Below are 72,089 nucleotides of genomic sequence, written 5' to 3' on the forward strand. Positions count from 1 at the left end.
AAAGGGCTTTTGGGTCATCATCCCTACTGCTGCTCCCGGCCCCTGTCCCACCTCACCCAGCTCAGAGGAGGTAATCTGTGCAGGTGCTGACAGCCCCCCGTCCCAGTTGAGATGAGAAAACACATAAATAAGTCTCAAAACCAGACTTCCAGATCACCTACAGCAACCCCAAAGGGAAATGAGATGGAACACTCTGATACTCAACCACCTGGACCCACTGAACTGGCAACAAAAGGGGATCTGGAAAAAATGAAATCAGAAATAATTTCTCAGATAACAGGAGAAATTGTGCCCTTAGTGCAAGACATGATTAATAAATCTAGAGAGGAGCTGAGGAACATGATGGAATCCCAACATAAGAAACAAATGGAATCCATAAAACAGATGCAAATAGATTTCGAGGACATGAAAAACCCCATTGAAAGTCTACACAGCAGAATGAGCCAGTGTGAGGACAGAATTTCAGATATAGAAGATAAGATTGCAATTAGTGACCAGGAAAAGAAAAATTGCTTCAAAATTATAAGGGAACAGGAGAAATCAATCCAGCAGCTGCTAGATGATGCAAAGAAGAATAACATAAGACTGATTGGGCTCAATGAAGAAACAGGAGAGAATGCAGATGACATAAAAAATCTCTTCACAGAAATAATGGCAGAAAACTTCCCAAGCAGGGGAAAAGAGCTTGACATACAGATAAGTGAGGCATATAGGACTCCAAATAGCCTTGATTGAAAAAAATCTACACATAGGCATATAACTGTTAAGATTCCAGAAACACAACAGAAGAACAAAGTTCTCCAAGCAGTCAGAGAAAAGAAACAAATCACATACAAAGGAAAGCCCATCACAATCACAGCAGACTTCTCAACACAAACCATCAAGGCAAGAAGAGCTTGGAGTGACATATTCCAAGCCCTAAAAGAAAACAGCCTCCAACCCAGATTGATGTACCCTGCAAAACTATCTTTCAAGATGGATGGAGAAATAAGATACTTTCATGACAAAGAGCACCTTAGGAACTTTGTGATTACCAAACCAGCACTCCAAAGAATTTTACACAATAGCCTAGGAACAGACTTTGAGGATCACAACCCCAGGAAGCAAAGCAGAATGAACCCATCTGGCATGACAAGAAATTAAATGTAAAGGGGGAGAACCCAACAAAAAGAAAAAGTCATGGCAATGACAAGTCAATACGTTTCAGTTATAACCATCAACGTTAATGGTCTCAATTCACCACTCAAAAGAAATAGACTGGCAGAATGGGTCAAGAAGCAAAATCCAACAATATGCTGCATACAAGAAACACACTTAATTCAAAAGGAAACTCATAGACTGAAAGTTAAAGGGTGGAAAACAATACTCCATGTGACGGGAACCAGAAAAAAAGCAGGAGTAGCTGTCCTCTTGGCAGATCAAGTAGATTTCAAACCAACACTGATGAAGAGAGATGAAGGAGGACACGACATCCTTGTAAAGGGAACAATCCAAGAGGAAGGGATGACAATCATAAATATCTATGCACCAAACACTAGTGCACCCAACTATATAAAACAAATATTAAAGGACATGAAAAGTCATATGTGCACTAATACAATTGTAGTAGGGGACCTCAACACCCCACTGTCACAAATAGATAGATCAACTAGACAAAAAATAAGTAATGAAATACTAGAACTCAATCGACCTTTTGAACAAATGAACTTAACAAATGTTTACAGAGTCTTCCACCCCACAAAATCAGAATACACATTCTTCTCAGCTGCACATGGGTCATTCTCCAAAATAGACCACATACTCACACATAGAACATGTTTAAGTGCAAAGGAATTGAAGTTATCCCCTGTATATTATCAGACCATAGTGCGATGAAATTGGAGATCCATAGCAAAAGAAACTCAAAAAATTTCACAAACATGTGGAAATTGAACAACACACTTCTGAATAACCAATGGGTCACAGAGGAAATTAAAGAAGAAATCAGACAGTTCCTTCAATTAAATGACAATGACAATACAACATATCGGAATCTATGGAACACAATGAAAGCAGTCTTACGAGGGAAATTCATAGCAGTGAATACGCATATTAGGAAAACAGGACGAGCCCAATTAAACAACCTCAGGCTGAACCTCAAGCTTCTAGAAAAAGAAGAGCAGGACAACCCCAAAGCTCATACAAGGGAGGAAATTATAAAGATCAGAGGAGAAATCAATGCAATGGAGACTAAGAGAACGATACAAAAAATCAATGAAGCTAAGAGTTGGTTCTTGAAAGAATCAACAAAATTGATAAACCCTTAGCTAACCTTGTCAGAAAAAGGAAAGAAAAGGCCCAAATCGATGCAATTAGGAATGAAAAGGGTGAAACTACAACAGACCCAGCAGAAATCCAGATGATCATCAATACCTACTTCCAGAACCTATACGCCAATAAGATGGACAACACAGAAGAAATGGAAAGATTCCTAGATACATATGAATTACCAAAGTTGAGTGAAGAAGACCTATAAATTCTGAACAACTCAATATCAACCAATGAAATTGAAAATGTAATTAAAAACTTATCAACTAAGAAAAGCCCGGGCCCTGATGGCTTCACTGCTGAATTCTACAAGACATTTAGAGAGGAACTGCTGCCACTACTGTTGAAACTCTTCAATGAAATTGAAAGGGAAGCAATACTCCCAAATTCATTCCTGGAAACAAGCAACATCTTGATCCCCAAAGCAGAGAAAGACCCACCTGAAAAAGAGAACTATAGGCCAATCTCACTCATGAACATAGATGCAAAATTCCTTAATAAGATACTGGCAAACAGAATGCAGAAGATCATCAAGAAGATCATACACCCTGATCAAGTGGGATTCATCCCAGGGATGCAGGGATGGTTCAATATACAAAAATCAAGGATAGAAGGGAATGGGATTAATATGAGAAAATGGAAAAATAGGAACAAAATCTTTGTAAATAGGGAGGAATGGAGGGGTTGAAGGGAGGGCTGGGCAAGGGTGAAAAATAAGAACCAAGAGAGACTATGTAAAGGTGGAAATTTCCAATAATGAATGTCATTATATTGTATACCTAAAATGTACCAATTATTAGAATGAATAATCGATAATGTAAAATAGGAATAAAAGGTTGAAAGGGGTAAGGGTAGTGGGAGGCACAGGGGAAAGGAAAGAAGGGAAAGGAAAAAATGATGAGAAATGGAAAAAATGGAAATAAAGTCTTTGTAAACAGGGAAGGGTGGAGGGGGTGAAGGGAGGGCTAGGAATGGGGAAAAAATAAGAACCAAGATGCATTATATACAGGTACACTTCCCAATGAGATATGTAATTTTGTTGTATACCTACAATGTACCAATAAAAGAATTTAATACAAAAATAAAACGAATCCCAGCAGCATACTTCATGGACTTTGAGAAAACAATCCAAAAATTCATTTGGAACAAGAAGAGACCTAGAATAGCAAAAGCAATTCTAGGCAACAGAGACATGGCAGGGGGTATCACAACCCCCAACTCAATGCTATATTACAAAGCTACTGTGATAAAACAGCATGGTACTGGCAAAGAAATAGACCTGAAGACCAGTGAAACAGATTATCAGATGCAGAAACAACTCCAGATACACTCAGCCACCTCATCTTTGACAAAGGAGCCCAACACCCCCCACTGGAGGAAAGATAACCTCTTTAATAAATGGTGTTGAAAAAACTGGATTTCAACTTGCCAAAGATTAAAACTAGACCTATTTCTCTCACCATGCACTAAACTAAAATCGAAATGGATTAAAGATCTAAATATTAAAATAGAAACGCTGAACCAGCTGGAACAGAGGTTAGGTAGAACTCTTGAAGACATCAGTGTAGGAAAAGATTTTATGAACAAGTTGCCCGTGAACTAGAACAAACAATCAACAAGTGGGATCTCTTCTTACTAAAAAGTTTCTGCACAGCAAGGGAAACCACCAACAGTGTGAAGAGACAACCCATAATGCTGGAAAAAGTTTTTACCTGATGATCCTCAGACAATGGTCTACTATCTAGAATCTATAAAGAACTTAAAAAAAATCACACCTCCCAAATTTAAAGGCCCAATTCAAAAATGGGCATCTGAAATGAACAGACATTTCTCAGACAAAGAAGTAGAAATAGCAAATAAACATATGAAAAAATCTTCAACATCACTGGTCATTTGAGAGATGCAAATGAAAACAATACTGAGATTCTACCTCACCCCAAAAAGAATGGCTGCTATCATGAAATCAACCAATAACAAATGATGGCGGGGCTGTGGGGAAAGAGGAACATTGCTCCGCTCCTGTTGGGAGTGTTGACTGGTGCAACCCCTGTGGAAATCAATATGGAGATACCTCAAAGATCGAGGCCTGGAAGTTCCATTTGACTGAGGTATTCCCCTGCTGGGTATCTTCCCCAAAGAATTAGAAGAATCATACCACAGTGATATATGTGCCCCCATGTTCATAGCAGCACAGTTTTTGATAGCTAAAACTTGGAAACAGCCTAAATTCCCATCAGCTGGAGACTGGATAAAAAAAACGTGCCTGTGTGGTTTTTTTAAACAAAATAGAGTACGGGCCGGGGATTTAGCTCAGTGGTTTCGCTGCCTGTTGCGCAAGCACAAGGACCCAAGTTCGATCCCTGGCACCCCCCCCCCAAAAAAAATAGAGTACTACTCAGCCATTAAAAATGAGAAATTAGAGATATTTATAGCTAAATGGATGCACATTGAGGCAATACTCTAAGTGAAATAAATAGGACACACATGTGTAAATACTGAATAGTTTCTCTAGTATGAGAAACTGAAAATGTAAATAAGGATTAAAAGGTATAATAGATAGTGTGAAATAGGAAGAAAAGTGGCAAAGGGGAAGGGGAAGTGGGAGGGGTAGGGAAAAGGAAAGAAGGGAATGGAATTAACGTGACAAAATGGAAAAATGGAAACAAAGTCTCTGTAAATAGGGAGGGATGGAGGGGTTGAAGGGAGGGCAGGGGAATGGAGAAAAATAAGAACCAAGAGAGATTATGTAAGGGTGCAAATTTCCAATGATGAATGTCATTATATTGTATACCTCAAATGTTAAAAATAAAATAAAATTTTAAAAAAGTACCAAGATATATCATGTAAAGATACAAATTCTCAACGATGAATGTCATCATATTGTGTAACTGAAATGTACCAATAAACTTAATGAATAAAATAATATCATTACCTTAATGGGTGATACATTTCAACCAGGGGTTAGAGTATAATAACTTGACAGAAGTTCATGTTCAAAAACATAAGCTGTCCTCAGGAACTCTTAAGAATTACAGGACACTTTGAGCAGTGGCCAAAAAGTAGATCTTTTCAGGTGAGTTCACAAGTCAGTGACATTTGAGTAGCAAAACATTCCTTGGTCATCCCTCACCAGCTTGTGTACATTCAGATTATACTTGTTATCTTTACATTTTTAAAGCTGCCCCACAAGGATGACAGTTTTTAAAAATATATATATTTATTGGTACATTTTAGGTATAAAATACATTTACATTTATCATTGGGTGTTTGTACCAGAACATGATGCAACTTAGTTTTTATTTTTTCTCCCATTACCTGTGCACCCTTCACCCCCTCCACCCTTCCCTATCTACACAGAGTTTGATTCTATTTTTTTCTCATATTTTTTTTCTTTCCCTTCTTCCCATTCCCCTTGCCCTTCCACCATCCCCAAACCCTTGGACCTTTTCTTATTTCAAATTATCAGTTATTCATTTTAATCATTTTCATCCTTATTTACACTTTCAGTTTCTCACACTAGAGAAACTATTTGGTATTTACACCTGTGTGTTCTATTTATTTCACTTAAGCGGATGGCCTCAATATGCATCCATTTAGCTATAAATGTCTCTAGTTTCTCATTCTTTATGGCTGAGTAGTACTCCATTTTACATAAAAACCACATCTTCTTTATCTAGTTTCCAGTCGATGGCATTTGGGCTGTTTCCAAGCTTTAGCTATTACAAACTGTGCCGTTATAAACATGGGTGCACATATATCGTTGTGGTATGATTCTTTTAATTCCTTGGGGAAGATTCCCAGGAGGGGAATAGCTGGGTCAAATGGGACCTGTAGTCCTAGTTCTTTGAGGCATCTCCATACTGATTTCCACAGTGGTTGCACCAATCTACATTCCCACCAACGATGGAGAAGGATTCCTTTCTCTCCACACCCCCGCCAGCATTTGTTATTGGTTGATTTCTTGATAGCAGCCATTCTTTTTGGGGTGAGGTGGAATCTCAGTGTTGTTTTCATCTTCATTTCTCGAATGACCAGTGATTTTGAACATTTTTTCATATATTTACTTGCTGTTTTTACTTCTTTGTCTGAGAAATGTCTGTTCATTTCGGATGCCCATTTTTGAATTGGGTCTCTGAATTTGGGAGGTGTAATTTTTTTCGGTTCTTTATATATTCTTTTTTTTTTTTTAGGTATCAGGGATTGAACTTGGGTCCTTGCGCTTGTGCAGCAGGCCGCGAAACTACTGAGCTAAATCCCTGGCCCCCTATTCTTTATATATTCTTGATAGTAGATCTTTGTCTGAGCTACAGCTGCTAAACATTTCTTCCCACATTGTAGGTTGTCTCTTAGCTCTGTTGGTAGTTTTTCTTGCAGTGCAGAAGCTTTTTAATATGAAGAGATCCCAGTTGTTGATTCTTTGTGCTAGCTCCCATGCCACTGAAGATTTGTTCATAAAGTCTTTTCCTATGCCAGTGTCATCAAGAGTTCTACCTAACTTATCTTCCAGCAAGTTTAGTGTTTCTGACGTAATATTTAGATCTTTAATCCACTTTGATCTTAGTTTAGTGCGCGGTGATAGGTATGGGTCTAGTTTTAATTTCTGACAGGTTGAAATCCAGTTTTTCCAACACCATTTATTAAATAGGCTATCTTTCCTGCAATGAGGGTGGTTGGCTCCTTTGTCAAAGATGAGGTGACTGAGTATGTCTGGAGTTGTTTCTGCATCTTCTAATCTATTCCACTGATCTTCGGGTCTGTTTCTTTGCCAGTACCATGCTGTTTTTATCACAGTAGCTTTGTAGTATAGTTTCAAGTTGGGGATTGTGATGTCCCCAGGCATGTCTCTGTTGCCTAGAATTGCTTTTGCTATTCTAGGTTTCTTCTGTTTCCAAAAGAATTTTTGGATTGTTTTCTCTAGTTCTGTGAAGTATATTGTTGGAATTTCAATTGGCATTGCATTAAATCTATATAGTAGTTTTGGAAGTATGGCCATTTTCACTATATTGGTTCTTCCTACCCAGGAACAAGGGATATCTTTCCATTTTCTTATATCCTCTTCAATCTCCTTCTTCAGAGTGCTGTAGTTTTCAGTGTAGAGGTCTTTTGCTTCCTGTTAGGTTGATTCCCAGATATTTCATTTTTTAAAATGCTATTGTAAAAGGAATTATTTCCCCAATTTCTCTCTCAATGGGTCTGCTATTTGTGTATAAAAAGGCTATTCTTTTTTGAGTGTTGACCTTGTATCCAGCTACTCTACTGAATCTGCCAATTAGGTCTAGAAGACTTTTGTCTGAGTTTTTTGGGTCTTCTATGTAAAGTGTCATATCATCAGCAAATAATGACAGTTTCACTTCTTCCTTTCCTATCTTTATTCCTTTTATTTCTTTCTCTTGTCTAATTGCTATGGCTAATGTTTCCAGAACAACATGGAACAGGAGTGGTGATAGTGGGCATCCTTGTCTTGTTCCTGATTTTAGTGTGAAAGTTTTCAGTTTTTGACCATTTAGTATGATGTTAGCTGTTGGTTTTTCATAGATAGCCTTAATCAGGTTGAGATAAAGACCTCCTCTTCCAATTTTCTGTAGAGTTTTTATCATGAATGGGTGTTGGATTTTGTCAAATGCCTTTTCTGCATCTATTAAAATGATCATGTGGTTTTTGTCTTTGACTCTGTTAATATAGTGTATTACATTTATTGATTTACAGATGTTGAGCCATCTTTGCATCCCTGGGATAAATCTGACTTGGTCAGGGTGTATGATCTTCTTGATGACACTCTGTATTCTGTTTGCCAGTATCTTGTTGAGGATTTCTGCATCTATGTTCATTAGGGAGATTGGTCTGTAGTTCTCTTTTTGGGTTGGGTCTTTCCCTGGTTTTGGAATCAAAGTAACACTTACTTCCAGGAATGAATTTGGAAGCCTTGCTTCCCTTTCAATTTCCTTGATGAGTTTAAAGAGTAATGGCATTAGTTCTTCTTTAAATTTCTTGTAGAATTCAGCAGTGAAGCCATCAGGATCTGGGCTTTTCTTTGTTGGTAAGTTTTTAGTACATTTTCAATTTCACCCATTGTAATTGGGGTGTTTAGAATTTCTATGTCTTCTTCATTTAATTTTGGCAATTCATATGTATCTAGGAATCTGTCCATTTCTTCTGTGTTTTCCATTTTATTAGAGTACAGGCTCTCAAAGTATGTATTGATGATTCTCTGGATTTCTGCTGGATTTGTTATGGCTTCACCTTTTTCATTCTTAATTGCATGGATTTGAGCCTTTTCTTTCCTTTTTTTGATAAGGTTGGCTAAAGGTTTATCAATTTTATTTATTCTTTCAAAAAAACCAACTCTTTGATTCATTGATTTTTTTGTATCATTCTCTTAGTCTCCATTGCATTGATTTCTCCTCAGATCTTTATAATTTCCTTTCTTGTACCAGCTTTGGGTTTGTTCTGCTCTTTTTCTAGGAGCTTGAGGTTCTGCATTAAGTTATTTAACTGAGTTCTCTCTGTTGTCCTAATATGGGCATTCACTGCTATGAATTTCCTGCGTAGAACTGCTTTCACTGTGTCCCACAGATTCCTGTATGTTGTACTGGCATTTTCATTTACTTGTAGAAATTGTCTGATTTCTTCTTTAATTTCCTCTGTCACCCATTGGTTGTTCAGGAGGGTATTGTTCAATTTCCATGTGTTTGTGGGTGTTTTGCAGTTTCTTATGTTATTGATCTCCAATTTTATTGCACTATGGTCTGATAATATACAGGGGGTAACGTCAATTCTTTTACATTTACTTAGATATGTCCTATGAGCTAGCATGTGATCTATTTTGGAGAATGACCCATGTGCAGCTGAAAAGAATGTGTATTCTGATTTTCTGGGGTGGAACACTCTGTAAACATCTATTAAGTCCATTTGTTCAATAGCTTCATTTAGTTCTAGAATTTCATTGTTAATTTTTTTCCTAGTTGATCTATTTGTGATAGAGGGGTATTGAGGTCCCCCACTACAATTGTATTAGTGCTTATTTGGTTTTTCATGTCCATTAATATTTGTTTTGTATAGTTTGGGGCATTTGTATTTGGTGCATATATATTTAGGATTGTCATCGCTTCCTCTTGGATTGTTCCTTTCACAAGGATGTAGTGACCATCTTTGTCTCTCTCAATTAGTTTTGGTTTGAAATCTACTTGGTCTGCAAATAAGATTGCTACGCCTGCTTTTTTCTGGGTTCCTGTCATGTGGAGAACTGTTTTCCATCCTTTTACTTTCAGTCTATGGATTTCCTTTTGAGTTAGGTGTGTTTCCTGTATACAGCATATTGCTGGGTTTTGCTTCTTAATCCATTCTGCCAGTCTATTTCTTTTGATTGGTGAATTGAGGTCATTAACATTGATAGTTATAATTGACAGATATTGACTCATCCTTGTCATGATGTTTTACTGTTGTTGGCTCTTTTCTTATTTTCCCCCCTTTCGCTTTAGTGTCTTACCTTGCATGGTGCCTTCTCTCTGCTGGGCCTCATGGAGTTGTGACCTTCATTGTCTTTTTCTAGGATATTGCTTACAATTGTTTGGAGTGCTGGTTTGGTGTTCATGAAATTTCTCAGGTATTCTTTGTCGTGGAAGTATCTAATTTCCCCATTGATTTTGAAAGATAATTTTGCAGGATACAACAGTCTAGGTTGGAAGTTTTTTTCTTTCAGGGCTTGAAATACTTCACTCCAGGCTCTCTTTGATTTGAGGGTTTGTGTTGAGAAATCTGCTGTGATTCTGATGGGTTTTCCTTTGTAGGTGATTTGTTTCTTTTCTCTAATTGCCTGTAGAATTTTGTTCTTCTGTTGGCTTTCTGGGATTTTGACTATTATATGTCTAGGTGTAGATTGTTTTTGGTCATGGCTGGATGGAGTTCTATATGCCTCACTTATCTGTATGTCCAACTCTCTACCTCTGTCTGGGAAGTTATTTACTATTATTTCTGTGAACAGTTTTTTTAATATCAATTGTACTTTCTCCTGTTTTTTCATGGACTCCTATGAGTCTTATGTTACTCTTCTTTGCATCATCTAGCAGCTGTTGGATTGATTTCTCATGGTCCCTTACTATCTTTAATAAATGTCTGTTTTCATGGTCCTTAACTGCAATCCTGTCTTCTATATCTGATAGTCTGTCTTCAGATTCTCTTAGTCTGCTGTGCATGCTTTCAATGGAGTTTTTAATCCCTGAATATCTGTTTGAATCTGTCTCATGGATTCTGTTTCTTTCTTATGTTGAGCGATCATGCTTTCCATTTCTTTTTTATGTTGGACATTCATGGCTTCCCGCATGTTTCTGATCTCATCTATTTTCTTATCTGTTTCTGCTCTAGAGCTTCTAATCATGTCTTTCACTCTGCTCACCATGTCTGTATTTATCTGGGGGATTATTTCTATTTTGCATCTGCTTTTTTTTTTGTTAAATTCTTTTATTGGTACATTTTAGGTATACAACACAATTACATTTCTCATTGGGAATTGTACCTTTGCATGATGCATCTTGGTTCTTATTTTTTCCCTATTTCTAGCCCTCCCTTCACCCCCTCCACCCTTCCCTATTTACAAAGACTTTATTTCCATTTTTTCCATTTCTCAGCATTTTCCCTTTCCCTTCTTTCCTTTCCCCTGCCCCTCCCACTACCCCTACCCCTTTGGAAATTTTCTTCCTATTTTGCATTATCGATTATTCATTCTAATCATTGGTACATTTTAGGTATACAATATAATGACATTCATCATTGGAAATTTGCACCTTTACATAATCTCTCTTGGTTCTTATTTTTCACCCTTGCCCAACCCTCCCTTCAACCCCTCCATTCCTCCCTATTTACAAAGATTTTGTTCCTATTTTTCCATTTTCTCATATTAATCCCATTCCCTTCTATCCTTTCCCCTACCCCTTCCCCTTCCTTCCCCTTTGCCCCTTTTCTTCCTATTTCACATTACCTATTATACATTTTAGTCCTTATTTACACTTTCAGTTTCTCACACCAGAGAAACTATTCGGTATTTATACATGTGTGTCCTATTTATTTCACTTAAGAGTATCACCTCAATGTGCATCCACTTAGCTATAAATGTCTCTAATTTCTCATTTTTTATGGCTGAGTAGTATTCCATTTTATTAAAAAACCACATTTTCTTTATCCAGTCTCCAGTTGATGGACATTTGGGCTGTTTCCAAGTTTTAGCTATCACAAACTGTGCTGCTATGAACATGGGTGCACATATATCACTGTGGTATGATTCTTTTAATTCTTTGGGGAAGATCCCCAGCAGGGGAATACCTCTGTCAAATGGGACTTCCAGTCCTAGTTCTTTGAGGTATCTCCATAGTGATTTCCACAGTGATTGTACCAGACTACACTCCCACCACCAGTGGAGCAGGGTTCCTCTTTCCCCATAGCCCTGCCAGCATTTGTTATTGGTTGATTTCATGATAGCAGCCATTCTTTCTGGAGTGAGGTGGAATCTCAGCTTTGTTTTCATTTGCATCTCTCAAATGACCAGTGATGTTGAACATTTTTTCATGTATTTATTTGCTATTTCTACTTCTTTGTCTGAGAAATGTCTGTTCATTTCAGATTCCCATTTTTGGATTGGGTCTTTCAATTTGGGAGGTCTGATCTTTTAAAGTTCTTTATAGATTAGAGATAGTAGGCCTTTGTCTGAGGAAACACAGGTGAAGATTTTTTTCCCACATTGTGGGTTGTCTCTTCACACTGCTGGTGGTTTCTCTTGCTGTGCAGAAGCTTTTTAATAAGAAGAGATCCCACTTGTTGATTGTTTGTGTTAGTTCACGGGCAACTGAGGTTTTGTTCATAAAATCTTTTCCTACACCGATGTCTTCAAGGGTTCTACCTAACCTCTGTTCCACCTGGTTCAGAGTTTCTATTTTAATATTTAGATCTTTAATCCATTTTGATTTTAGTTTAGTGGATGGTGAGAGATACAGGACTAGTTTTAATCTTTGGCAAGTTGAAGCCCAATTTTTCCAACACCATTTATTAAAGAGGCTATCTTTCCTCCAGTGAGGGTGTTTGGCTCCTTTATCGAAGATGAGATGGCTGAGTGTGTCTGGCATTGTTTCTGCATCTTCTAATCTGTTCCACTGGTCCTCAAGCCTGTTTCTTTGCCAGTACCATGCTGTTTTTAACACAGTAGCTTTGTAGTATAGTTGCAGGTTGGGGATTGTGATACCCCCTGCCATGTCTCTGTTACCTAGAATATGCATCTGCTTTGTTACTTCCTGTGCTATCAGTTCAGGGTGTCCAAATGGTTGCTTATCAGAGTTTTCCACTTCATTTCCCCAGAATTTCCTTTTTGTGGTGTGGAAGACTGCATTTGTGCCATGCTTAAATATCTTCTCATTTTTGTTTTTGGTACTGTCCTTGATTTAATTCCTGGGTTGATATTTCAGGATTGCTTAATGTAAGTATCTTTGTTGCTTTTGTTTAAAACCCCTGTGGAATGTTTGCTTTTCAGAGGTGTCTTCTAGATATGGCTTGTGTTTGGGTTTTGAGACTCTAATGACTCTGAAGCTATTATATTTTTCTTATACCAGGAAGGAAAACTAATTAGATCAATCACAACATGTTAGCCCAAATGACATAGTCAGCAATACTATAGCATCAAGCACAGCTTAGAAAATGACAGTTTGTGGTAGTTATTAATCTATCACTTTTAATTATGTGAGTTAAATTAAAACCAAGGACCAACCCAAAAGAAGTTTATAATGAATAAACTCTTCAATATAGCATCTTTCCCCTTTGGGGTGGGGAGTGAAAAGGAGTTGGCGAGGGAGGGACAGGTAGAAAGAACAGGTAAGATTAACGGTGAGGCCAGAAGACACAGAAAAATCACACAAACTCTAAGAAGTTGTTAAAGGCAAGAGAAAATGGCAGAATGAAAGAACAAAGATGTGAATAGAATGACCTAACAGCAACAGGGAGGCTAGATACCAAATTTACTTTCCTTTAAACCTAATGATAATGAAGAGAAGGAAAAAGAGAAGAAAAGAACAGCAAGGGAAAAATCCGAATTCAGTGCAGAAAGGAACAAATGGGTAGATAAGGGGCAATGTGGGACAGTGAGAGAATGAGAGAGCGAAAGAAAAGATAAAAGAAAGAAAAGAAAGAAAAGCAAAACTTTGAAGAGTAGAAAAAAAGTAATAATTAAGAATTAAAAATAAGAAAAAAATGTTTTCTTTTTTGCAAATAGCAATAGAAATTATGGGCTTCCTTCAGGGTATGTCTCTGTTGTCACAGCAGGCAACGTAGGGATCCCTGTGCATATACAAGTCAATGAGTCTCAGCAAGCCAGCAACAGACCAAGTACAGTGGTTTGATGTGCCTTTATTGTAGAGGTTCTCTTTACTTTCCTGCTGAGCTTCAGTTTTCTTCCAGGAGCCTGAGAAGCCCTCTTTCTGTTACTAACTTCTGCTCTATCTTGTGGCGCTCAGGACAAGGGTCTTTATAATCTCCTGTGCCTCTGTAGTGTGGGACCAGGTAGCAGAAAAGCCAGAAGGTAGGAGGTGCGGGGGCGGGGGGCGCCTAAGCGGACCTCACCGTGCCATGGGCGTGGCCCGGGACGGCCGCAGGAGCTTCAAGCTGCTTGTCTGGTCTCACCGGAACGGTCGGACGGTCGCCGCAGTTTAGAGAGCATAGGGTGGGGGTGGGGCTGCAAGGCCCGGGCGGATGACAGTTTTGTAAGCATTTCCCCATCTCTCGATCATGGTACACAATGTTAATCAATCTTTTTCAGGGAGGTCAGACATAACAAAGGGATTTATCTTCAGACTGGGCTGTGGGCAGTTACCAGTTATGTATTGTCTTAAAGAAGAAAGTCTATTTCTCATCTTTGTCCACTAATGCCTAACTTAACCCACTTCCCTTCCTGCAGTGAATCTTGGATATGTATGCCTCTGAAATGTGGCTTGGTCTTTGGGTCCAGAAGCAGTAATAGATGACATTCAAGAAACTCTTGGTGGAGGGCAAAACACTGAATAACACAGCATGCTTCCCTATGCATGGTCTACGAGCAAACCAATCATTGAACAAATATTTTAAGGGCCTTTTCTGTGCCCAGAAATGGTGATAGACTGGTGAACACACCAAAATTTTCTTCTTAAATGAACAGAATATTTAAAAGAACAATGTGAAAAAGTTTCAATGCTATGTAAAGAATTAAGTCATATGTCTTTCCCTCTATGCCCTTTTTCTTTCTTAAGCTTACTACCTGGTTTCTGAACCTAACCCTATGTCTGTGATTGAAATTGTGGACACTTGGACATTGAATTTGGTTTTGAAAAAAAATGAAAAGTAAAATAGATGGAGTGCGTGCGTGGTGGTGGTGGTGAGATGTAATTTGTGAAGAGGGATTTAAATGTGAAGTGAAACAGGTGATGGAAATATCAAATCAGGTAGGGACATTCAAACTGTTTTGACAGAAATGTAAATGATTCCATGAGTAGCCCTGCAAGAGCAGAGCGGGACTAATTTACAGTCAGTTGAATGAAGAGATTTTTATCTTGTAAAAGATTTCAGTTGTAGAATCGTCCTGTGCTACATGGGCAAGGTGTTGTGGAAAGCTCTCAGATAACATAGATTTATCTACCCCCAACCAAAAGCAATTGCATTTCTAGAATAATTGCCTGGAAGTTTCATAAATTTTAAATGTTATGATTAGATATACTATGTGTCTACTTTGATGATGTAATCTATCTTGCAAAATGGGTTACTTTCGTGACTGAGACAAAAATCAGAGGAACAAGGCAGGACTGTTCCATCCAAACCGGGGCACATAACCAGCCAAATGACCCAAATGGCTGACAGCCAGGTGGAGAAATCATAGTTTCTGCTGTCTAGAGTTCACATCCTGAGGAAAGAGGCGTGATGGAACATTCTGTGACTGGGAATTTTGAGTTTGGGGATGTGAGTAGGGGTGAAATTGCACTTCCTGCCTGTCCATGGGAGATAAAATCAGAGCTGGAAGTGCTGATAGTGCTCAAAGCCCCGGGTCCTTTTGAAAGACTGTGTGACACAGACCAGTGGACAAAGAAGGCATCCTACCTCTTTCTCTTGGAAAATCCATAAACATGAAGCTGTTTCTGGTTCTCATTGTTCTGCTGTCTCAGGTACTCACAGGTAACTGTCCAAATGTACCATAAAGATGTAGGAGATATCACTGCTCATACGAGTGGGGACAAGACCTTTGAGATTGTTGCTCTCTGGCCAGTATCATCAAAAGTGCCTGTTTTCCTGGGCATCTGTCTTGAGTCTGTGTCTTAGAAAAGAGCAGCCAGGGAAGTCAGAGGAAGGCTGTATTCTTGAGTCCTCTCCAAAGGTTATCTAGAATTAACTTTTGGATGCTGAACACAGTTTTCACCCAAGAACCTGGCCATCCCCTTCCACTCAAGTTTATGTTCCATCTGTGCTACAACAGTAATGGGGATGGCATACAGTTAGTTTGATGTCATGTCCATGTGAGATTAAAATATATCTTCATCATCATGAGTGACTTATTCCCTTTGGATCTCAATTTTCACCTTTGTCAAGTGTAATGACTCTATTTCAAGTGAGGATTATAAAGGTGGGAAATGTGAAGCACCAAGTTCACAGTAGGAGCCCTATCAGTGAAAGGTACTTTCTTCCTAGCAAGGAAGAAGGCAAAGAAGGGTCTTTCTGGGGCTCTCAAAATACACCTCTCTAATCTTCAAAGACATTTCACATATTGTGAAATCTAGAATAGGGAGAATACATCTCTGACTCTATCTTTGTGATGTGTGGGCTGATCTGTGAATTAGGTGAAAATTAGGATGAGAAATAAGAATTTTAGGACCTGAGTATATTACTGCAAATAGGTGACAATTTGGATCTCAAGGGGGACAGATATTCATGGAACTGAGTTTGATCCCCAGGCAAAACATTTATCTGAGATTAAGAGGTAAGTGGGGGGAAGTGAGAGGAGGAGCCAAACCCTGGAGGAGCCCTGCAGGCTGGACAGGAGAAGGAGTTTTCAGCAGCACTTATTGTTAAGACCAAGGATCTTGGCAAGGAGAGATCTGCTGTCCATATAAGTGAATGTGAGGCCCAATTATGTGGTTACTTAAAAAAATCTTTCTGTGATTTAAAAGAAAAGTTGATTTGACTGAATGGTGCTGATGGTGACAAGTTAGTGCTCTCCAGTGACATAGAACTGAGGCATTGCTGACTTTGGAGCATGGAGCAGAGATTTCCAGGGTCCTTGGGTTGTAGTATAGCCCTGTAACCAGGAATTGAGCTCTTTTCTTTGTCATATATGTTCCAATGTTCCCCGTGCCAACTAGGCATTGGCCCAGAGCCTGGGGTTTTGACTGTCCTTCATTTGGGATGATTTTCTCCCATCAGCATACAGCTCACTTTGGGACTACAGGAGGCCATGACTTGTGGGGAACCACATGCCTCTTCTGTTCATCCTCAGAAATTAACCTGTTCCTATGATTTTTCCTATGCACAGCTTGGGCAAAACCCCCAAGATGCTTTAATAATGTGGCAGGCTACTGCAAGAAGAAATGCAAAATGGGGGAAATATCTGAAATGGGATGTCTACATGGAAAATTATGTGGTGTCAATGAAGAGGAAAACAAAAAATACCACAAATCCCACCAACCACCTCCACAATCTGATCAGAAGGTTGCAGAGGTGTACGACTATGTCATTTACCCCACCGTCACACTTGTTTCGATCCTGTGAACCAAGCACTTGATTCCTTCGTCTCCACTTGTCCTAAATCAGATGCAAATGAAGCCCAGCAGGTAGCAGTCAGAGATGTATCTACTTCCTTATGTGAACTTGATTCCTCACTTAATAAAGTCCTATGCTTTTGCCTATATTTATTTGTTGATTTTTTACTCATTTTTTGAATACTTCAAACATGAATAAATAACTGCCATGCTCAAGGCGCTACACTAGTGAGACAGGGCACAGAGACATGAAATGAACACGTTAGGAGGGGTGAAGACTAGCATGTTCTATGCAAGACAATATTTCATAGAATCTCAAGTATTTCTTTTCTTTAGAAAAATTGAAATTGCTTATGCCTAAGAAGATCTGAATGCCTCAGGTAGCGCTCTCTCTCTCTCTCTCTCTCTCTCTCTCTCTCTCTCAATATAAAGGGTTTTGCTAACAACCAAGAATTCATTAAAGGGAGGAAAAATATTTGAACATTTTAATAACATTTATCAGGGCAGATCTGATGGGTAGTGAAGACAGCTAGTGATAATTACAATATGTCATTCAAAACTCATTTAATGTGCTTGCTCCAAATCCTTTTTCAGTAGCAATTTGAACATTTAGTCGATATGATTGTTAGACAAATGCTACAGTTAGGATATTTGAAAGCATTGTATATTCTGTTTATTCAATGGTGTGAAATTTAAAGCCTTGTGAATGAGGGGACATATTTAAGAATCACTTCATGAGCTAGATAGAATTGCAGTAGGTCATGATGGCAGGAAGTGCTCTTCAGATGAGCAAAACAGAAACTTTTGTGGTAACATCAATGTTGTTGCTTGAGTTAAAACATTGGCTGTAAATAACTTATACACTAACATTTATTCACATGGAGTAAAGAAACTGATAACTTTGTTCCTCTATGAGCAGCTCATCATCTTATTTTACTGGGAGGGAGGACAGAGACGCAAATATTTAGATGGAAATATTACAGTTTCAAAAGCACACAATAACCTTCCTTTTAATAGCTATGGCATTTAAGAATTCTGGGGAAGTATATAGAAAATAATGACTGGACTTCATTGCAGCTTTTAAAATTTTTGTTGGGATTTCGTCACTATAGAGACTAATGTATGGATATTTTCAACTGAATCCTGAGAGTCTTAGTAATAGGGATCACGCAAGAAAACCTTTCATTGTAACATTCTCTTTTTCTGGGTTTCACCACAGGTCCACCAGGGACATTTTAGGGTGTGTCCATTCTGTCATTCTGACACAAAGTGCGTCTGCCCATTGTTTTTAAAATATATACCCTACATTAGTCCCCTGATGAATTAGATATAAGATTCCATTTTGGTTGAGTTAGTGTCAGGGAAGTATCTGTAACCAAACAGATAATTAAGCCTTGAATTCTACTTTGATGAGATGGATCTAGTCTTTGACTTTTCCCCTATTATCTTGTATTCCTTCCATACTCATAGGGGAGGTGAGGATAGGCAGTATTGTTAGGTCTCCTTTTCTGTCTTATTTTTACATAAAAATAAATAAAAGTCCTATATTGCTATCATTTACCCTTTTGATACAGGCAGTATTATTGGTACTTTTTTTTTTGGATCTGTCTTAGAACATTCTCAAAAATCTTACTCACATATCATTTTAAATTATTTTTTTATTTCGGTAAAGGAGTAATTTTATATGTTTTAAATATTATGATATGCTAGTTTTAAAAATTCCTTTGTTTTTGATTAATGTGTAACAGCTGTATGTATTTATGGGGTACAGCATGATATGTCAACACAAGAATACCCTGGTCAAATAAGGGTAATTAACATTTTCATTTTTTAAATTATTTCATTATGTTTGGAATTTTGAAGCTCTTCTAGTTCTTCATAAAATATATAGTAGCTATTTTGAATTATATTCTCCCTTTTGTACCGTGGAACCCAAGAACTTATTCCTTCTAACTGTCTTTTGATATTTATTATCCAACCTCCCACTCTTGCCTCCCTTACCACCCATCTATAGCAATCACAGTCATACATTCACACTGACATTTCTTAAACTTCCACATTTGAGAGAGACTATATTATATTTGTTCTTCTGTGTCTGGCTTATTTCACTTAACATAATATCTCCCAGTTCCATCCATCTTGGTGAAAGCAACAGAATTTCATTCTTCTTTATGGCTGAATGATGTGGTCCTTTTATCATCTAATTAGCATGTTATATACAATACTTATTTCATAATGTTGTAATCACCACACCCCTATTTGGAAGAAGGAAGAATGGAGAGCACACAGAAATCACTCGCTCATAGCAACTTGAACCACACTGGGATGTGTGATATACCCCGTACTCTGGGGGTGTAGGGTGGAAACCTTCCTTGATAAGGATTCAGTTCTGCTCTCTAAGAGAGGCTTCACAGCCCAATATTCTGCACAGCTCAGGGCTCTTCCCTCTGAGATGTCTCACCTTTATCACCCTCCCTTGGCCACTTCTGAAGAGGGCCTTGGAGACTACCATATTTCTATCTTGATAGACAGTTTGATTTTCATCTTGCTTTCTGCCTTTAGAAATTTGGGGCCCAGATGTTTTTATATAGTCTCATTAATTTCATGCTCATTAATTTTTTTGCTAATACAGCTCTCTCAAAAAATTGTGAGTTTTCTATACCTTTGATTCCAGGCAAATTCACATATTAGAATATGTATCTACAGTTTTTTAAAAGACATAATTTTCTTTGTAGATTTAATGGATAGATCATTTTAAAATTGCCAACCTGTTACAGATACAGTTTTTTTCTTAGTTCCAACAATTTGAACCACCTAGTTCTTTAAGGCTCCTAGATCAAAGCTCATGAGAGGTACCAGAGATATGAGTCATTTCTACCCATACTTACCACCTCTTCTTAGAAAATTTCCAAATAGCTCTTCTCAGCAAAACCTATTCCTTTTTTTCCATTTTTTCTTTTTTGTTGAGACAAGGTCTTGCTATGTAGACCAGGTTGGGCTCAAACTCTCAATCTTCCTGCTTCAGCCTCCTAAGTGCTGGGATTGTAGGTGTGTGCCACCACAGCCAGAATCAGAGAATTTATTTCTCTGGATACTGGCAAGAGACCAAAGGACCAGATAACCTTGTAATCTTGGATGAACATAATTGGACCAGGGAGGCAACAGATGTATGTGTAGAGGCTGAACCTACTTCTTTGGATATCCAACTTGGATCTAGTACACCAATGAACAAGAAAAGATGGAGGGAAAGAAAAGAAGGAAGAAAGAAAGAAGAAAGGAAGGGAAAGGGAGAGAGATTGATAGATTGACTTCTGGTTCCTTGTTCTAGTCTTTTTGGCTTCATGTGATTGCTAAATATATATATATATATATATATATATTGGTACCGGGGATCAAACTCAGGACCTTGCGCTTGTGAGGCAAGTGCTGGAACCACCGAACTAAATCCCCACTAAACATTTTTTGTAATAGTCCCTCCTTTTCTGAAATGAGTTTGATGAATTCATATTTCTTATAGCCTGACATCTTACACATGACAAATTGTATATAGAACAAGTTCTTAGGCACAGAGTTATAAAAAGAGAGGGGTTGCTCCTTAGTAAAACTTAATTAGCAAAGACTAGAATAATGACAATGACAACAATTAAGGTCCATTTCAACAGTTGTTTCTATACCCAAGTACTTAAAATAAGATATGATCAAAACAACTTTATGATGATATTGTGCTTTCTTGGATAAATTCTAATTTAACCTTAGTTACTCAGAAGCTCTTTGGGATACGTAAATATTCTTCACCCTGGTTTGGTACTTTTCAAATTTTGAAAGATTAGTCAATTGATACTACCAGAAAACATGACTAAACTACTAGAAAATAATTATAAGGAAAAAAATTCACACATTACCACTAAACAGTCCCTATCCAAATAACACATTATCTATCAGACAAGTATAAAAAGCCCCGGTGTCATTTAATGTTATTTTCTGATTCCAAGGATCAGGTCACACAAGCACATCTGAAATTCCTCTACTGTGTCAACTGGGAAACATGAAAATGCCACGATTACAATCCTTTAGCATTTTGCACTATGTCTCAACATGGTACGAGTTGGAGGACGATTATTTATAGTGTCTAAAAAGTAAAATGAATTATGGTTCATAGTGAAAATACAGTTGATTGACTTGAAGTACTAAAATTAAAAATAATTTGTATTCTTAGTTCTAATTAGTGGTATGATAATTCAATACATGTATATAATGTGTTACCATCAAGTCAGGGTAATCAGAATCTTCATCTCCTCAAATATTTATCATTTCTATATGTTGGAGACCTTTCAACTCTTCTCTTCTAGCTATTTTGAGTATGTAAAGAATTATATAGATTACAGTTACCATACTGTGCTATGGAACACTACAACTAATTCTTCCTATCTAGTGATTTTGGAATTCATTATCCAGTGAATCTTTGTATATCTCACTTTTCTCTTCCTCAATCCTTCCTAGACTTTAGAGACCATTATTCTACAACACTCATAAATATGAACACATACTATGAATCAATTTTTAAAAAGTAAGCCAGGTGTTCTGGCTCATGTCCTTAGTTCCAATACGGTGGGAGGCCAAGGCAGGAGGATTGTAAGTTTGAATCCTGCTTGGGTAATTTAGTGAGACCCTGTCTCAAAATAAAAAACAAAAACGTCTGGTGATATAGTTCAGTGTGAAGGTCCTGAGTTCAATCCCCAGTGCCAGAAAATAAAATAAAATGGAAGATAGTGAGATAATGTCTATAACCACTCAGCATTAACTTGGCACATTGTAAATTAGCAGAATAATAAATAATGCCAATATTGTAAAAAAGGAAAAATGTCTTTATATGTGTTGTTAGAGTCAATATCTCATCCTAATGCATTTATAAGGTATATTTTCATTGTTCTTTATTTAAACAAACTGCTGAAATTTATTATTTTTCCCTTCCATAAAGTCACTTTTTTTTCAAACAAAAAGGATAGTGGTAAACATTATCATGACAAGAAGGGGGGAAAGTTGCTAAGTTGAGAAGAAGAATGCATATCAAGCAACACAACTAATACAACACACACACAACCTGGAGTTTACATAGAACTTGGCTATATTTTTTATTCTTTATGTTTAAAAGTTTGAAAAGTACAGTGAATAACTGGAATTTATTATGATTAAAACTTTAGTGCTTTCTGTGGGCTGGGGATTTAGCTCAGTGGCACTGTGCCTGCCTTGCAAGCCCAAGGTCCTGAGTTCAATCCCCAGTACAGCAAAAAAAAAAAAAAAAACCAAAAAACTTTAGTGCTTTCAAAGCCACTGTCAAGGTTAGCAAAATAGCAAAGAAGAAACATCTATTTGAACAACCATCCACACACAAAAATATCTTCACAAGAGCTAAGGAACGCTGATGAGAGATGCAGCTCTGGGGCCTAGAACAGAAATAAGAAAAGATGCACAGAAGAGGGCAAGAAGGATCATTTTACATTACTTACACCACCCTTCCCTCAATCTCAGCCAGCACAGCCAGGAGAGAGACCTTCCATTTGGGGGAAGCAGAGGGACATGAGCACCAGACATTACCTCAGTCCTTCCCTGTATTACTCAGTTTCTCCACTACTGAGACATACCAAATACCCACAACCTAAAGGAAGAGCGTTTAACTTAATTTGCTCATGGTTTCAGTCCATGGTTGGCTAGCCCCAAGGCAGAGACATAACGGCAGAAGGGAAGTAATCATAGCCGCTTAGTTCGTGGTGATCAGGAAGCAAAGCAGGGAAAGAAAACAAGAGGAGAGAGCAAGGGACCATATATAGAATCCAAAACCACATCTCCTTGACTCACCCAGACACATCCAGGAGCTTGCTTTTCTAGACTATATTTCTTTTTTTTTGAAATTAATTTTATTGGTACACCTTTGGGTATACATAATGGTCACATTCATCATAGGGAATTTGTACCTGTACAAATATCTTGATTCTTCTTTTTTCTCCTTTGCTCTCCTCTCCCTTCAACCCTTCTTCCCATCCTTATTTACAAAAGCTTTGTTTCCATTTTCTCCATCTATTCTTTTTTTTCCTTTTCCCTTCCTCCCCTTTTCTCTTCCCCATCCTTTGTTCTCCTTCCCATTTGAACATTTTCTTTCTACTTCCCAATACCTATCATCCATTTTGGTCCTTATCTACCCTTTCAATTTATCACACAGGAGAAACAATATGATATTTAAACATGTGTGTTCAACTTATTTCACTTAAAAGTATAGTCTCAGCTGGGGATTTAGCTCAGTGGTTTTGCTGCTTGCTGCGCAAGCGCAAGAACCCGAGTTCGATCCCCAGTACCAAAAAAAAAAAAAGTATTGTCTCAAGGTGCATCCATTTACCTAAAAATGTCTCAAGTTTATCCTTCTTTATGGCAGAGTAGTACTCCTTTGTATAGAGAAACCATATTTTCTTTATCCATTCATCCATTGATGGACTTCTGGGCTATTTCTATGATTTAGCTATTACAAATTGTGCTGCTACAAATATGGAGGTACATATGTTGCTGTGATATGATGCTTTTAATTCTTTTAGGAAGATACAAAAAAGGATCAAATGGAGCCTCTAGTTTTAGTTTTTTGAGGAATTTCCACACTGATTTCCATAGTAGTTGTACAAATTTACACTCCCACAAACAGGGGAAAAGGGTTCTTTTTTCACCCACAGCCTTGCCAGCATTTGTTATTGGTTGATTCCTTGAGGATAACCATTCTTTCTGGAGTGAGATGGAATCTCAGTGTTGTTTTAATTTGCATTTCTTGAATGACCAGTGATGTTGAACATTTTTTTATGTATTTGTTTGCTGTTTGTACTTCTTCATCTTAGAAGTGTCTAATTCAGATGCTCATTTTTGTATTGGGTCTTTAAATTTGGGGGGTCTGTTTGTTTTAGTTCTTTATATATTCTAGATATTCATCTTTTGTCTGAAGAATAGCTGATAAGAATTTTTTCCCATTCCGTGGATTGTCTCTTCACTCTGTTGGTGGTTTCTTTTGCAGTGCAAAAGCTGTTTAAAACTGAATCAAGAAGGCATAAAAATTCTAAATAACCCTATATCAGTCAATAAAATTGAAGAAGTAATTTAAAAGTTGCCAGCAAAGAAAAGCCTAGGTCCTGACAGATTTACTGCTGAATTCTACAATTTATTTAGAGAAGATCTAATTCCACTACTCCTCAAACTCTTTAGTGAAATTGAAATGGAAGCAATACTCTCAAACTCATTCCTGGAAGCAAGGATTACCTTGATACCAAAATGAGAGAAGGATCCAACCAAAAAAAGAGAATTACAGGCCAATTTCCCTAATGAACACAGATGCAAAAATCCTCAATAAGATACTGACAAACAAAAGGCAGCAAATCATCAAGAAGATTATACACTATGACCAAGTAGCATTCGTCCCAGGGATGCGGGGTGGTTCAACATACACAAATCAATAAATGTAATACACCATAATAATAGAACCAAGGACAAGAACCACACGATCTTCTCAATAGATGCAGAAAAGCATTTGACAAAGTCCAACACCCATTCATGATAAAAACCCTACAGAATATTGGAATAGAAGATCTTTATCTCAATCTGATAAAATCAATCTATTACAAACCAATAACCAACATCATATTAAATGGTCAAAACCAGAAAGATTTCACTCTAAAATCAGGAACAAGATAAGGATGCCCATTATCACTACTCCTATTCAGTATAGCTCTGGAAACATTAGCCAGAGCAATTAGACAAGAAAGAGAAACAAAAGGAATAAGGATAGAAAAGGAAGAAGTTAAATTATCATTATTTGTGGATGACATGATACTCTGCATAGAATATCCCAAAAATTCCACTGAAAGACTTCTAGATTTAATGATCAAATTTAGTAGCATACCTGGGTATAAAACAACAATAAAAAAATCAATAGCATTTCTGAACACAAAGAATAAACTCACTCAGAGGGAAATTAGGAAAACAACACCTTTCCAATAGCAACCAAAAAAAATAAAATACTTAGGAATCAATCTAAGAAAGGAAGTGAAAGACCTTTACATTGAAAACTTCAGTACTCTGAAAAAGGAGATCAAAGAGGATATCAGAAAATGGAAAAATATCCCTTATTTTTGGGTATGCAGAACCACTATATTGAAAATAGTCATACTTACAAAACTGTTATACAGATTTAATACAACCATGGTCAAAATACCAATAGCATACTTCACAGAATTAGAGAAAACAATCCTAAAATTCATTTGGAACCAGGAAAGACCTATAATAGCAAAAGTAATTCTGGGCAACAAAAGCAAAATAAGGGGCACCAAAATTCCCGATTTGAAATTATACCACAAAGATATTGTGATAAAAATAGCATAGTACTGGCAAAAAACCAGACTCAAGGATCTATGGAACAGACTAGAAGATGCAGAAACAACTCTAAACACACTCAGTCACCGTATCTTTGACAAAGGGGCCAAATACCTTCACTGGAAGAAAGATAGCCTCTTTAATAATAAATGGTGCTGGGAAAACTCACATTCCATATGCTGAAGATTAAACCTACACCCTTTTCTCTCACCATATACTAAACTAAAATCAAAATGGATCAAAGATCTAAATATTAACATAAAGACACGTTATCTGCTTGAAAGATAGAATAGGTAAAACTCATGAAGACATAGGTGTACTCAAAGACTTTATGAACAAAACACTTATTGCACAGGAAATATTACATAGACTGCATTTCTTAATCATGATGTCCCAAGCTCTGGACTATGGACTGGCATCAGTCTACTTCCTGTTAGGAAGTTGGCCACACAGCAGGAAGTGAGCAGCAGGCAAGTGAACAAACTTTATATGTATTTACTACTGCTCCCTATCCCTAGCACTAATGCCTGAGCTCTGCCTCCTGTCAAATCAGTGATGGTGCAGATACTTACAGGAGCACAAACACTATTATGAACTGAATATGTGAGGGATTTAGGTTGTGCACTCTTATGAGAATCTAATGCTTCATGAACTGAGGTGGAGCAGAAGCAGTGATGCTAGTACTAAGGAACAACTGCAAATACAGATGAACATTAGCAGAGACATTTGACTCCACAGAGACCATAATAAAACAATTGCTTGCAGATTCATATCAAAACGCTATTAGTGAGTGGCAAGTGATAATTAGGCTGCAACTGAGGGCAAGCTATATAATGGCAAGTGAATTGATGTACTTAAAACCTGAATTCTCTTCTTTCCCTTACCCCTCCCACTTCCCCTACTCCTTTAGACCTTTTCTTCCTATTTCACTATATCATTTATGCATTTTAATGCTTATTTACACTTTTGCATTTTCACACCAGAGAAACTACTCAGTATTTACACATGTGTGTCCTATTTATTTCACTTAAGAGTATGGCCTCAATGTGCATCCACTTGGCTATAAATGTCTCTAGCTTCTCCTTCTTTATGGCTGAGTAGTACTCCATTTTATAGAAAAACCATATCTTCTTTACCTAGTCTCCAGTTGACGGGCATTTCGGCTGTTTCCACGTTTTAGCTATTACAAACCGTGCTGCTATAAACATGGGTGAGCATATATCACTGTGGTATGACTCTTTTAATTCTCTTGGGAAGATACCCAGCAGAGAAATAACTGGGTCAAATGGGACTTCTAATCCTAGTTCTTTGAGGTATCTTCATATCGATTTCCACAGTGGTTGCACCAGTTTGCACTCCCACCAACAATGAAGAAGGGTTCCTTTCTCCCCACACCCCCGCCAGCATTTGTTATTGGCTGATTTCTTGATAGCAGCCATTCTTACTGGGGTGAGGTGGAATCTGAGCATTGTTTTCATCTGCATCTCTTGAATGACCAGTGATGTTGAATATTTTTACATATTTTTATTTCCTGCTTTTATTTCTTTGTCTGAGAAATGTCTGTTTATTTCAGATGCTCATTTTTGAATTTTATATTTGGGGGCTGGATTTTTTTGAGTTCTTTTTATATTCTTGATAGTAGACCTTTGTCTGAGGTACAGCTGGTAAAAATTTTTTCCCGCATTGTAGGTTGTCTCTTAGCTTTGTTGGTGGTTTCTCTTGGAGTGCAGAAGCTTTTTAATAAGATGAGATCCCAGTTGTTGATTCTTTGTGCTAGTTCCCGTGCTACTGAGGATTTGTTCATAAAGTTTTTTCCTATGCCAGTGTCTTCAAGAGTTCGACCTAACTTATCTTCCAGCAAGTTTAGTGTTTCTGCTTTAATATTTAGATCTTTAATCCGTTTTTATTTTAGTTTAGTGCATGGTGAAAGATAGTGGTCTAGTTTTAATCTTTGGCAAGTTGAAATTCAGTTTTTCCAACACCATTTATTAAAGAGGCTATTTTTTCCTCCAGTGAGGATGTTTGGCTCCTTTGTCAAAAATTAGGTAGCTGAGTATGTCTGGAGTTGCTTCCGTATCCTCTAGTCTATCCCACTGATCCTCAGGTCTGTTTCTTTGCCAGTATAATGCTGTTTTTATCACAGCAGCTTTGTAGTATACTTTCAAGTTGGGGATTGTGATATCCCCTGCCATGTCTCTGTTGCCTAGAATTGCTTTTGCTATTCTAGGTCTCTTCTTGTCCCAAATGAATTTTTGGATTGTTTTCTCTAGATCTGTGAAATAAACTGTTGGGATTTCAATAGGGATTGCATTGAATCTGTATAGTAGCTTTGGAAGTATGGCCATTTTCACTATATTGGTTTTTCCTACCCAGGAACAAGGGATGTCTTTCCATTTTCTTATATCCTCTTCAATCTCTTTTTTCAGAGTGTTGTAGTTCTCAATGTAGAGGTCTTTTGCTTCCTTTGTTAGATTGATTCCTAGATATTTCATTTTTTTGGTTGCTATTGTGAAATGGATAGTTTCCCTAACTTCTCTCTCAGTGAATCTGTTATTTGTGTACAAGAAGGCTATTGATTTTTGAGTGTTTGCCTTGCATCCAGCTACTGTTCTGTATCTGTCAATTAAGTCTAGAAGTCTTTTGGTGGAGTTTTTTGGTCTTCAATGTATAGTATCATATCGTCAGCAAATAATGACAGTTTAACTTCTTCCTTTCCTATCTTTATTCCTTGTATTTCTTTCTCTTCTCTAATTGCTGTGGCTAATGTTTCCAAAACTATATTGAGCAGGAGTGGTGATAGTGGACATCCTTGACTTGTTCCTGATTTTAGCGTGAAGGTTTTCAGTGTTTGACCATTTAGTATGATGTTGACTGTTGGTTTTTCATAGCCTTTATCAAGCTGAGATAAAGACCTTCTATTCCAATTTTCTGCATGGTTTTTATCATGAATGGGTGTTGAATTTTATCAAATGCTTTTTCTGCATCTATTGAGGTGATCATATGGTTTTTGTCTTTGACTCTGTTAATATAGTGTATTACATTGATTTACATATGTTGAACCATCTTTGCATCCCTGGGATAAATCTGACTTGGTCAGGGTGTATAATCTTCTTGATGACCCTCTGTATTCTGTTTGCCAGTATCTTATTGAGGATTTTTGCATCTATGTTCATTAGGGAGATTGGCCTTTAGTTCTTTTTCTGGGTTGGGTCTTTCCCTGGTTTTGGAATCAAAGTAACACTTGCTTTCAGGAATGAATTCAGAAGTATTGCTTCCCTTTCAATTTCATTGAAAACTTTAAAGAGTAGTGGCAATAGTTCTTCTCTAAATTTCTTGTAGAATTCAGCAGTGAAGTCATCAGGGCCTGGGCTTTTCTTTGTTGGTAAACTTTTAATTATGTTTTGAATTTCACTCATTGTAATTAGGGTGTTTAGAATTTTTATATCTTCTTTGTTCAACTTTGGTAATTTGTATGTATCTAGAAATCTGTCCATGTCGTCTGTGTTTTCCATTTTATTAGAGTACAGGTTCTTGAAGTAGGTATGGATGATCTGCTGGATCTGTTGTGAGTTCACCTTTTTCATTCCTAATTGCATGGATTTGAGCCTTTTCTTTCCTTTTTTTGACAAGATTGGCTAAGGGCGTATCAATTTTATTTATTCTTTCATAAAACCAACTCTTCCATTCATTGATTTTTTTGTATCATTCTCTAGGTCTCCATTGTATTGATTTCTGCTCTGATCTTTATAATTTCCTCCCTTGTATGAGCTTTGGGTTTGTCTTGCTCTTCTTTTTCTTGGAGCTTAAGATTCAGCATTAGGTTGTTTATCTGAGCTCTCTCTTGTTTTCCTAGTATAAGCATTCACAGCTATGAATTTCCCTTGTAGAACTGCTTTCATTGTGTCTCATAGATTCCTGTATTTTGTACTGGCATTATCATTTAATTGTAAAAACTGTCTAATTTCTTCTTTAATTTCCCCTCTGACCCATTGGTTGTCCAGGAGGGTGTTATTCAATTTCCATGTGTTTGTGAAGTTCTTGCAGTTTCTTATGCTATTGATCTCTAGTTTAATTGCACTATGGCCTGATAATATACAGGGGATAACTTTAATTCCTTTGCATTTACTTAAACATGTTCTTTGAACTAGTATGTGGTCTATTTTAGAGAATGACCTATGTGCAGATGAAAAGAATGTATATTCTGATTTTGTGGAACAGGGTGGAACACTCTGTAAACCTCTATTATGTCCATTTGTTCAAAAGTCCAAGCCCATTTTGTATATATTGTGACTAGCTATCCAGTGAAGCTATGACACCTTCACAATTGCTTTATGGCATGGATAGAGAGCACCCTGAATTAAAAGACAAACCTTTGTAGATTTTCAAAAGAAAAAATATGGGGCTGGGGATTTAGCTCAGTGGTTCCACTGCCTGCCTCAGAAGCGCAAGGTCCTGAGTTTGATACCCAGTACCAAAAAAAAAAAAAGAAAGAAAGAAAAGGTATGAACATGAAGAAGAGAAGCAATTATTATTATTATTATCATTATTATTATTATTATTATTTTATTATTTTGAGACAGAATCTTGCTATGCAATTCAGGCTGACCTCAAACTCACAGCAATCCTCCTGTTTCAGCCTTCCAGATGCTTGAAGAAGTAGTGGGCAGACCACCCCAACATGCCAGAGCTCAGGGAAGGATCTGGGCCCATCATTAACATCTCCAACCTCCCAAAATTCCAATAAGGTGCTATTAACACAGCTAGCCCTCTTGAAAAGTCCCACCATCTTTTGTGGAGATTTGACAGCTGTCAATCAAACAGCCCAATCTTTTGTTATTTTTCCTAACCACTGCCATGACAGCTACAGATATCCTGGATGCCCCACATGTGTGCGCTGACTGCAGTAGGTTTGAACTTGAACTAAGCAGTAGAATTGAATTTGAATCAATCTGTAGGCTCAGATTGGAAGGTTTGTGTTCAGAGAAATTTGGACCAATAAGCAGGTTTGAATTTGGACCAGTCAGCAGGCTTGAGCTTGGGCCAATCACATGCCTGAATTTGGACCAATAAGCAGGTTTAAATTTGGTTCCATTATAAGCAGTACCCACCTCAGGCTTCCTGGCTTGATCTAAGAGGGTTTCCTCTGGCGTACTAGTGTTCATGTCCTGCAGCTCAGGTCTTGTTCAAATAAAGCCTTGCTCTACTGTTCTATAAATCTCATGATTTTGGGTAAGTCCTGTAAACCTCCTCAGGATTATTCTGTGTAGTATTTATAGAAAGATTGCCTTAACAGAAGAGCTACAAACTGTAGGGGTTGTTAGCCTTGAAGAGCTTCAAAGACTAGCAGCCAACAAAAATCAGTGACAGAGAGCAGTAACTGGCAGAGACCTGCAACTCAGTATTGACCAATGGCATCTGGCATTAACTGGTGTCAACCAGCTGCATCAGGCCCCAGGGGTATAACAATAAGGGCTGAGGGCTCTTTGTGCTCAAAGTCTGGACCTACTGGAAGAGATGCAGTCTGCTGATTCATGATTTCCAGCAAAAGAACCCTCAACTGATTGGTGACTGGTGAAATCTGGACCTACCCTAGGTCCAGGCAAGATTCAGAGACCACAAGCTCTAGACAGGTCCCAGCTCCAGACCAGCTCCAGGCCAGCTCCAGTAGTCCTAGGTTAGGGACTGTTCCAGCACTGCACTGTACCCCCTGGTCTGAGTCAGTAGGCTCACCCCACCACTACCAGTTAAAAAGATGACATCACAAAGTATTTTAGGTGAACAAATGTGAGAATCTTAAAAATGGGGAAAATTATACAAGTAAAAATACAATAATTGGCTAAAAGAGACAGAAAATGAAATTGCCTTTTAACTTGTGAAAAAACCTATTATAGTTAACATTTCTCATAAAGAATTCAGTCTCAGTTGACTTTACCATTGGATTCTATCCAATATTTAAGAAAGACATAGCACACCTAGCCCTCTGTGGTCTTACACTATGATCTTATACTACTGTGGTCCATCGGTCATTGTTAAACACATCACTATGAATTGAGCTATACACTTACTGTGACTTCACTAGCTTTTTCTTAATGCCCCTTTCCTGTTCCAAAAGTTCATTTAGGTTTCCACATTACCTTCGGTTGTCATGTCTCCTTAGTTTCCTCTGATCTGCGACAAATTTCTCAGATTTTTCTTGTTTTTGATGAATTAGACAGTTTTGAGGAGTACTGGCCAGATATTTCTCAGAATGTCACTTTGAATTTTTGTGCTTTTTTTCTCATTGTTAGTCTGGGATTACAGATTTTGGGGAGGAAGATGACATAGTGAAATCCTATTCTTACCACATTATACCAGAAGTTCATGTTAACAGCACTGATTTCTCCATAAACCTGGAAACATGATTTTATCAGGGTAGAGTTTCCTTTCTCTTCCTTTCTATATTGCTCTCTTCGGAAGCCAGTTACTAAGCACAGAGAGAGAGAGAGAGAGAGAGAGAGAGAGAGAGAGAGAGAGAGCGAGAGGAGATTGAGAGTAATTGCTCATTTCTTGAGAAGGGGATATTTACATAAATTAGTTGGGATTATTCTATATGGTGTATCTGTCTTTTCTCACCAAATTATTAATTAATTCATGCCAGCAAGGATTCATAGCTATTTATTTATATATTATATTCCAATGCTATGTAATTTATTTTATTGTGCAAGTTGTCCCAGCTTTGGTCATTCAAAGCTCTTTCAGATTCACTCCTGTCTTCCTTTTACATGTCCCATTGTTCTGATTTTTAAGTACTTCCTTACTTTTTGCCAGTACAAGATCTTCTAGCCTCATCTTTCATATTCCCTGCCCCAGCCCTAGAATAGGAGATCAGAAGGTAATAAATGGAACACATGCCACAAATTAGTGTATGAATGAAATCTTATAAATGCCTGTAATAGTTATGGTGACACAGTATAAGAGACAAAACTTGAAAATGAATGTGAAATGTAGTTAGAAATAAAACTTTTCATGTTAAATATATTCAAAAGGTATAGCTTTAAGGATAAGGTGGAGTGTATATCTGGATCATCCTCGTGTTGTCCTGCCTATCAGGACAATAAAATCTCATATAATACTGTATTTCAAACTAATTTCTATGTTTTACATTTCACCCTAACTCCAAAGAGTCCTGATACCAAAGAACAACAGAAATGACAACAAAACTTATTTATGCTACGCTCTGTGTCACATGGTGAGCTCTGCGATGGAGGGCCTTACTCATTTGTCTTCTCAGCTCACTGCTGGTACACAGGTGCTTAGAGAATCATACTTCTCCATAGTTCACCGTTGAATGCTCTCTTTTTCATCCAATCAAAATGTATGTATAATTTCCTGAAATGTCCTATCTTTTCCAATTTCCTTCAATTTGTAGATGCCATTCTATTCGCTCAGATTTGCTTCCCAGCTAACAGTTCTCTGTTGAAATCCTGCATTTTTCACAAGGCAGCACTTTAATGCTAAACTCACTCATGAATTTCCTCCAATACTTGCTTAACTTTTTCCTCTCCTGAATTACATATCAATTTTCTGAATTTCTTATTCCAATATTCCATGTTATAGTTTTTTGTTTGTTTATGTTTAGTGTATTGGTTATAAGTGACTTTTTGATGAGAGGTTCTGAGTTGTCCTTATCAATTTATTACCTAGCATAGAGTAAGGGTTTAGCATCTGGTTAAAGAACAGAGTCAGAAGCCTGGAAATAATCTTTATTAGAATCTGCTTGAAAATCATTCTGGAGATCAAGAAATTAGAAGGTAGAAGATGCAGATCTCATCATCTTGATGTATTGGAATACACTAAGAAATAAATGAAGAGGAAATTAAACTTGATTTATGTGTGATATGTCTTGGGGGTTGAGGAAGTTTCCATTTTTTCTTCATCTTGAGGAAGAGTTAATGCAAATGGTGCTTGCTTTGGAGGAGGTGGCTTTGTAATTTTTTTCCATTCTTCCAATTTCTTGATATTGAGGCAACAGTATCTCCCATTTTCACATAGTACCTCATGTATTTCAGTTACTTTGCAGATTTTTCTGCAGTTTCCCTGTACATAGTGTCCCCAGCATTTCTTAAGTTGTTCTGTTACTGTTCACATGAAAGAACAATAGACCAAGATCAGTTTTTGAGACTGAAGATGACTTGGTTATGGGGAAGGGATAGGAGGTTTGTAGGAGTTAGGAGTATGGGGTATCCATAAGGCCCATTCTCATATCTTAAAAAGAATTCTCTAATAAGATGAACCTCAGCAAATCTGCCTCACTCTGAATGCTTCTAGGGCACTGTGTTCTTACAGCTGCCCTATCTCTCATGCTCAAATAAATTGTTGTTGTGTATTTATTCCTGAGTTAAATTCTCTTCTTACCCACTACCATGGCCAAGAATCATTCTTGTTACTATCGGGTAATTTTTTCCCTTCAAAGATCTTCCTTCCTTATTTATTCTCAGTATTGCACACTTCTGCCAGTGCATATCTTCCTTTGTTTCTATGTCATCAGAATAATCTGGACATCTTTCTAATTATTGAACTTGCTTTATCCCTCTATGACTTTCCATTCTCCCTCTACCGCCAGAGGTAAGAATTTATCCGATGTTCAGTCCCAGAATTCTCCTCACCTTACTATACATTTTTTCCTTTAGTGACTTTAAATACTTTCAGTGAGGTAAGAACCAGGCTATTCAAATTTCGGCTTCTGTAAACAAAGATGTTTCCTCCAATCCTAAATTCTAGAGCTTCTCTGAATCTGAGAAATTTAGCGTCAAGACAAACCATTACTATTGCTATAGTGAGGGAGAAATTCAAGAGATCTGGTTTTGAAAGAAAAAAGGAAACTCTAAGTTCTAAATTACAGTATGAGCTAGACATTATGCTAGGTGGCTTCACATCTGTTGTATCATTTAATGAAACCTCTGTGAGCCTGGTGTTATTATATTCACAGATGAAGAAACTGAGTCTCATAGAGTCCTCACTACTTATCCAAAGTTGACAAAATAGTAAATATTGAAGTCATATTTCTTAAACTTGACTCCAAAGAGGGCCGGGGATTTAGCTCAGTGGTGCCACCGCCTGCCTCATAAGCACAAGGTCCCGAGTTTGATCCCTGGTACAAAAAACAAAAACAAAAACAAAAACAAAAAAACTTGACTCCAAAGTTTGTGCTTTTTCCACTATTTACACACAATGATGTAATGGGCTAAAATGTATATTTGAATGAAAAAAATATGGCTGAGTGTCAGAGTAATACCTATGCAGAGAAATAAAGATATCTTGAGACATTGGGCTCATTCTTTTAAATAATAAGGCCTTCTCAGGAAATTATGACCTCTTTTCAGCTCTGTGACTACTTATTTTCAAGGATATTACCATGACCCAATGAAGAGGGAATTTCTCTTTGTGCATAGACTTTGGTCCTCCAGGGAGACCCTATCTCCCCATATTGTGGATGATTATATTCCCTTGGGCTCTTGGAAATACTCCATCTCATTGCTGATTTTCTTGATGCCCTGGAAAGCTTTGGGTTACCTGTGGGTTTCTGGATCAGCAGAACTGCAATAATCAAGAAGAGATACATAGTTAGGCTTCCCAGAGGTGGTGGCAGTCAAAACTCTTGGCCCTGAGAATTGCACAATATATCACCTTCTTCAGGCTTGGAGTTTTATGCACTAAACTAGAACAGGTGATGTGATATGACATGTGTCCCCAAACTTCTGACCCGTGGGCTGTGCAGCATGTAGGCAGATATAGCAAATTTGAGGTCGCTTACATCACCCACACAGAATTCAGAGACACAGCATATTCCATCCCATCACTCCTGATGCCATCTGTAGGCTGTCAAATGCTGGTTAGTGGGTCTGTGCCTTCCCTACTTTGGCCATCTGCCCAGCTGCACCAAGACAGTTATCTCCTCACCTCTCAGAAATAAGACAATAAAATGAACATAAAAATCTAAAAACTCAACAAGAAGAATTTCTAGAGATCTTCTCATAGTGGTTTTCTTTCATCTTTGAGAGGTATTGGTGAAAGTGAGTTTGACCCAAGGTCATCTGCTCAGAATTTAGAATGTTTAAAATTCTTCAACAAAGAAGCATGGCTGGGTATAAAGTATGTACTCTTGAGCTCTATTCAATGACCTTTATGTTTCTAGGGGAGAGAAAATGTAAGCAAGACATGTTCCCTATTTGTGCATGACTGTCTTTGGAAATTCCTATTATAGTTATTCTGTTCTCTTTACTAGATGTTAAGTACTTGATGATAGTAATGAAACCACTGTAAACCAGGTGTCTCATAAGTATGAAAATACACCACGAAGGTGGGAGATATTTCTCACATCTTCCAAAATCTTGACATCTGGGTATCATTGGATATGTATTCAACATCAAAAGTAATGTTAGCCTAGATCCTATATATCTATCAAGTAGAAGAGAGGAGCAGGTAGGATGTTCAAGAGGAATAAAGGTGGCATCCATGTTTAACAGAAATGTATAATCTAAGGATGTTCTTTTATGTAATCATAGAAAGTAAAGGCAAAGAATTGATTTTTAACCCAGCAGATCTAATTCCAAACTCTTTCACACAAGGAAAAGGGTAGTAGAGTTTTCCCAAGTTCAAATAGAACACAGTAAACTGAACAATTTCATTTAACTTATTGTAAAACATTTGGAATATTTCTAAAGAAAACTTTAAAGTTATTTTTACAAAGGATCTGATAATAAATAATCTGTGTTCATTTTTAGCTAAGAAACCCACATGTATTCAAAATTCTGTTATGTACCATGCAAGATTCTAGTAATAAAATGGTAGATAAGATATAAATAGCATTACTTCTGATCAAGGAATTCACTTCAGACAAATGAAACATGGCAATGGGCCCATGTTCATGGAATTCACTGGTCCTAGCATGTTCATCATCACCCTGGATACAACAGTGAAATCACCTTTTGATCATTCAGTGACAGTGCTAACTAGGTGATAGATAATACCTTGTGTGCTCGGGCATTCATTCAGTCCTTCAGAGAGCTGCAAATGCTCTAAATCAGAACTCACTACATGGTGTTCTTTTCCAACAGCCAGTATTCATGGGTCCAGGAATCATAGGGTAGAAATCTCAAGCCTCTGAGCAGGTCTTGTGCTAGATTTGATAATAAATTTGAGGGCTGCAGCTGCTTTCCTTTGCATGGTTTTATTGCTTTCAGTCTGTCAGGCTTTTTGTTCAATAAATGTCTAAACTCAGTGCTTTCCAGTAGTGATAATCTCCAGATCAAGGGCCAACTTTAATTTTAATTGATATGCAAAGAAACTCTGAAAAAATATGCCTCAGAAGCTGTGCACAGTTGTAAGTTAGATTGTATACTCAAATTATAATTATGAGGTTTAGATACTAGAATAGTATATAAGGTAGATATTACCACTTTTTAAAAACAAATGAGTTAATAGTGCTATACTATTTCAGTGTTGTGTTGTACAGTTTTTTCCAATAGTAATATCATATGTTGTCCTTAAATATTAAAGCACCTTTACTTTAACATTACCTTTTTCTGGCATTATCTTTTATAAACAGTAATGAGTTGTTGCTTTTAAAAACACTAAGGGATGGGCCGGGCATTTAGCTCAGTGGTTCTGGCACCTGCCTCCCAAGCGCAAGGTCCTGAGTTTGATCCCTGGTACCAAAAAATAAAAAAATTAAAAAAATAAAAAATAATAATTAAAAAAACACTAAGGGAAATAATAGCTGGGGAAATCTGTGTAGCTTTAAACCATTCATTAAACTCACTGTAGGATAAGTGAATAAAACCACCTACTCTTAACATGTAAATAAACACAATTTGTTCCAAAGATGGCACATTGAAACTTAGCTCAGGCCTACTACTGGGTTAAAGTGCTACTGGGTATTTCACAGTAAAAACTCAACATCAATAACTATGACAATGACCAAGTTTGAACTGCTAATGTTCCTGCTTTGCAGGGAATGGATTAATATTGGCATGTTAGGTCAAAAGCTTTCAATATTTGAGGCCCCTATCATGATTTTATTTCTTAATTCATGTACTGTATATCTATAAGTGAGAATAAAATGCCATATTCTTTTCTAAAAAAAGATGAAAATGGTTCTACTCACCATTATCCCTACTGACCCACTAGCAAAGTTTTTTGCTTCCTGTCTTTCTATCTCTCTTTTTTTGGGGGGGGTACCAGGGATCGAACTCAGGACCTTGTGTTTGTGAGGCAGGTGGCAGAACCACTGAGCGAAATCCCTAGCCCTGCTTCCTGTCTTTCTAACCTTAGACTGGTGGTCTAGAGGTCTTAGTTTCATGAAAAGACATAATGCTTCTACTGAACTGGAAGTTGACACTGTTGGTAGCCACTTTGGGGTTTTTATGCCTCTGAATCAACAGGTCAAAAGGGATGTACTCTGTTAGTTGAGGTTATCCAGAGGAAACTGGGCTGCTGTTGCAGAGTACAGAAGAGTATGTCTGGGATACAAAAATTGCCAGATAGTACCTCATAGTATCGAAATATTGTGTGATTAAAGTCAATAGAAAACTAGACCCACCAGATTCAAGCAGGACTGTTAATTGCCTAGACCCTTCAGGAATGAAAGTTTAGCTCACCTAGCTAGAAAAAACACACTACAACAACTGAGGTGTTTGCTGAGGGTGAAGTGAACATGGAGGGCAATGGAAGAAGGTGATTGTAAGCAGGTAACTGCACAATTGAGTTGTAATTATGTGAGCAGTTGCAGAAACCAGGATTATAACAGTTATGAATATTTCTTCCTTAATTTAGTATGGCTATATTTATATATTAATAAAGTAGTTTTGTTTCTTTTCTCATCCTTTTATCACATAACAAAATTATCTATTAAAAATATTTAAAATTACATCATGACATTTAAATTATTGGATATCAAAGGAAAGGATTAACTTTACCTGCGGATTTTGCTTCTTTTTCTGGAGAAAGAACTATGTTTTCAGTTTTACACAGAATATATGAATTATGTTAGGCAGAAGTTAATTTTGCTATTGTCCTTATGCTATTGTCTATTGTTTTATGCCTCTGAATCAATAGGCAAAAAAGGATTTACTGTGTTAGTTGAGGTTGGGGATTAAGTATGATTTAAAGGAATATGTATGTTGAAGAAAACTGGTAGAGCTAATAAACAAATTCAGCAAAGTTGAAGGACAGAAAATAACACACAAAATTAATAGCATTTCTATGTACTAACAATTAACTGTCTAATGAAGAAAACAATTCCATTTACAATAGTTCCAAAAATACTTAGAAATAAATTTAACCAGGGTGAAAGACTTGTATAAAAGCTGTAAAACAGTGAAGAAAGAAATTGAAGAAAACATAAATGGAAAGACTTTTATGTTCTTCAATTGGAAGAATTAATATTTTTACAATGTCCATATTATCCAAAAGAATCTACAGATTCAATAAAATCTCTGTCAAAATATCAATGACATTTTTCTAAAGAAGTAGAAAAAAATTTTGAATTTGTATGGAAACAGAAAAGATCCCAAGTAGCCAAAGCAATCTTGAGCAAAAAGAACCTGGAAGTATCACAATGCCTCACTTTGAAATATACAACAAATCTACAGGGATCAAAACTGCATGAAATTGGCTGAAAAACAGACACATAGACCAATGGAACAGAATAGAGAGCTCAGAAATAAACCCATGTATTTGCAGTTCATTAATTTCTGACAAAGGTGTTAAAAACATGCAATTGCAGTGAGTTTTACTTTTCAACAAAAGGTTTTGGGTAGCCAAGTATAGTGGCACACCCCTGTAATACCAGCACTTGGAAGGCTGAGGCAGGAGGATTGCTGCGGGTTCAAGGCCAGCCTGGGCTGTATAGTGAGTTCCAAGGCTAGCTTGAACTACCTGGGGAGACTGTGTCTCAAAAAATAATCTGAAAGGATTTTTGGAATAACTGGGTTTTACATACAGAAGAATGAAATTAGACTAATCTCACACCATGTTTAAAAATAAAACTCAAAATGAATTAGAATTACATGTAAGAGCCAAATCTATGAAACTACTAGAAGAGAACATGGTGGTAAATCTCCATAACATTAGTGTGGGCAAAAATTTCTTGGATACAAATGATACTTCTTTGTTTTACTGAAGTATTTATTAAATTACCCAAATTTTATTAAATATGGCTTGAACTGAGGGACAGAGAATATCAAGGTATGTTAAAAAAACGAAAAGGGTATTTGTTGATGTCATTCACATCATATACATAAGATACCTAAACAAACCAGAATTTCTGAAAATGAGTCACTTAAGGTTCTTATTAAAATCTATATCCTGGGACTTCTGCCCACCTGCACTAAAGAGGGTCTCTGAGAGTGGGGGCTGGGTAGTCTGCACTTCAGCAATACTCAAGAAAATGAATAGACATTTCTTTAAAATTTTTTTCCCATTAAGTTTATTGGTACCTTTTAGGTATAAAATAATTACATTCATCATTGGGATCTTGTACATTTACATGACGTATATTGGTTCTCATTTTTTCCCCATTCCCCTGACTTCCCTTCACCCCCTCCACCCTTCCCTATTTGCAAAGACTTTGTTTCCATTTTTTTCCTTTTCTCATATTTTTTCTTTTCCCTTTTTTCCTTTCCCCTACCCCTCCCACTTCCCCTGCACCTTTAGACCTTTTCTTCCTGTTACACAATATCAATTATACATTTTAAAAAATCACAATATTAAGATCTAGGAGACATTACCACAGATTTTACAGAATTTAAAAGGATATAGAAAGCATATTTCAAAAATCTGTTTTGAAATAAATTTGACAACTTCTAAGAAGTACCTTGGAAGACAAATTAATGGAACTAACTCTGGAGGAAATATAAAATTTGAATAGCACCTATTAAAGAAAGTATATTCCTAGCTTGAAAACTTACCTATATGTCAACAGCAGGCTCCTATACATTTTAACTGATAAATTATATCAAACAATTAAAGCAGAAAAAAAAAGGAACACTTCTCCCCTCATTTTAGGAACTCAACATTGTGCTAATCCTAAAACTGGATAAAGATAATAGAAGAAAAAAGTATGAACATAGATAGAAATTTGTTTAACAAAACAAACTATTAGAGACACTTCTTTAAAATTAAAAAAATTTGTTGGTACATATTTGTGGTACATAATAGACACTTCTTAAAAGAAGAAATTCAAATGGCCAAGAGAATTGATGAAAAATGCTCAACTTTATTAGCTATCAGGGAAATGAATTTAAAACCACAATGAGATATACCCTCTTACCCCATTTAGGCTGGGTAGTCTCAAAAAGACAAAAATATAACAAATGCTGATGAGGATATAGGGAAAAAGGGGCTCTACACTGTTGGTAGGAATGCAAATTAGTATAGACACTGCGGAAAACAGTTTGGAGATTCTTCAAAAAACTAAAAGCAGATCTACCACATACAGTATAATCCAGCTATCCCTACGTCCAAAGGGAATGATATCAGCATAACAATCAGACAGCTGTACACTTGTGCTTATTGCTGCACTATTCACAATAGCTAAATATGGAACCAACCTAGATGTCTATCAATGAATGGATAAAGGAATTGCAGTAAATATACACAATGAAATATTATTCAGCCCCAAAAAGAATGATACCCTATCATTTATAGCAAACTGGATGGGACTGGAGGACATTGTGTTAAGTGAAATAAGTAAGCTGCAGAAAGGCAAGCACCACATGTTCTTTCTCATATGTGGGTGTCAAATAATTGAGCTAAAAGTAGAATAGTGGTTAGTAGAGGCTAGGAAATGTGGGAGGGAGACTAGGTTAGATAATGGTACCCAAAAGTAAGTAGATAGAAGTAATAAGTTAGACAAGTGTTCTACAGTGTTCTTCAGTCTAGAAGGGGACTATAACTCATAATTATCTGTCTATATTTTATGAATAACAAGAAGAGAGGAGCTTGAAGCTTCCAAATACAAAGTAATAATAGGGAGATGGAATGTTAATTACCCTCAGTTAATCAGTGCATATTGTATGCATGTATTGAAATATAGCCCCATACCCCATAAATATGTAGAACTATGTGTTAATCAAAAATTGAAAAAAATGTTTGAGTTGAAAATGCTAACTACTTTGCTTTGATCATTACACACTGTATATGTGTATCAAATTATTACAAGTCAGAAATTTATAAAATTAAAATAACAAAAAATATAAAAGATTTCTTGGATATGATTCCAAAAGCATAGGTAACCAAAGTAAAACTACAGAGTCCATCAAAAAGTGTATCACACTTGAGGAAAAGAAAAACTTGTATAAGTATTTTAATAATAAAATTTATTGAGACATCATGAATTAATACAAGTTACCTTTTCCCTCTACAATTATAAGAAGTGCTCAAAGTTGTGGCCATTAGCTTCCAGACATTTATTAGTACGGCAAACTGCTGCTTGGGTAACCTTGGTCATTGAGATTGCTGTATGGGGCATTTTCAATTTCTTCTCTAAGGACCAGTAATGTAATGGATTTTCTGTGATTTATGACATTCTTTGGAGTCCCTCATATGAGGGTAGCACCATCTCTTGAAAATCATACTATTTTTCTTTTCCTGAAATGTATATATATTTTTTGGCAGACTCTGTGGAAAAGTAGGATTGTATCAAACCCCATTGTGGGGACTTTTTCAGAGGTGACAAAAGGGATTTAGAATAGATGATGGTTACAAAACATTGTGAATGTGTTCAGTATCACAGACTGTGCACTTAAAAATGGCTAAAATGGCAAAATTTTATTTTTTCCAAGTACTTAAACACATGTGTGTGCCTTTACATCACAAGGGAGAATATAGAGTAACTCTAAATAGAATATTTTTCTCTTACCACTTGAATTTACATTCCAAACATTTTCTTGCTTTATCTTCAAATATGCCCATTAATTAAGCAGTCATTTTTCTGATTTCCGAAAATTTGTATTTTGTTTTCTTCTTAGCATCATATTGTTACTTTACAGGTAGAACACACTCTTTAAATTCTCTAAATATATTAATTTTAGTTCATATGTTTGTTTATTGATTTTTTTCCTGAATAATAGTTCTTCTGGTGTGACTTTTACAATTTTTTTCAGTTATACTGCATATTTTTCAACTTAGATTGCCCATTCTTGTGTGATAGGCGTAACTAGTCTAATGGAAGTCAATTTTACCTATGAAAAATTGTTCTCAGTTAGCCTTTGATTTATGATGTTTGAAGATAAAAGTATATACTGGTTGGCTGGAATGCATGACACTAAATTTTTTTCTCACATTTTCTCTGTATAAGTAGTTACCTAAACAGAAAGAGGAAGAAATTAAAAAAATGAATACATGACATCTGGCAATATTATTGCTAATTCAGGAGATTAGTGAAACAAAATTCTAGAATGATAGCTCTGTGGCTTATATAGGAAATAAGAAGTTCACATTATGGAAGAAGGAAGAATACATGTTCCAGAGATCAGGTATAGGTAGGATACATCCTCATCAATCATAGCGTAAAAACATAGATGAAGTCAAACTAGACAGATCATAATGGCATAATACAACTAAATAATAAGAGTCATTAGTGTTTTATTCGGTGGCATTATTTCATAAGTATTTTATGAGACTATTTTAGGTTTATTATGTTATTTAAAAATTTATCTTACAGTATCTTTGCATGGACACTAAGATAGTTACTTTTTGATTCTAAACTTTGGAAGGGAATTACCCTATCTGTTCAAATCATTTGCTAAACCAAAACCACAGTAGTCTAGTTAAAATAGAGACCAAAGCAATGAATTGAAAAAATGAATTGAAAAATAAGTAATTTAAATGAAAATATTTTAAGTTTAAATTCTTTCTTGCCAGCACTAACAGTGTGTCCTGGTCATATACTGTGTCCTAGAGCGGCAGGCTTTATGAAGATCATCTGCGTGTTCCAGGAGATGTAGGTTGTTATTAATAGTCAAAACTCACCAGCTGATTTAAATTGGTAGCCATGATACTTATCATTTAATAAGCTCTCATCTTCCACATCGTATTGTGCTCCTTTTATGGATAGTGGTATGAACATCCAGTTCTCTTCTGAACCTCCGTGATGTTACACAAATCTTAAGAGTATGGCTGCAGGCGGCCAGCACAATCAGATCTTGATGTTCCAAGAAAGGGGTCATTAGTTTGGCCTTACAGGATGTGCCAGCTTCCTTAGAGTACTTCGTGTGCTCTTTGAGATCTGCTGGGCATACTGTGCTTCTGGAGCTTCTACTTATTTGGCCCTTATCACATTATATTAGGTCAGAATGATAGTTTGGGGAGAGCAATAAGTACATATAAATTACTTCTCCAAACTTTCCTAACAGCACAGTTATAAAATGTGGCAAAATTAGCAAGACTTTGCTCAAAATAAAAATACAGTAATTAAGACAAAAAAGCTTCAATCCAAGAGAGCCAAAATGATTAATCAGATTTTCAAAGGGAAAGAAAGAAAATTAAGAGAAAGGAATTACAAACATTTACATGTATTTGAAAAGGTAATATGTCTTTTCTTAATTTCAGAAATACTCTTAGAAATACTATTACATATAATAAATGAAAATGGCAATATAGATAAAATCACAAAGAAAGAAAAGCTGAAAATAAAGGGAAAAACAGAGCTTACCTTTAATAGAGGAACTCTTAAACTAACAGATGATTTTTCACCAGCAACAACAAAAGCCATAATCTAGTGGAATAATTTCTTTTTTTATGTTTAAAAATTTTTATTAGTACATGTTTACAGTACATAATGATTACATTTATTGTGGGGAGTTTGTACATGTACATAACACATGTTAATTCTGTTTACTTCACCTTCCCTCTGGACCCTCTCCCTTCATCTCTTGATCTGTATCCCTTTTGAAAAAGATCTGTCTAGCTACTTTCTGTTATCTATCTTTTATTTTGTTCTCTAATTTATGTATACTTTGAGTTTCTAATATAAGAGAAATCATATGATATGTAACCATCTGGATCTTGTCTATTTCAATTAACATTATTGTCCCAACATGCATCCCTTTTCCTATAAATGACTCAAATTTATCCTTCTTTATGCCAGAATAGTACACCATTGTGTATAAATACCATATTTTCTTTATCTATTCATCTGTTGATGGACACATAGGCCACTGGCAAGATTTAACTATTGTGAATTGTACTGCCATAAACATGGGAATCCATGTATCACTACAACATTATGTCTTTAACTCTTTTGGGAAAATACATAGAAGTAAAATAGCTGAGTTAAGTGGAATTTCTATTCTTAGTTTTTTGAGGAAGCTTCATACTGATTTTCTTAGTGGTTGAACTAGCTACCAACCGTGCAGAAGGGTTCTATTTTCCTCCATGGCATTGCTAGCATTTATTTTTATTCATCGATGATGGCCATTTTTCCTGGAGTAAGTGGTATCTCAGTGTTGTTTTAATTTGAATTTCTTGAATAGCCAGAGATGTGAAGCATTTCTTCATGTTATTTATTGTCCATTTGTACCTCTTCTTCTGAAAAATGTTTATTCAATTCAGCTGCCCATTTTTCACTGGTTTTTTTTTTTAATTTGGGGAAGGCTAGGTTTTTTTTTTTTAGTTCTTTATGTATTTCTAGATATTAGTCCTCTAAGTAGTTGCTGGAAAAAATTTTTTGCCATTCTGTAGGTTGTCTTTTCACTCTGTTGGGTGATTCCTTTGCTGTGAAGAAAATGTTTAACTTGATATGATTCTATTTTTTATTGATGTTGGAATAACTTCTTCAACACATTTAAAAAAAGTAAATGCCAGCCTAGAAATCTATATCTATCAAAAATATTGCAAGAATAAAGTATAAACATAGCCTTGCCAATATTTTTAAAAAGAGAGATATCAGCATATCTCATGAAAGGGTAATTTAAGGGATATACTTATCTGAAAAAATGACTACACACATGGTCAAGTATGTAATGAAGAAGCAATTAAGAATGACAAATGGAAGGGCTGGGGATTTAGCTCAGTGGTTCCACCGCCAGCCTCGCAAGCGCAAGGGCCCAAGTTCGACCCCTGGTACCAAAAAAAAAAAAAAGAATGACAAATGGATAAAAGAGGGTAAAGCTGGTAGGATTAAGTATGTCTTGTGAGAATGAAAACATACTTAAAGCACCAAATTTCTGAAGATAGAGCAAACATATTAGAGGGTTAAATGAAATTAAAGCATTTTACATTTCATGTATTATTTGGTAATAGTGCACAATTATGGATTAACTTTTTTTGTTGTTAAATTCTTTTATTGGTACATTTTAGGTATACAACACAATTACATTTCTCACTGGGAATTGTACCTTTACATAATGCATCTTGGTTCTTATTTTTTCCCCATTCCTAGCCCTCCCTTCATTCCCTCCACCCTTCCCTATTTACAAAGACTTTATTTCCATTTTTTCCATTTCTCATCATTTTCCTTTCCGCCACCCCTCCCACTACCCCTACCCCTTGGGACCTTTTCTTCCTATTTTGCATTATTGACTACTCATTCTAATCATTGGTACATTTTAGGTATACAATATAATGACATTCATCATTGGAAATTTGCACCTTTATATAGTCTCTCTTGGTTCTTATTTTTCACCCTTGCCCAGCCCTCCCTTCAACCTCTCCATTCCTCCCTATTTACAAAGATTTTGTTCCCATTTTTCCATTTTCTCATATTAATCCCATTCCCTTCTATCCTTTCCCCTAGCCCTCCCACTTCCTTCCCCTTTGCCCCTTTTCTTCCTATTTCACATTACCTATTATACATTTTAGTCCTTATTTACACTTTCAGTTTCTCACACCAGAGAAACTATTTGGTATTTATACATGTGTGTCCTATTTATTTCACTTAAGAGTATTGCCTCAATGTGCTTCCACTTAGCTATAAATGTCTCTAATTTCTCATTTTTTATGGCTGAGTAGTACTCCATTTTATAAAAAAACACACATTTTCTTGATACAGTCTCCAGTTGATGGGCATTTGGGCTGTTTCCAAGTTTTAGCTATTACAAACTGTGCTGCTATGAACATGGGTGCACATATATCACTGCAGTATGATTCTTTTAATTCTTTGGGGAAGATCCCCAGCAGTGGAATAGCAGGGTCAAATGGGACTTCCAGTCCTAGTTCTTTGAGGTATCTCCATACTGATTTCCACAGTGGTTGCAGCAGTCAACACTCCCATCAACAGTGGAGCAAGGTTCCTCTTTCCCCACAGCCCCCTCAGCATTTGTTATTGTTTGATTTTATGATAGTAGCCATTCTTTCTGGAGTGAGGTAGAATCTCAGCATTGTTTTCATTTGCATCTCTCGAATGACCAGTGATGTTGAACATTTTTTCATGTATTTATTTGCTATCTCTACTTCTTTGTCTGAGAACTGTCTGTTCATTTCAGATACCTATTTTCAGATTGGGTCTTTCAATTTGGGAGGTCTGATTTTTTAAGTTCTTTATAGGTTAGAGATAGTAGGGCTTTGTCTGAGGAAACGCAGGTGAAGATTTTTTCCCACATTGTGGATTGTCTCTTCACACTGCTGGTGGTTTCTCTTGCTGTGCAGAAGCTTTTTAATAAGAAGAGATCCCATTTGTTGATTGTTTGTGCTAGTTCACGGGCAACTGAGGTTTTGTTCATAAAATCTTTTCCTACACTGATGTCTTCAAGAGTTCTACCTAACCTCTGTTCCAGCCGGTTCAACGTTTCTATTTTAATGGTTAGATCTTTAATCCATTTCGATATTAGTTTAGTGCATGGTGAGAGATACAGGTCTAGTTTTAATCTTTGGCAAGTTGAAACCCAATTTTCCAGTACCACTTATTAAAGAGGCTATCTTTCCTCCAGTGAGGGTGTTTGGCTCCTTTATCAAAGATAAGATGGCTGAGTGTGTCTAGTGTTGTTTCTGCATCTTGTAATCTGTTCCACTGGTCCTCAGGTCTGTTTCTTTGCCAGTACCATGCTGTTTTTTATCATAGTAGCTTTGTAGTATAGTTGCAGATTGGGGATTGTGATACCCCCTACCATGTCTCTGTTGCCTAGAATTGCTTTTGCTATTCTGGATCTCTTGGTGTTCCAAATGAATTTTTGCATTCTTTTCTCAAGGTCCATAAAGTATGCTGCTGGGATCTCAATTGGAATTGCATTGGATCTATATAGCAGTTTTGGAAGTATGGCCATTTTCACTATATTAATCCTTCCTACCCAGGAGCAGGGGATGTCTGTTCATTTTCTGATATCATCTTCAATCTCTCTTTTCAGAGTGCTATAGTTTTCAGAGAAGAGGTCTTTGATTTCTTTCATTAGGTTGATTCCTAGGTATTTCAGTTTTTTGGATGCTATTGTGAAAGGAATTATTTGCCCTATTTCTCTCTCAGTGAGTCTGTCATTTGTGTAGAGGAAAGCTATTGATTTTTGTGTGTTGACCTTGTAACCAGCTACTTGACTGAATTTGGTTATTAAGTCTAGAAGACTTTTGGTGGAGTTCTTGGGGTCCTCTATATAGAGTATCATGTCATCTGCAAATAATGACAATTTGACTTCTTCAGGACCTATCTTTATTCCTTTTATTTCTTTCTCTTGTCTAATTGCCGTGGCTAATGTTTCCAGAACTATATTGAACAAGAGTGGTGATAGTGGACATCCTTGTCTTGTTCCTGATTTGAGTGTGAAGGATTTCAGTTTTTGACCATTTAGTATGATATTGGCTGTTGGTTTTTCATAGATGGCTTCTATCAGTTTGAGGTAGAGACCATCTATTCCAATCTTTTGTAGGGTTTTTATCATAAATGCATGTTGGATTTTGTCAAATGCTTTTTCTGCATCTATGGAGATAATCATATGGTTTTTGTCCTTGGCTCTATTGATATAGTGTATTACATTGATTGATTTGCACATGTCTCTGCATCCTTGCAATGAATCCCACTTGATCAGGGTGTATGATCTTCTTGATGATCTTCTGCATTCTATTTGCCAGTATCTTAGTAAGGATTTTTGCACCTATGTTCATGAGTGAGATTGGCCTATAGTTCTCCTTTTGGGTTGGGTCTTTCTCTGCTTTGGGGATCAAGGTGATGCTTGCTTCCAGGAATGAATTTGGGAGTATTGCTTCCCTTTCAATTTCATTGAAGAGTTTCAACAGTAGTGGCAGCAGTTCCTCTCTAAACGTCTTGTAGAATTCAGCAGTGAAGCCATCAGGGCCTGGGCTTTTCTTAGTTGATAAGTTTTTAATTACATTTTCAATTTCATTGGTTGATATTGGGTTGTTCAGAATTTTTAGGTCTTCTTCGTTCAACTTTGGTAATTCATATGTGTCTAGGAATCTGTTCATTTCTTCTGTGTTGTCCATCTTATTGGTGTATAGGTTCTGGAAGTAGGTATTGATGATCCTCTGGATTTCTGCTGGGTCTGTTGTAATTTCACCCTTTTCATTCCTAATTGCATGGATTTGGGCCTTTTCTTTCCTTTTTCTGATAAGGTTCACTAAGGGTTTGTCAATTTTGTTGATTCTTTCGAAGAACCAACTCTTGGCTTCATTGATTTGTTTTGTATTGTTCTCTTAGTCTCCATTGCATTGATTTCTCCTCTGATCTTTATAATTTCCTCCCTTGTATGAGCTTTGGGGTTGTCCTGCTCTTCTTTTTCTAGAAGCTTGAGGTTCAGCATGAGGTTGTTTAATTAGGCTCATTCTATTTTCCTAATATGTGTATTCACTGCTATGAATTTCCCTCATAAGACTGCTTTCATTTTGTCACATCGATTCCGATATGTTGTATTGTCATTGTCATTTAATTGAAGGAACTGTCTGATTTCTTCTTTTTTTTCGTACTTTTTTTTCCCCCCATTAAGTTTATTGGTACATTTTAGGTATAAAATACAGTTACATTCATCATTGGGATCTTGTACCATTACATGAGTATCTTGGTTATTATTTTTATCCCCTTCCCCTGCCCTCCCTATTTGCAAAGACTTTGTTTCCATTTTTTTTCCTTTTCTCATATTTTTTCTTTTCCCTTTTTTCCTTTCCCCTACCCCTCCCACTTCCCCTGCACCTTTAGACCTTTTCTTCCTGTTACACAATATCAGTTATACATTTTAAAAATTACAATATTAAGATCTAGGAGGCATTACCACAGATTTTACAGAATTTAAAAGGATATAGAAAGCATATTTCAAAAATCTGTTTTGAAATAAATTTGACAACTTCTAAGAAGTACCTTGGAAGACAAATTAATAAAACTAACTCTGGAGGAAATACAAAATTTGAATAGCCCCTATTAAAGAAAGTATATTCCTAGCTTGAAAACCTACCTATATGACAACAGCAGGCTCCTATACATTTTAACTGATAAATTATATCAAACAATTAAAGCAGAAAAAAGAAGGAACACTTCTCCCCTCATTTTAGGAACTCAACATTGTGCTAATCCTAAAACTGGATAAAGACAATAGAAGAAAAAATATGAACATAGATAGAAATTTGTTTAACAAAACAAACTATTAGAAGTCAGATATGGCAGGATGTAGAAAGTGGTTTTGTTATAGGGATGGCAGTGTTGTTTCAGCATTGGAAGATCCACCCCCAAAAGTTATCATTTTAACAGAGGAAAGGGAAAAGCCATACAATCCTGTCACTGGTTGGAGAAAAAGTATTGGACTAAATTCTACAACTGTTCATGGTAAAAGCTATAGGAGACCAGAAGTAGAACAGAACCTTCTCAACAGATTAAAGACATGTACTCCATACTTCCAGTGAGAATGCCTTATATGAATGGAGAAGATACAATGTTTTCTCCTTAAGGTGGGGAACAAGGGCAAATTTGCTTACTCTTTGTCTCTCCATTAAACTTTGAAACCTAGGCCCAACCAAAATAGTCTGGCAATAAAATGATGCAATTAGGATAGGATTGGCAAGGTAGAAGCAAAATCTTTAGATGTAGATGAAATGATCATCTACAAAGAAAATACTAAGAAATCTTTAGGAGCCCCTAGAACTTGTATTTGAATTTAGCAGGATCAGAAAACACAAGGTATATATAAAAATTCAGGTCTGTGTATACTTGCTATAAATGAAGAATTGGATATTGAAATTTAAAAGTTATGTAGGAGTACAAAGGACCTAGAAAAGCTAAAAAAACAAAAACAAAAACTAAAACAGTTTTGGAAGACGTTTAATACTTAATTTTAAGACTTCTTCTAAAGCTACAGTAATCAAGGCAGTGTTGGTGTAAGGAAAGATATATAGATCATTTGAATAAAACAGAGAATCTAGAAATATAATCATACATATATGGTCCACTGAGCTTTGAAAGATTATTTAACATTAGCATTTTATAGAATATAAACTCAATTCAAGAGCTGAGGAAGAGATAGTGTTTTCAGCAAATGGCACTAGAACACCTGGTATCTGTATATAAAAAATTAACCTCAACCCTTTATTTCCATACATGAAAATAACTTGAAGGGATCTATGAACCTAAATATGAAAGCCTAAAACTATAAAACTTTAAGAAGAAATTATAAAGGAAAATGTTTAGGAATTCACGGTAGGCAAGAACTACCTAGGATACAAAAGACATGATGTATAAAAGAAAAAAATTGATAAATGAGATTCCATCAAAATTTAGAACTTTAAATGACATCATTAAAATGAAAAGTAGTCCTTAAACAGACCATATTTACAATGCATATAACCTATGACCAGAATATATAAAGAATTCTTAGAGCTCATTAGTAGACAACCCAATTAAAAAGTAGACATAAGAAGATGATAAATAGCCAATATAGCACAAGGAAATGTGTGCAACTCTAGAATCAGAAAAATACTAATCAGTACAATAACAAGACTGAATTATATACTCATTAGGGAGATGAAGTTAAAAGGTTTTTTTTTTGAAGTTAAAAAGTTTTAAAAGCCTTGTCATGACTTTTTCTTTTTGTTGGATTCTCCCTCTTTTCATTTAATTTGTCATGCCCAATGGATTCATTCTGCTGGGTTTTCTGGGGTTGTGATCCTTATTGTCTTTTCCTAGGGTATTGTCTAAAATTTTTCGGAGTGCTGGTTTGATATTCATGAAGTTCCTGAGGTGCTCTTTGTCATGAAAATATCTTATTTCTCCATCCATTTTGAAAGATAGTTTTGCAGGGTACATCAATCTGGATTGGAGGCTGTTTTCCTTTAGGGCTTGAAACACATCACTCCAAGCTCTTCTTGCCTTGAGGGTTTGTATTGAGAAGTCTGCTGTGATTGTGATGGGCTTTCCTTTGTATGTGATTTGTTTCTTTTCTCTGACTGCTTGGAGAATTTTGTTCTTCTGTTGGATTTCTGGAATCCTAGCTATTATATGCCTATGTGTAGATTTTTTTCAATCAAGGCTCTTTGGAGTCCTATATGCCTCACTTATGTGTATGTCAAGTTCTTTTCCCCTCCTTGGGAAGTTTTCTGCCATCACTTCTGTGAAGAGTTTTTTATGTCATCTGCACTCTCTCCTCTTTCTTCATTGACTCCAATCAGTCTTATGTTATTCTTCTTTGCATCATCTAGCAGCTGCTGGATTGATTTCTCATGTTCCTTTACAATTTTAAAGCAATTGTTCTTCTCCTGGTCACTAATTGCAATCTTTTCTTCTATATGTGAAACTGTATCCTCACATTGGTTCATTCTGCTGTGCAGACTTTCAATGGAGTTTTTAATCTCCTGGAAATCTGTTTGCATCTGTTTTATGGATTCCATTTGTTTCCTATGTTGGGATTCCATTATGTTCCTCAAATCCTCTATTTTTTAATCTGTGTCCTCTCTAGATTTATTAATCATGTCTTGCACCATGAGCAAAATCTTTGCTGTTATCTGAGTCATTATTTCTGATTTCATTTTTCCCAGATCCTCTTTTATTGCCAGTTCAGAGAGTCCAGGTGGTTGAGTATCAGAGTGTTCCATCTCGTTTCCCTTTGGGGTTGTTGTAAGTGATCCAGAAGTCTGTTTTTGAGACTTGTTTACGTGTCTTCTCATTTCCATGGTGGTGGTGGGGGGGGTGCTTCTGGCACCTGCGCGGCTCACCTTCTCTGCCCTTGGAGCTTGGTATGGCAGCAGGGGAGCTTCCTTCCGGGTGCTGGGACCAGCTCACCTTCTCTGCCCCTTTTGTTTGCTAAAGTCACCTGCTTAGGACTGGTAGGGCAGATGGCAGAACCCAGCCAGTGTGACTGTACTCACACACATAGCACCTTTCTGTTTTGGAGCTGTTCATGAGGAAATTCTCTGGCTGCTTGATAGGAGGTCAAAGACTTGTCATTCCCAAGGAGCCCTCTTCTCTACCCTGGAGGAAATGAGTGGCTACCTGCAGACGGATGAGGAAGAGTGCAGAGGGTCCGTCTACACACTGGAGACCACCCATGCGAGTTCCTATCAGGAGATGGAAGTATCTGCACCGGAAGCTGCAGTCGGGACACAGACACCGGGTCGGTGAGGGCAGGAGGATGTGAGGGCTACAGTCACTGCGACACTGGTGACATGGACGCTTTTCCTTGAGTTAAAAGGGCACCAAGCTTGCAACGGGGGCACTGCTGTGCCTCCTCACGGATCTGAGCCCATGGCAGTAGTTCTATCCGGGCAGGCGGATTTGTCCATGGCTTTTGGAGTAGGCACTGCAGCTCCCGAGTGCTCACTCGAGGGCTCAGCACCCAGCACCTCCCTTTTCCACCCTCACTGTCCTGCCAGGCTGCTCTTGGGCAGTGACAAACATGCAGACAGAAAAGTTTACCTCAGACACCAGAGGGAGTGCGGGATTCTGACTGATTTCTTCTTTAATTTCCTCTGTGACCCATTTGTTATTCAGAAGTGTGTTGTTCAATTTCAACGTGTTTATGAAAGTTTTCGAGTTTCTTTTGCTATGGATCTCCAATTTCATCGCACTATGGTCTGATAATATACAGAGGATAACTTCAATTCCTTTGCACTTACTTAAACATGTTCTATGTGTGAGTATGTGGTCTATTTTGGAGAATGACCCATGTGCAGCTGAGAAGAATGTGTATTCTGATTTTGTGGGGTGGAAGACTCTGTAAACATCTGTTAAGTTCATTTGTTTAAGAGTTTGATTGAGTTCTAGTACTTCATTACTTATTTTTTGTCTAATTGATCTATCTATTTGTGACAGTGGGGTGTTGAGGTCCCCCACTACAATTGTGTTAGTGCATATATGACTTTTCATATCCATTAGTATTTGTTTTATATAGTTGGGCGCACTAGGTTTGGTGCATAGATATTTATGATTGTCATCTCTTCCTCTTGGATTCTTCCCTTTACAAGGATGTAGTATCCTTCTTGGTCTCTCTTAATCAGTGTTGGTTTGAAATCTACTTGATCTGCAAAGAGGATAGCTACTCCTGCTTTTTTTCGGGTTCCCATCGCATAGAGTATTATTTTCCACCCTTTAACTTTCAGTCTATGAGTTTCTTTTTAAATTAAGTGTGTTTCTTGTATGCAGCATATTGTTGGATTTTGCTTCTTGACCCATTCTGCCAGTCTATTTCTTTTGGTTGGTGAGTTGAGACCATTAACATTGATGGTTATAACTGAAATGTATTGACTTGTCATTGCCATGACTTTTTGTTTTTGTTGGGTTCTCCCCCTTTACATTTAATTTCTTGTCATGCCAGATGGGTTCATTCTGCTTTGCTTCCTGGGGTTGTGATCCTCAATGTCTGTTCCTAGGCTATTGTGTAAAATTCTTTGGAGTGCTGGTTTGGTATTCACAAAGTTCCTAAGGTGCTCTTTGTCATGAAAGTATCTTATTTCTCCATCAATTTTGAAAGACAGTTTTGCAGGGTACATCAATCTGGGTTGGAGGCTGTTTTCTTTTAGGGCTTGGAATATGTCACTCCAAGCTCTTCTTGTCTTGATGGTTTGTGTTGAGAAGTCTGCTGTGATTCTGATGGGCTTTCCTTTGTATGTGATTTGTTTCTTTTCTCTGACTGCTTGGAGAACTTTGTTCTTCTGTTGTGTTTCTGGAATCTTAACAATTATATGCCTATGTGTAGATTTGTTTTGATCAAGGCTAGTTGGAGTCCTATATGCCTCACTTATCTGTATGTCAAGCTCTTTTCCCCTGCTTGGGAAGTTTTCTGCCATTACTTCTGTGAAAAGTTTTTTTATGTCATCTGCACTCTCTCCTGTTTCTTCATTGACTCCAATCAGTCTTATGTTATTCTTCTTTGCATCATCTAGCAGCTGCTGGATTGATTTCTCATGTTCCCTTATAATTTTGAAGCAATTTTTCTTTTCCTGGTCACTAATTGCAATCTTATCTTCTATATCTGAAATTCTGTCCTCACATTGGCTCATTCTGCTGTGTAGACTTTCAATGAAGTTTTTGATCTCCTGGAAATCTATTTGTATCTGCTTTATGGATTCCATTTGTTTCTTATGTTGGGATTCCATCATGTTCCTCAGCTCCTCTCTAGATTTATTACTCATGTCTTGCACTAGGAGTACAATTTCTCCTGTTATCTGAGAAATTATTTCTGATTTCATTTTTTCCAGATCCCCTTTTATTGCCAGTTCAGTGGGTCCAGGTGGTTGAGTATCAGAGTGTTCCATCTCATTTCCCTTTGGGGTTGCTGTAGGTGATTTGGAAGTCTGGTTTAGAGACTTATTTACATGTTTTCTCATTTCGACTGGGGGGCTGGGGGGGTGCTGTTGGAGAAGTGGGACAGGGGCTGGAAGCAGGGGTAGGGATGGTGGACTGGAAACCCCTTCCTCTGGGCCAGGATTGGTGGGATAGAAGGTGACCCAAAAGCCCTTTCCTCTGGTCTGGGAGCAGCAGGAGGGATGGTGGCTGGAAAGCCCCTTCCTCTAGACCAGGATCAGTAGGCCAGTGGCTCAGAAGCCCCTACGTCTGGGCAGGGAGCGGCGGGAGGGATGGTGGCCCAGAGGCCCCTTCCTCTGGGCCAGGAGCTGCGGGACAGAAGGCAGCCCAAAAGCCCTTTCAATTATGGATTAACTTTATAAATACAGACTTGAAAATTACATGATATTTATAATTTATGTTAAACCAAAATATAGTGAAAGATTAAAAGTGGAAAAATGGGAAAAACACAGCATAGAAATACCAACAAAAGAAACCAGTGTACTTCTTAATATTCTTTTAAAAATTAATTTTATTGGTACATTTAAGGTATGCAATATAATGACATTCATCATTGGAAATTTTCACCTTTACATAATCCATCCTGGTTCTTATTTTTTCCCCATTCCTCTGCTCTCCCTTCAACCCCTCTACCCCTCCCTATCTACAAAGACTTTGTTTCCATTTTTTCTTTTTCTTATATTAATTCTACTCCCTCTTAATATTAAACAAAGTAGCATTTAAGGAAAATATTATTATAGAGAAAAATAGATCACCTTATAATGAGAACTTGTTGGATTTACCCAAAAATTTGACCTATAACTAGAATAAATATAATGTTGTCTTTATATTATAATATATGAAGGTATAATTAGGATATAGATTGGAAGAAGTGAAAGTGAGTTAATGTGTTCCATCAGTAGTCTGAGAACAAATGTTTTTGGTATTAAATACTTACAGGTTAAGAGTTTATGTCTTCATTTCTAAAGTAAGAATGAGTGGAAAAGAATTTAAGTTAAAAACTAGTGAGATGGAAAATAAAATTTAAAAGAATGTTCAGACTGTTCAGGAAGGTTACAAGGAAGGAGAAAAAAGAGAAAAGTCAGGAAAAATATAAATAATGGTAAGCAATATTCAATTTAAAAGCCAAACTGAATAGCAATGAAATTAAGATTAAGTGGGGTTGAAAATTCTGCTCTTGAGGAGAAATCAGTAAATCATAGAAAACTTGATGTGAAACTTACAAAAACTTGGTAATTTATTGTAATAATATTAAAGGCAAAGGAGAACCATAGACGCCAAGAAGATTTGATGTTACAGAGTTTCTGAAAACATTGATAATAGTTAGCCATTTTCCACCTAAAATGGTGGAATTTCATGTAAGTGAAATTGTCAGATATGTGAGAGACAGACAAAAAGAGTTGTGGTGACAGAAATGGAAGTCAGAGGAATACACTTTGAAGATGGGGAAGAGGCCAAGAACCAATGTATACAGGCAGCATGTAACAGGTGGAAAAGTCAAGGAAACACATTCTCTCCTAGTTCCTGCAGAAGCAATGCAGCTCTGCTAGCAACTGATAGCCCATAAGGCCTACACTGGACTTCTGATCTCCAGAGGTTGATTACAAACCTCAGATAAAAAATTCATATGTTGTGAGCCACTAAGTTTTTAGCAAAACATCAATGGGAAAAAAATGCAGAGTTTTATACCAGGAAGTGAGGTATTTCTGTAACAAATACCTGAAAACTTGGAAGTGGCTTTAGAACTGGGTAATGGGCAGCAGTTGGCAGAATTTTGAAAAGAATGTTGAAAAGTTTACATTGATTTGGATAGATTGATTAAGAAATATGCATGTTAATATCTCAGCAAGGACTCAAAAGCTACTGAGGTGCATGAGAGAAAAAATTTAAATTGCTTTTCATAAAAAATGAATTGTTGGCAAAAGTTGAACATTAAAGGTATTCATAGCATTGACTCAGAAGGAAATGAGGAATATATAATTACAAACTAGAGGAAAGGTGATTTTTGTTATATAATGACAAGAAGCTTAACAGAATTGTGTTCCGTTTGAAAAAGAGCTCTTATAAATAATAAAATTAATATTTATCTGAGGAGATTTCCAAGCAAAATGTTGAAGATATGGTCTGGACTCATCTTGCAGTTTACGGTAAAATACAAGAGGAAAGGAATAGGCTGAGAGAATAATTGTTAAGCAAAAAGGAACCAGGACTTAACCAATTGGAAATTCTCAGCCTGTGCAGATTACAGAAGACAACAAAAATTAGAAGATTCACTGTCAGAGAAATATGATCTGGGAAAAAAGCAAAGGTGTGTCTAAACATTTTGTTAATGACTTAGAAGGATTAAAACATCATACATTTTAACACTTTTTTTTTCTTGTGCTAGGTGTTGTGTCAAGTGAGCCGATAAATCATCAAACACTGGGACCAACGACAAAGTTAAACTGAAAGGAGTTTATTTATGCGCGTAGACTCCACTCCCTAAGCAAAGTGAAGCCCTGAGTCCAGGAACAGCACATTTTATATAGGGTGTTATAGCAGCATAGCTTTTATAGGTGTTATTTTAAGAAGAGAAGTTCAAGGGTAGGTTAACATGTTTTTGACTAGTTGTAAAAGTATTTTTCACAACTCAGCTATCTTGCTGTCTTGTCAGATTAGGGCAATTTACAGCAAAGGGAAGCACCAGGCACTATCTCTTTCCAAGAAGCGACGAAGCAAGTTTACAGAAGCAGAACAAGCAGTTACAAAAACATCTATTTTATAAGGGGAGGGGCATGAGGGGAGTTCATCTACAGGCCAAGATGGTGTTTCTTGAGTTTATCCTGGTCTCACACTAGGGATCAAATCAGGGTCTCGCACACATAGGCAAATGCTCTGCCACTGAGTTATACTCCCAGCCCAAAACATATAACTCAATCAATCAGAGGTATGTGACTTAAGGATCCTCTCAGGTATCTAAAAGGGTATAAACAGAGATGGAATCTCTTGAGATCTAGAGATCTTTGAGGAGTCTCTTATCTAATGGATTAAATTCTAAGACATATACTAAAGACATGAAATTCTTGAGATGTTATACCTGTATAAATACCTCCAGTTTGGACTGAAACTGACAAGGGGAGGAATAAATGAAAGAAGACTATTGGGTTCCCAAAATTCTTTAGTTAGAAAAAAAGCTGATTGGGCCGGGGATTTAGCTCAGTGTTTCTGCCACCTGCCTCTCAAGCTGAAGGACCCGAGTTCGATCCTCAGTACCAAAAAAAAAAAGCTGATAATACTACTCAACTGTAAAAATATACTGCCATTTATGGAAAAAGGAAGGAAGGGTGACATCAAGGAAAATTATAGGAACAGAAAGAAAAAAAAGATTTCTCACACCAGAGAAACTATTGGGTATTTACACATGTGTGTCCTATTTATTTCACTCAAGAGTATTCCCTCAATGTGCATCCACTTAGCTATAAATGTCTCTAATTTCTCATTTTTTATGGCTGAGTAGTACTCCATTTTATTAAAAAACCACATTTTCTTTATCCAGTCTCCAGTTGATGGGCATTTGAGCTGCTTCCAAGTTTTAGCTATTACAAACTGCGCTGTTATGAACATAGGTGCACATATATCACTGTGGTATGATTCTTTTAATTCTTTGGGGAAGATCCCCAGCAGTGGAATAGCAGGGTCAAATGGGACTTCCAGTCCTAGTTCTTTGAGGTATCTCCATACTGATTTCCACAGTGGTTGCAGCAGTCAACACTCCCATCAACAGTGGAGCAAGGTTCCTCTTTCCCCACAGCCCCCTCAGCATTTGTTATTGTTTGATTTTATGATAGTAGCCATTCTTTCTGGAGTGAGGTAGAATCTCAGCATTGTTTTCATTTGCATCTCTTGAATGACCAGTGATGTTGAACATTTTTTCATGTATTTATTTGCTATTTCTTCTTCTTTGTCTGAGAAATGTCTGTTCATTTCAGATGCCCATTTTTGGATTGGGTCTTTAAATTTGGGAGGTCTGATCTTTTTAAGTTCTTTATAGATTCAAGATAGTAGACCTTTGTCTAAGGAAGAGCAAGTGAAGATTTTTTCCCACATTGTGGGTTGTCTCTTTACACTGCTGGTGGTTTCTCTTGCTGTGCAGAAGCTTTTTAATAAGAAGAGATCCCATTTGTTGATTGTGCTAGTTCACAGGCAACTGAAGTTTTCTTCATAAAATCTTTTCCTACACCGATGTCTTCAAGGGTTCTACCTAGTCTCTGTTCCAACTGGTTCAGAGTTTCTATTTTAATGTACTGAAAGTGTAAATAAGGACTAAATGTATAATAGGTAATGTGAAATAGGAAGAAAAGGGGCAAAGGGGAAGGAAGGGTAAGGGGTAAGGGAAAGGATAGAAGGGAATGGGATTAATATGAGAAAATGGAAAAATAGGAACAAAATCTTTGTAAATAGGGAGAACTGGAGGGGTCGAAGGGAGGGCTGGGCAAGGGTGAAAAATAAGAACCAAGAGAGACTATGTAAAGGTGCAAATTTCCAATGATGAATGTCATTATATTGTATACCTAAAATGTACCAATTATTAGAATGAATAATCGATAATGTAAAATAGGAAGAAAAGGTCGAAAGGGGTAAGGGTAGTGGGAGGCACAGGGGAAAGGAAAGAAGGGAAAGGAAAAAATGATGAGAAATGGAAAAAATGGAAATAAAGTCTTTGTAAACAGAGAAGGGTGAAGGGCATGAAGGGAGGGCTAGGAATGGGGAAAAAATAAGAACCAAGATGCATTATATAAAGGTACAATTCCCAATGAGAAATGTAATTGTGTTGTATACCTACAATGTACCAATAAAAGAATTTAATACAAAAAAAAGGAAAAAAAGAGAAGAAAATAAGTAGAATTTAAGCGACCTATGGAAGAACTTCAAGTGTACCAAAATATATACAGTAGGAGTACCAAAAGAGAGGAGAGACAGAAAGGAGCAGAAAGATACTTGAAGAATTATTGCCAACACTTCAAAAACTTGATGGAAGATATCATTCTATATACCCAAGTATAATAAACTACAAAACAATGAATGGAAGAGTCACACTAAGTCATATTAGAATCAAAATAATCAAATGACAGAGAAATAGAGAACCTTCAAAGCACCAAAAGAGAAACAACTTGTTTAGTGCTTTTGTGATATTTTACAATGTACAATTGTATATTAATTTTCTTTTCTGTGTACTTTAAAGTTATATTCGTGGGGCATATAAATATCTTAAATTTAAAACAATATAGTCTGAATTAGCACCAACTCAGCTTAATTCTATATACTCTGCTGCCACATATCTACATCTTTCCTGTTTATATTATTATTGTAATGATTACATCTTTATATATTATGAGTCTATTAACATAAATTTGTAATTCTTGTTTTATACATTTGTCTTTAATAATATAGAAAAAAGAGGAAATACCAACTTCAGCAATGTAGCAGATATAAAATCAACACACAAAAATCAATAGCATTCCTGTACACCAATAATGAACTCACTCCTGAGGAAAAAAAATCATTCACAATACCATCAAGAAAAATTAAATTCTTAGGAATTAACCAAGAAAGTGAAAGACCTCTACTGCAAAAACTATAATACTCTGAAAAAGGAAATTGAAGAGGACATAAGAAATGGAAAGCTACTTCCTGGATAGGCAGATACAATATAATCAAAATGGCCATACTTCCAAAACTGACACAGAGGACCCTCAAGTTATAACTAGGGTGACATATGAAAAACTTGGGTTAATTAGGTTAATGGAATCTGCCTCTTGTTATCTATAGCTTGTACCCAGGTAAACCTCCAGATCTTAGCTGTGTTGACTTACAACCAAGTTGGATTATAACCAGCCCTCAGGAACCAATCAAGTTCATAAGTCAAGGGTCCACTGTATACAGATTTAATGTAATCCTAATCAAATACCAACAGTATTTCTCCCAGAACTAGAGAAAACAATTCTAACATTTATATGGAATCAGGAGAGCCCCAGAATCACAAAAGCAAAAGATCACAATCTTGGACTTGAAGTTACATTTCAAAGCCACAGTGATAAAAAAAGCATGGTTCGGGCACAAAAACAGACATGTGGATCAATGAAATAGAATAGAGGATGCATAAACAACCCCAGACACATTCTGCAATTTTATCTCTGACAAAAGGTCCAAAAATGCACTGAAGGAAATTTAGCCTCTTTAATCAAAGGTGCTGGGAAAACTGCAGAAGATTGAATCTGGACCTATACTAGACCACATATTAAGCTAAAATCAAAGTGGATCAAAGATTTAAATATTAAAACAGAAATACCTTGTCTGTTGCAAGATTAATTAGGTAAAACTCTTGATGGCACAGTCATAAGTGAGGAGTTTCTGAACAGAACCCCAATGGCACAAGGAAAAGTGCCAAGAATTATATGAAATGGAATCATATGATTCAAATGGAATCATATGAAATTGAAAAGCTTTTGCACGGGAAAGGAAACAACCAACAGAATGAAGAGACAGCCTACATAATGGGAAAAAATTTTGCCATCTATTCCTCAGACGGAGGACTAATACTTAGAATATATAAAGAACTAAAAAAATTATACCTCCACAAAATAAAATAACCAATCAAACAATGAGCAGCTAAAATAAATAGACATTTTTTAGAAGTGCAAATGACAATAAGTGCATAAAAATGTTCAATACATCCAGCCATTAGAGTAATGCAAATTAAACAACATGGAGAGTCCATTTTAGTCTGGAGTGAGTGGCTTTCATCAAGAAATAATATAAAATAAGGGCCGGGGATTTAGCTCAGTGGTTCTGCTGCCTGCTTCACAAGCACAAGGTTCTGAGTTTGATCCCTAGTACAAAAAAAAAAAAAAAAAAAGGGAAAGAAAGAAAAATAAAAGAAATAATATCAAATGTTAGTGAGGGTGTGAGGAAAAAGGAACCCTTCCACGTAGTTGGTGAGAATGGGAATCAGTATGTAAATTTCTCAAAAAACTAAAAATAGAAATTCCACTGAACCCATCTATTCCCCTTCTAGGTATCTTCCCAAAAGAATTAAAGACATTATATTACAATGATTCATGCATATACATGTTTCCAGCTGCACAATTCATAGTAGCCAAATCTTGGAAGTGACTTATATGTCCATCAACAGGTGAATAAATAAAAACGTTATTTATGCACAATGGAGTACTATTCTGCCATAAAGAAGGATGCTTTTGAGTCATTTGTAGGAAAATGTATGCACCTTGAGAACATAATGTTAATGAAAATAAAGCAGATGCATGAGCTTAAATGAGAAACACAAAATAAATAAAGAGCAATACAAAAGATAGATAATAGGAAATAAGGGGATAGTCTTTTTCAAGCAGAAAGGAATCAAGAGATGGAGGGAGGGAGGCGGAAAGGGAGAGTAAGGGGATTAAAAAAAAATTGGGAGGTGTTATGAACATGTAGCAACTCCACACAAGTAATGTAATCATTATGTACTGCACACATGTAGTAATAAAAAATAAAGACTGAAAAAAGTAAAGAATATCCACTAAAAACGACAAACAAGGTTGATGGAGAAAGAATGGTTTTCTACAAAAAACATCTAATGAAATTCATGATCATCAAACCAGCATTGCAGAAAGTACTCAAAGGAATTCTAGACAGAGGCCAGTGTCTCCAAAGAACCCAAAGGACAGAATACAGCTGACTTGGAGAATGGTTATACAAAAGGAAAAATAAAAGAATCAGCACTAGAAAAATAATGCAATGAATAGATTTAGTAAATACTTTCAACAATAACAATGTAAATGGTCTTAATTTCCCAATCAAAAGACACAGGCTGGGAGATTGGGTCATAAAACAGTCCAAGCATATGCTTACTGCAAGAGACACATCTCATCCACAAAGAAACACATATAATTAAAAGGAAAGAATAGAAAATGATACTCCATCCACGCAGAGCCTGAAAGCAAGACAGAGTAGCTATCCTATGGACTTAAAGCCAAAATTAATAAGAAGAGACAAAGGAGGTCACTACATAGTGGTAAGGTGAACATTTAACAGGAAGAGATAACAATTGTAATATATATGCACCAAATATCAGAGCACCCAATTTCATAAAATAAAAGCTACTGTACATAAAAAGACAGATAGACACCAATGCAGTGGAGGATGTCAGTACCCCACTCTCACAAATAAACAAGTCAACCAGAAAAAAAAATTAGAGTTAAACCACACCATCAAACAAATGTACTTAACAGATATCTACAGAGTTGTTTCCACAACAGAATACACATTTTTCTCAGCAGTGCAGCATAAGGAACTTTGTCCAAAATAGACTATACCTTAGGACATAAGTGATACTTCAATAAATATAAAAGAATTTAAATAATCTCTTGCATACTATTGAATCATAGCACAATGAAACCAGATTTTATAGCAAAAAACCCTCCAGTAACTACACAAACATATAGAGATTAAATAGCACACCTTGAATAGTCAATAGGTCACAGAAGAAATCTGGGAAGAAATTTGAAACTTCCCAGATAGTAGGAAGCAATATCATCAAAATGGCCACATTACCAAAAGTGATCTATAGATGCAATGCAATTCCAACCAAAATACTAACAATATTCTTCACAGAACTACAAAAAACCTCTAAAATTTATGTGGAACCAGAAGAGACTCAAAATAACCAAAGCAATCCTGAGCAAAAAAGCAAAGCAGGAGGCATTGCAATTCCAGATTTCAAATTATACTACAAGTCTACAATAATAAAAACAGCATGGTACTTGCACAAAAATAGCTATGTTGATCAGTATAATAGAATTGAGGATGTAGAAACAACTCTATACACCTTTAGCTATTTGAATTTTAACAAAGGGGCCAAAACCATATGCTGAAGGAAAAAGCCTTTTAAACAAAATTCGCTGGGAAAACTGGTTATCTATATGCAGAGTAATGAATCTAGACCCATATCTCCCACCCTGTACTAAAATCAAATCAAACTAAATCCAAGACCTAGATATAAAAACAGAAACATTAAATCTTCTAGAAGATAAAATAGGTAACACCCTTGAAGACATAGATATAGGAAAGGACTTTCTGAACAGAAACCCAATTGCACAAGAAATAGCAGCAAGAATCAACACGTGGGATTGATCATATCAAATAAAAAATCTTCTGCACAGCAAAAGAAGCAAACAACAGAGTGAAGAGACAATGTACACAATGGGAAAAAGTTTGCCAGCTACTCCTCAGACAGAAAACTAATACTGTACTGTATTTTGAAAATATAAAGAACTAAAAAAGATTAGACCCCACCAAATAAAAGATTCAAAAAAAATGAGCAACTGAAATGAATAGACATTTCTCAGAAGAAGAAATACAAATGGCCAATAAGTACATGAAAAATGTGCATCTTTGGCCATTAGAGAAATGCCAATCAAAACAACACTGAGGACTTCTAGGAAGATGGCAGAGTGATGAACAGCAAAGAAACAGCCTCTCTGGGATTTGGTGTCCAGATGCTGGAATGTGGAACAGTGAGGAAGAGGAGGAGGGAAGTGGGCCACCAGGATCCAGCCAGAATCTGAAGTGAGAATTGAAGCCCATGGGAAGAACAAAGAGAGGGACCTCAATGCAGAAGAAGAAGGTGGAAAGTGGTGCTTTCTCCATGAGCCCCAACTTGCTGTGTGGGAGGAGCAGCTCGAGCCTGCAGATGCATAGTGACTACTGGTGACCCTCAGAGCCCTCCACAGAGAAATGCACCAGTGGAACAGAATGGTGGATGCATTGGACTACAGTGGCTAGTGAGTTATTCAGGTTCAGATATCCCCCAGGAGAAGGTAATTTGCTGGTTGTCATTTTGGAAATGGGACAATGGAGACTGAAACTCAGAGTATCTTGGGGTTGGATCCATCTAGTGGCTCCCAGTGTCAGGGTGAGGCAGAGCCAAATTCAAGTTGGCAGGAGTTCAAGGAGCTGAGTTCAAGTCAGCAGGGAGCCATGATCCTGGCAAGATGGTGGAGCAGTGAGGGCCAGCAGCACAGCTTCTCTAAGACAAAGTGCCCAGAGCCTGGAAAAAAACTTGGAGAGGAAATTGAGTGAATGAGTGGCACAGAGAACCACAAGGGAATGGACAGAGGAGGAGAAAAAAATAGAATCCATTATTACAGAAGATATCACTCACTGATGCAGACAGAGACCACATGGTATGGTGTAACCACACCGAGGGGAGTAGACAGCAAAAACAATTTTGCTGTACAATGGGAAATGGAGACCAGACTTGGATCAGAAGAATTTCATGCAATCAGAGACAACAGTGAGAACTGCTTCCTGTGTGGCCCATCCCAGAGTCAACAATTGGTGAATGAGGGGGAACAGAGTCCCCACACAGTTGCTCAGAGCAGAGCAAGTGGGAGTCACCATCTTATTTCAAAAAGCTCAGGGCTTGCACTCTAAATAGCCTGATGGCTGCCTCACTGCCAACTCCCCAGAATGGAAGAGGGAAGAGCTCCCTCACAGTAGACTGCAGGCAGCTGGACAGCAGACTGAAAGAAACACTTCTGAGAAGCTTGGACTGGGACTACCCAGAGTAGCCCCAGCAAAAAAGGACTAGAGGCATCTCCCTTCTCTGTGATCAGAGGCATGGGATGGGCAAATGCTTTGTCTGGTGATGGAAAAGGGACACTCCCATAATGCCTGTACAGGCAGAGGCAAGCAACCTTTCCCAGCAGGACAAGGGCACTCTTTCCCCCATACAACCAGTGTGTGAAACTAGTCAGTAGAATGGAACTGAGGAAGCAGCAGGGTCAGAGAGGGACTGTGCATCAACCTGGAAGCAGCTTAGGGCTAGCTCCATTGGAGGGTTCCAAAACAGCCAAGAGAGCAGTGTGGAAACATCCTCAGTGAGGAGGCATGTGCAAGCAGCCCAAGTGATAATCTTGAAATTTACTGGCTGAAGAATGGACACTGCCCCCACATTTGGAGGCTAATGTGGGCCAAACATCTTCACTGAAAGAAAGACAGCCTCTTTAAGAAGTGGTGCTGGAAAAACAGGCTTTCTATATGCCAAAGACTAAAACTAGACCCGTGTCTCTCACTATCACTAAACTAAAATAAAAAAGGATCAAAGATCTAAATATTAAAACAGAAACACTGGGATCTCCAAGGAGCCATGCTGGCCACAGGCAGCACCACCCCCTAAGCCTCTGGCCACGGAAGCCCCAGTACATGCATCCACACTGTAGAGGCACAGGGGGTCATAAAGGCCATTGTTCTGAGCTCCAGAAGATAGAGCAGAAGTGAACAACAGAAAGAGGGCCTCTCTAAGGCTGCTTGATGAAAATTGAAGCCCAGTGGGAAAGTGAAGAAAATCTCTGCAGTAAAGGTACACCAGACCACCATAGTTGGTAAATTGGAGAGATCAACACCTCCCGTCAGAACCTGGACTATCTTCGGGGGAAGAGCAGCTGCAACCTGCAGCAGAACCTTGCAGAGTTCAATCCAACAGGAGGTCAGGGAGCTCAACTTGTGTCTTGAAGCCAGAAATCAGCCTGAATCTCAGTGGACTGTGCTGGCTTGCTGAGACTAATTGACTTAGATCTGCACACTGCTGCCCATATTGTTTATTGTGACAGCAAAGACATAACCTGAAGGAGGCCCTTTATTTTAATTTTTATTTTTTTCAGTTATTTTATTCTCTTATTTTTAATTTTAATTTTTAATTTTTCAAATTTACTTTTTTCTTTTTTGTCCCCCCCTTGCTCTCTCTCTCCTCACCCTATTTTCATATCTCTCTCCCCTTTTGTTCCTGTTTCTGTTCTATTTCAGATTTCTTTTTCTTTTCTTCTCTCTTTTTCCTTCTCTCAATTGTCATTAGTTTTATAGGAAAGTTAATACAGTTTCTAGCTTCCCTATTGCAGTTAGTTTTTTCTGTTCTTGGCTTTGTTCTTGTGTTTTGTCTTTTTCTCTTGTCTTCAAGAGTTTCCCAAAGTTTGCATGACCTTCCTAAGTCCTCGGGCCTTTCCCTATCCTTCTAACTATCTATCCCTGCCTCTCCACACCTTCTAAGTCCTCATCCCAAAGGGTAAAGTTGCTATATTGGAGTTTATCTACTATAAACATATTTTGGGCTGGTCTTCAATTTTGATTTAATTCACACCATTAAAGGTGACGGATTAATAGCTACCACTAATTATCGTTTTCTAAGCTGTTCTTGATGCTATTGTTGCTGATTGTATCACTTGGGCTAAGGTGTTGAAATTGATCTAATCAGTTGTCCTTCTTGGTATACTGAAAATGAAATTGCCTAAGAGTTATTAGACACTCAAAACTTAAAGATCAGCTATATCTAGAAGACACCTCTGAGAAGCAATCATTCTGTAAGGGTTCTAAATACAAACATCAAAGATACTTACAATAAGCAATATTGAAGTATCAACCAGGAATTAAATCAAAAACAGCACCAACAACAGAAATAGAAATGAGAAGACACCTAAGCAAGGTGCAAACCCAGACTTCCAGCTCACTAAAGGCAAATTCTGGGGGAAACGAGGTGGGAAAATCTGACAATCAACCACCTGAACACCCTGAACTGATAGCACAGGTAGTAACAAAACAGATGAATGAGGCTCTAGAAAAATTCAAAACAGGAATAATTTCCTAGATAACTACAGAGATGGTGAACAGAATGAAAGACATGATTAGAGACTCTAGAACAGAAACACATAAAAAAAAATAGATGAGCTCAGGACCATGATGGAAGCCATAAGTGCCCAGCATAGGAAAGAAATGGAAACCATGAAACAGATTCAAACAGATATCCAGGAGATTAAAAACTCTACTGAAAGTTTTTGCAGCAGAATGAGCCAGTGTGAAGACAAAGTATCAGATATAGAAGACAGGATTGTGGTTAGTGCATGAAAAGAGAAGTCTCTTAAAAATAGTAAGGGACCATGAGAAATCAATCCAGCAGCTACTAGGTGACATAAAGAAGAATAACATTAGACTGATAGGAGTCCAGGAAAAATCAGGAGAAAGTATAAATGACATAAAAAAATTGTTCACAGAAGTAATGGCAGAAAACTTCCCAAACAGAGCAAAAGAATTTGACATACAGATAAGTGAGGCATATAGGACTCCAACTAGCCATGATAAAAAAAAAAATCTACACCTAGACATACAATAGTCAAGATCCCAGAAACCCAACAGAAGAATGAAATCCTACAAGCAGTTAGAGGAAATGAAACAAATCACATACAAAGGAAAGCCCATCAGAATCACAGCAGACTATATTGAAGTCATACTGAGGGGCTATTTACTGTATACAATTTTCTGGTTTGTTTTAGATTCTGTTATATAATCACAACTCTAGTTCATATGGTTGAAGGTGGCAAATTAATAGTTGCCACAATTTGTCATTTTCTAGGGTGTATTTGACTATATTGTTATTATTGATTATACTACTTTAATAAAGGTGACATAATTGTTCTAATCAGTTGTTCTTCCTTGTATGCCAAGACTGAGATTGCCTGAGGGCCATAAACAATACTATAGGCCAGTGCCAAAGAACCAGGAGCTGGGCAAAGTATGCAGAAACTTCTCATTCCCAATAAATTGAAGAGGTAGGATCTTGCAACAGACTCAAAACTCAAAAGTCAGCTACACCTGAAAAACATCTCAGAGAAGTAGCCATTTATTAAAAGTTCTTGATACTGACAACAAAGCTACCTGCCATAAGAAATTTTCAAGCATCAATCCAGGAATTAAACTTAAAAAAAAAGAAAATGAGAAGACAATTAAACAAGATGCAACCCTTCCCAGACTTTCAGCTCATCAAAGGCAGACCCAGGGGGCAATGAAGTAGGCCAACATGAAAGGCATCCACCTGGACTCTCTGATGTAGTAAGAGTGGAAGTAATAAAGCAGAACAATGAGGCTCTAGAAAAAATCAAATCAGAAATAATTTCCTAGATAACTACAGAGAAGAACATAATGAAGAACATGATTAGTGAATCTAGAGCAGATAGAGATTAAAAAAAGAGGAGCTTAGAAAAATAATGGAAACCATGAATACTCAACATAAGAAAGACGTGGAATCCATGGAAAAGATTCAGATATCCAGGAGGTTAAAACTGCCCTTGAAAGTATATGCAGCAGAATGAACCAATGAGGGGACAGAATATCAGATCTGGAAGATAGGAGTGGGGTTAGCAATCATGAAAAGAAAGACCTCTTAAAAATAGCAAGGGACCAGGAAAAATTAATCCAACCGCTGCTAGAAAATGCAAAGAAAAACAGCATAAGATTAATCAGAGTCAAAGAAATTGTATAACATAGTGCAAAAGACATAAAAAACCTGTTCACAGAAGTAATAGCACAAAACTTCCCTAGCATGGAAAAAGAATTTGACATACAGATAAGTGAGGCATATAGAACTACAACTAGCCATGACCAAATATAATCTACATGAAGGAATATAATAGTCAAGACTCCAGAAATTCAACCCAAGAACAGAATATTAAAAACTGTTAGAGAAAAAAAGAAATCACCTATAAAAGAAAACCCATCAGAATTGCAGCAGACTTTTCAACACAAACTCTCAAGTCAAGGAGAGCTTGGAGTGAAGAATTTCAAGCCTTAGAAGAAAACAACCTCCAACTCAGATTCATGTTCCCTGCAAAATTATCTTTAAAATTGATGGAGAAATAACATAATTCCATGACAAACAACATCTGACAAGATTCATGACCACCAATCTAGCACTTCAAAACTCTGAAGGACATTTTAGAAAGACAAGAGTACTACAACTCCATGAACCCCAACAGAGTGAATCCACCAGGAAGGCAAATAATTAAACAGGGTGGGGGGAAGGGAACCAATGACAAGAAAATAACATGACAAGAATAAGTCAATACATATCAATTATAACTATCAATGTAAAGGGTCTTAATAAAAAGAAACAGACTGGCAGAATAGATCAAGAAGCAAGACCCAACAATGTGCTGCATACAAGAAACACATTTAATTCATAAAGAAATTCATAGGCTGAAACTCAAAGGATGGAAAACATGTGACATGAAACCAGAAAAAAGTAAAGGTAGCTATTCTGTTTGCAGACAAAGTGGATTTCAAGTCAAGATTGATTAAGAGAGACAAAGAAGGCCAGTATATCGTTGTTAAGGGAACAATCCAAGAGGAAAAGATAATATTCACAAATATATATGCACCAAATACCAGCACATCCAACTATATAAAACAAATATTAACAGACATGAAAAAGCCAATATACACTAATACAATTGTAGTAAGGGACCTCAGTACCTCACTGTAACAAATAGATCAACAAGCCAAAAAAATCAACAAAGAAATATCAGAATTGAGCCAAACTTTTGAACAAATGAGCCTAGTAGATGTCTATAGGGTGTTCCATTCCACAACATCAGAATACACATTCTTCTCTGCTGCACATGGGAAGTTCTCCAGAATAGATCACATACTAGCCCATAGAACATGCTTAAGTAAATTGAAAGGAATTGAAATCATCCCATGCATATTATCAGATCATAGTGCAATAAAATTGGAAATCAATGGCAAAACAAACCACAAAACTATACAAATGCACGAAAATGAAATAACACCTTCCTGAACAACCAATGGGTCACAGATGAAATTAAATAAGACAGACAGTTTCTACAATTAAATGATAATGGCAATACAACATAGTGGAACATATGAAACACAATAAAAGCAGTCCTAAGAGGGAAATGTGTAGTGGTAGATTCCCACATCAGAAAAACAGAGCAAGCTGGGAATGGTGACACATGCTTGTAACCTCAGCACTTGGGAGGATGAGGCAGAAGGATTGCCATAAGTTCAAGGCCAGCCTGGGCTAAATAGTGAATCCAAGATCAGCCTGAACTACCCAGTGAGGCTCTGTCTCAAAAAGCAAAGCAAAGCACAATGAGCTCAAATAAATGACCTAATGTTGAACCTCAAGCTTCCAGAAAAAGAAGAGCAAGTTAAACCCAAAGGGCATGCAAAGGAGGAAATTGTAAAGATCAGAACAGAAACTAATGCAATGGAGCCTAAAACACAATAAAAAGAATAAATGAATAAGAGTTGGTATGAATTAAATAGACAAACCCTTAGCAATCTTATGAAAAAAGGAAAGAAAAGACTAAAATCCATGCTATGAAGAATGAAAAGGGTGTAATCACAACAGATCCTGCAGAAATTCCAACAATTGGGATCTCATCGTATTAAAAAGATTTGCACAGCAAAAGAAACTGCCAACAGAATGAAGAGACAACTCACAGAGTGGAAAAAGTTTTTGGCAATTGTTCACCAGACAAAGGACTAACGTCTAGATTATATAAACAGCTCAAAAATATCAGACACCCCCAATCAAAAAACAGGCATCTGAAATGAATAGGCACTTCTCAGCTAAAGTCAAAATGGCAAATCAATATATGAAAAAATGGTCAACATTACTAGTCATTTGAGAAATGCAAATTAAAGCAACACTGAGATTCCATCTTTCTTACTCCAGAAAGAATAGCTATTATCAAGAAATCAACCAAGAATAAATGCTGGCTGTGATGTGGGAAAAAAGAACCCTTCTCCGCTGTTGGTGGGAGTGTAGATTAGTGCAACTGCTGTGGAAATTAGTGAGGAGATTCCTCAAAAACTAAAACTAGAATTTCCATTTGACTCAGCTATTCCCCTTCTTGGTATCTTCCCTAAAGAATTAAAAGTATCATACCACAGCAATATGTGTACACCCATGTTTATAGTGGCACAGTTTATAATAGCTAAATCTTGGATACAGCTCAAATGTCCAACTATGGATAAGTAGATAAAGATGATGTGGCTTTTTGTACAGGGGAATACTACTCTGCCATAAAGGATAAGCT

The 72,089-nt window shown here is 36.9% G+C and overlaps 2 protein-coding genes across 2 annotated transcripts; one reads left to right on the top strand and one right to left on the bottom strand.

Moving 5' to 3' along the window:
* The first annotated feature begins 15,345 nt into the window (after window positions 1-15,345).
* Window positions 15,346-17,181, top strand: Defb128 (defensin beta 128). Its single transcript, XM_004840612.3, has 2 exons — window positions 15,346-15,480; window positions 16,832-17,181. The coding sequence occupies exons 1-2, from the start codon at window positions 15,432-15,434 to the stop codon at window positions 17,065-17,067; spliced, it is 285 nt and encodes a 94-aa protein (XP_004840669.1). The 5' UTR covers window positions 15,346-15,431; the 3' UTR covers window positions 17,068-17,181.
* Window positions 17,182-33,323: 16,142 nt separating this feature from the next.
* Window positions 33,324-35,058, bottom strand: Defb127 (defensin beta 127). The gene is made up of 2 exons (XM_013070765.1): window positions 35,010-35,058; window positions 33,324-33,574 (listed from the first exon to the last, which is right to left on the bottom strand). Exons 1-2 carry the CDS (start codon window positions 35,056-35,058, stop codon window positions 33,324-33,326), a joined length of 300 nt encoding a protein of 99 aa, XP_012926219.1.
* Between the last annotated feature and the right edge of the window lie 37,031 nt (window positions 35,059-72,089).

The sequence above is a fragment of the Heterocephalus glaber genome, unplaced genomic scaffold, assembly GCF_053883595.1.
Source record: "Heterocephalus glaber isolate CG9 unplaced genomic scaffold, H.glaber_assembly_v1.0 deba00001532, whole genome shotgun sequence".
NCBI classification, from domain to species: Eukaryota; Metazoa; Chordata; class Mammalia; order Rodentia; family Bathyergidae; genus Heterocephalus; species Heterocephalus glaber.

Bases quoted from the DNA above. Each gene is read 5' to 3' on its own strand.
- Defb128 (XM_004840612.3), top strand. From the start codon at position 15,432: ATGAAGCTGTTTCTGGTTCTCATTGTTCTGCTGTCTCAGGTACTCACA. The intron at 15,481-16,831 runs GTAACTGTCCAA...TCCTATGCACAG, and splicing joins GCTGTCTCAGGTACTCACAG to CTTGGGCAAAACCCCCAAGA.
- Defb127 (XM_013070765.1), bottom strand. From the start codon at position 35,058: ATGTATCTCTTCTTGATTATTGCAGTTCTGCTGATCCAGAAACCCACA. The intron at 33,575-35,009 runs GTAACCCAAAGC...TCATGTGAACAG, and splicing joins GCTGATCCAGAAACCCACAG to TAACAGAACAACTTAAGAAA.